A 71,362-nucleotide genomic window follows, 5' to 3' on the forward strand; every position below is an offset into this window, starting at 1 on the left:
ACCTCTGTGTGAACTATTATGCACTGCTGCTATACCCTACACTATAGCAACTAGATTAAGGGTAGAATAAACTTTCTCTTTTTGGAACCTCCTCTTCCCCTCAAAATAAGCCTAGCTATACCCAGTGAAAATTATACAGATTAGAGTAGGACTTTCAGATCCACAGTCAATATATAGCACCCAAAAATCTTCATCAGGCACGAAATAGCATAATAATGATTACTTTGGTTTACAAGCCCTACTATCAGGAGCTTTACACTGGTATTTGTTAAATGTTCACAGGCCTTCAAGGTAGATCTCATTACCACACTTTACAGAAGAGGAAACTAAGTTTCGGAGGTTTTCCAAATAATATACAGTGAGGACAAGGCATTGCCAGGTTGTTTGAAGCTGCCTCACTCCAAAGTCAGTCTTTTCACAAGGCTGTTAACCTTCAGGTGGACCTGGGGCAGCGTATGATGGTCAAAACAAAATAAACTCCAGACTTCTAGGCTCTCAGGGCAGAAATTACTCTTCCCTACCCACTGAGAAGGGCCTCCAAAATAGAAGGCTGCTGTATCATTTAGTTGGTACATACACGGCAACCTCAACCACTCATGGCCTGATATTACCTTTAGGGTTCTCACCTGGAAGAAGAGCACATCTCTCCCCGCTCAGCCCTACTCTCAGGGAAAGCAAATAAAGGTCTGGCAAGCACCCAGAAAGACTGAGAGTTATTTTTTGTTTTGTTGCCAGTATTTTCAAATTGTATTTAGCTATGGCTACGACATGTTTTGATATACATATACAGTAGCTGTTGATTCTAGTCTAGAAGGGCCATAGACACCACTACTCAGCTCCTTCTCAGACACGCCTTTATCAAAGTTTTATTAGCCTTAGCTCAAGGGATCTCTATTTGGGCATCTCATTACAGAGCAAGGACACTTCAGCTATCGTAACACCACCACTCAAGCAGGCTCTTCAAGGGCAGCAGTGGAAATGAGTTGCAAGGGAACTATAAATCCTCCTTGCCCCTTTCCCCGCTTCATGAAGTTGCTCTCTCAACTCACCTATTCCTTCAAGTTTGACACTGGATTACTCCCATTCCCTGAACACATTTCTCATATTCTCATCTCTGCTCATTTATTGCACTTCCCTTTGCCTGGAACTTATTCTCCCTCGGACAAAAATCTATCTTCTGCATTGAACTCCAATAGCACTTAATTTTTTTCGTTTCTTTTCTCTTTTTGATACGAAGTCTCACTCTGTTGCCCAGGCTGGAGTGCAGTGTGGCACAACTCGGCTCACTGTAACCTCCACCTCCCAGGTTCAAAAGATTTTCCTGCCTCAGCCTCCCAAGCAGCCGGCATTACAGGCACACACCACATGTTCACCTAACTTTTTGCGTGTTTTTAGTAGAGATGGGGTTTCACTGTATTGGCCAGGCTGGTCGCAAACTCCTGACCTCAGGTGATCTGCCCACCGTGGCCTCCCAAAGTGCTGGGATTACAGGAGTGAGCCACTGCTCTGGCCTTCATTTTATTTTATTTGAGACAAGGTCTCACTCTCATTCAGGCTGAGTGTAGTGGGGCAATCGTGGCTCACTGCAGCCTCAATCTCACAGCCTCAAGCAGCAATCTTCCCACCTCAGTCTCTCAAGTGGCTGGGACAACAAGTGCACGCCACCATACCCAGCTAATTTTGTTATTATTTATAGAGATGAGGACTATGTTGCCCGGGCTGGCCTCAAACTCCAGGATGCAAGTGATCCTCCTTCCTTGGGATTACAGGCATGAGGCACTGTGCCTGGCCTGCACTTAATTTTCAAGTATCTTTTTGTCTTTTTGACATTTATCGCATTTCATTCATTAAAATTATTCAAAAATATTTTTATTCCTATTTGAGGACGAGTCAATTCTTGGGACCTCAAAGTACTCCACCAGATATTGGAGATATATATATATATATATATATGCACACATAGATATAGATATGTGTTTTCATTTCTGTGGATAACTTAGTGAATCCTCTCCCTTAACCCCAAGAAAGCCTTTATGTTCTCTAGTTTAAGGGTTCTAAGTTTCACATCCAAAAATCAACAGTTTCCAGGTACTTAGAAAACAACTTCCAAATAAACTTTTTTTTTTTTTTTTTTGAGATGGAGTTGCCCCGGCTGCAGTGCAGTGGCACGACCTTGGCTCACTGCAACCTCCGCCTCCCGGGTTCAAGCGATTCTCCTGCTCAGCCTCCTGAGTAGGTGGGCTACAGGCGTGAGCCACTACGCCCGGCCTGAAACTTTTTAATTGTAGGTCAAAAAGAGATGAGGTCTCATTATATTGTCCAAGCTGGCCTAGAACTCCTATCCTCAAGTAATCCTCCCACCTAGGCCTCCCAAAGTGCTGGGATTACAGGCATGAGCCAATGCACCCGTCCCCAAAGACTTTTGAACAAAAGTGTGGGCTCATTAGGAGAAATGATCCAGAAGGAAAAGGGATGGGAGTCTCCAGTGCTTTAAATGGGAGAAGGAAAAAATCTGTGGAGGGAAGAAAAAAATAGGGCACTAGGCTTTTTTTTTTTTTTTTGAGACGGTGTTTCGCTCTTGTTACCCAGGCTGGAGTGCAATGGCGCGATCTCGGCTCACCGCAACCTCCGCCTCCTGGGTTCAGGCAATTCTCCTGCCTCAGCCTCCTGAGTAGCTGGGATTACAGGCACGCGCCACCATGCCCAGCTAATTTTTTGTAGTTTTAGTAGAGACGGGGTTTCACCATGTTGACCAGGATGGTCTCGATCTCTTGACCTTGTGATCCACCCGCCTCGGCCTCCCAAAGTGCTGGGATTACAGGCTTGAGCCACCGCGCCCGGCCTGGCACTAGGCTTTTGATGGTTTATGGGACAAGTAGGAACCTAAGGCTCCACTTGCATATAGCACTCCAGGATGTGGAGAACGCCGTCGAAGATTGTCCACTATGTATGTACCTTGGCCTTGAGAGTAATGGCAAGGGTCTCTCTGAGCCAGTCTGGAATGGTAAAAGGAGCCATCCTAATGATGCAACCGACGTCGATTAAGGATCTGGTCTCTATCCCACTTTTTGACAGAAGAAACATTTAATTGGCAAGAATGACGGAAAAACAAAACACAGTAAAACACGTAAAAAGAGCTAAAATGCTGCTTCTTTTAAGATTTCCCTGACCAGCAATGGCAACCGTTTTAGAACCGACTGCAATATACGTAATACTGGAAATATATATATATAATACTGGAAACTTCTCGTGTTCCCTGCTGTCTGGGGCCCTTTTCTTTGCTAGACTTCAGGTCTCTGATCCGAACCCTCCCTCTTAGTTCAAGTCCTCCAATAGCCTTTAGTGTTTCCACCGAGCCGTCCTTCCTCAATTTCTCCCTCCAGCTTTCCCTTCCCCATCTCCCCCGCTATTTCGGCATCAGACTCTCTCTTAGTCTTCCTTTCTCCCTATGCAGTCTCTGTCTCTCCCCCTCCTCTCTTCCTCCCTAGGCAGCCTCAATTCTCTCTCCCTTCCCTTTCCGGGTCCCCCACAGCAGTCTCCTTTTAGTTTCTCACTTCAGTGACCGCCCCCATACTACTCCCCTCCCCCCCCCCCCCCACCCCACTCCACTGCGCACTATCTCCCTGCTGTTCGGCCGTTGGAGAGGGCGTGGCCTCGCGAGTAACAGGTCTCCCGCCCCACACTCCGCGAGCCCGCGCGCAGACAAAGACATTCCACAGCCCCCGCCCCCTCCGCCCACTGGACCAGAAGGGGGAGGACCCACGTGTCCCGCTAGCGCCGAGTCACGTGGAAAAGGAAACGTAAGGAGCCGGCAGCCTCCCGCGCATGCGCGCCAAGTTCTGGCCTGGCGGGCGCGGAGGGAAAGCCGGAGTCGGGAGGCGACTTCTTCGGACGCCGCGGTGGTGCGCAGGCGCCGTGGCTGGACTGGGGACTTTGTTCTCCGCGGAGAAACCCAAGGGCGGTGCCGATGACTGGCTGCGCACGCGCGCCGCCTCATTTCCGGTGCTCTCTCTCGCTGGGTCGCTAGGGTCGGCTTCGGTCGCTGCCGCTCCCGCTCACCCACCCCCGCCAACCGCCGCCCGGGCCTCCGCCGCTACCGCGTCGCTTTCTCACTCCTTCGATCGCACATCCTCACCGATGCAGCGCCGGGACGACCCCGCCGCGCGCATGAGCCGGTCCTCGGGCCGCAGCGGCTCCATGGACCCCTCAGGTGCCCACCCCTCGGTGCGTCAGACGCCGTCTCGGCAGCCGCCGCTGCCTCACCGGTCCCGGGGAGGCGGAGGGGGATCCCGCGGGGGCGCCCGCGCCTCGCCCGCCACGCAGCCGCCACCGCTGCTGCCGCCTTCGGCCACGGGTCCCGACGCGACAGTGGGCGGGCCAGCTCCGACCCCGCTGCTGCCCCCTTCAGCCACAGCCTCGGTCAAGATGGAGCCGGAGAACAAGTACCTGCCCGAACTCATGGCCGAGAAGGACTCACTCGACCCGTCCTTCACTCACGCCATGCAGCTGCTGACGGCAGGTAAGGGGGCCTCCCGGGTCCCTCTGGGTCGCCCGGCCATCCCAGGGCATGAATGGCCCTGGCTTTGTTCCTCTCGCTTCCCGCCCCCTCGGGACCGAGGCAGTCGGGAGCTCCGGTCTCATCCTCATCATTGGGACCCTGGAGTCCACATTCCCACCTCAGTCCGGAGTGCGAGGGAGAATTTCTAGGCTGCGGTGCAGGCCCGAAGGCGACTTTGCGATCTCCTAGCGCTAACATCTTGATGGATAGTGCTGAGCTCCCCGCCCCTTTCCCGACTCTTCTCTCCTCCCTCCTCCTGCGGCTGCCCCGCGCTCCGAGCGCGCAGATTCTTCCAGAAATGAACCTGTATCTCCCCCTTTCCCCGAAGGGGAAGCCTTTGTGATCGCGGGTGGCAATGAGCGCCTCGACCGAGGTGTGGGAGGTGAAGACACCCAGAGCGGGGAGGGGCCGTGGGAGGAAAGGCCGAGGTGGGGTGGGGTGAGGCTGGAATGCCCTGTCCAGCGCGTCGCTGTCTCTGGGGCCGAGCCGGACTTAGCGGTAACCGCAGCTTAAGTTGCTGGGAGGAAGGAGCGATTTATGGGGATCGGAGCTTGAGGTTTTCGAATCAGATTTCCGACTAAGGCTGATAAAATAAGAATTGCTATACTGAGCTTGAAGGTTGTCTTTCGTTTTACACCGTGGGTTCACCATCATTGAAGAAGGAGTGAAATAACCCCAGAGACATTGAAATGGGACGATAGGGACTGCCGCGTAGTTCACATGACGTTCCCCAACGAGATGGACAGAAATTGAGAGAAGTTGCATGATGCTTGTACTGAAAGTCTTGGTCTTTTTGTTGCTTTGTTTTACATTTTTTATTCAGTACAGTAGTGAAAAAGAAATGAGTCTTTGTTCTGTGGATTAGCGCTCTTTTTCTGATCAGCCTTGGCCAATCACCTAGTCGCCCTGATTTTTCCCTAAAGCTGTCTGACCTCCACTTCTAGTTAAAACATTATTTTAATAAATATTTCTTATGATTCCTAAATTTTAGTAAGCAAGTAAAAATTCCCATCATTCGACACTGAATGAGTAGTTGGACTCTTTGGCAAGGTTAATATAATGAACAATTCGTTACGAAAATATTACCTCCTTCCCTTTGTTCTCTGTCTCCCAACACTGTAAGTTAAGGGCTCTTTATCAATGTGGTGTTCATCTTTTATGCTTTTTTAAGATAACTGTCAAAAACTGTTGATCCTTAAAAGTTCCCTGTAATTTTCAGTCTCCCCTCACTGCTGAACTAAGAGAGCGCTCTTTATTTTTAACTTCGGCTTTCTGGATGTATTTTTTTTTTCTTTAAACCAAACAAATTGGGAAGTGTGATTGAGGTAATGTTGGTTCATTGAAAGAATGAAATCGGGATGTATGGATTCTTTGTAGCATTGGTAAGTGTTAATATATATTGAGCCTGGCTTTTTATTTTTTCTGAGACAGAGTCTCACTTTCACCCAGGCTGGAATGTAGTGGCGCGAACTCACCTCACTGTAGCCTCCACCTCCCGGGTTCAAGCGATTCCCCTGCCTCAGACTCCTGAGTAGCTGGGATTACAGGCGAGTGCCACCAAGCCTGACTAGTTTTTATATTTTTAGTAGACACGGAGTTTGACCTCTTGCTCACCCTGGTCTCGAACGCCTAACCTCAGATGATTCGCCCGCTTTGGCCTCCCAAAGTGCTGGGATTACAGGCGTGAGCCACCGTGCCCTGCCAGAGCTTGGCTTTTAAGGTATTTCCGAATTATCTTGCAAAGGAATTGCAGCGAAGTCACAACCCACTGTGAAGAAGTGAGACTTTGATAAGATAGAATAGTAACATTTAAGCTCTGGTAAGAACATATGGAAGGGCCAAGCGCCGGTAGCTTACTTTGGGAGGCTGAGGAGAGTGGATCACTTGAGGTCAGAAGTTTCAGACCAACCTGACCAACATGGTGAAACCCCGTCTCTATTAAAAATTAAAAATACAAAATTAACCAGGCATGGTGACACACACCTGTAATCCCAGCTAGTTGGGAGGCTGAGGCAAGAGAATCACTTGAACCAGGGAAACGGAGGTTGCAGTGAGCCCAGATCTTGCCATTGCACAGCACCTGGGCAACGAAAGTGAAACCCTATCTCAAAAAAATAAAATAAAATAAAAACATGGAAGAAAAATATAGCTAAACTTTAATGTTTGGCATCTGAGCACTTTACATTAAATATTTAACCTTTAGAATGAAATGAAATGAGAATTTTTGCTTTTATTCTCATTTTTACAGATGAGGAAACCAAGGCACCCAGAGATTAATAATTTGCCTAAGATAACAAAATTAGTAAGCAGCATAACCAGGATTTTTTGGTCAGTCTACATACCTCCCCATTTCCCTCACCATAGTGCCTGCTGCAAATTGTACTTTAAAAATTAGCTATATTTGGACAAAATATTAAAGTCCATCTGGAATAATAGGTGACAAAAAAGAAAAGTCTGAAAGTATCACAGTGTTAACAGGGTGGTGAAGATGATGAGATACAGAAGAAGGAAACCAGAGAGCAGAGTCTACTGCTTAGAACTGTAACTTGCCCATTCCCCATAAAGTACCATAAGACCCTGAGCACTCTTCCTATACCACCCACACAGCTCCCCTCTTCCTTTCCTGGGTTCACTTTACTTTGCACTTAATCAGCGTCTGTTGCACTATATATTGTCATTATGTACAGTATTTGTTTGTTGATCACCCATTCTCCTTCATGGCTAGAATGTCAGCTCCACCAGAGCGCAGGAATCTTTTGTCTGCTTTGTTCACCGCTGTATCTTCGGTGCCTTGAAGAGTGCTGCGCAGAGTGGCCTCCTCCTAAATATTTCATGAAAGAATATATATTTGTCTTCATTGAAGATGGAAGTGATGAAAAAATGATGACAGGGGGCACGGTGGCTCACGCCTGTAATCCTGACGCTTTGGGAGGCTGAGGCAGGCAGATCACTTGAGGTTGGGAGTTTGAGACCAGCCTGGTCCACATGGTGAAACCCCGTCTCTATTAAAAATACAAAAATTAGGCAGGCGTGGTGACACATGCCTGTAATCCCACATACTGGGGAGGCTGAGGCAGGAGAATCACTTGAACCTGGGAGGCGGAGGTTCCAGTAAGCCAAGATCACGCCATTGTACTCCAGCCTGGGCAAAGAAGCAAGACTCCATCTCAAAAAAAAAAAAAAGAAAGAAAGAAAAGAAAAATGACAAAATTTTGAGGGATAAAGATTTTGAATATAGATTTCTATATTAGCCAGATTGATATTCAGGTGTGTTCACAATTGAATGTATTTGAATTGAATGTAATTGAATGTATTTGCAGACATAAGGATTCAATCATCCATGTTTGGAAGAGAAATAATTTACCTTATTGTGTTAATATATACTAAGTAAAATACTGTTATATATGTCAGTGTTCTTTTTCTGCTTTCTACAGTTAAGAAAATATAAGTTAGGGCCGGGCGCGGTGGCTCAAGCCTGTAATCCCAGCACTTTGGGAGGCCGAGGCGGGTGGATCACGAAGTCAAGAGCTCAAGACCATCCTGGTCAACATGGTGAAACCCCGTCTCTACTAAAAATACAAAACATTAGCTGGGCATGGTGGTGCATGCCTGTAATCCCAGCTACTCAGGAGGCTGAGGCAGGAGAATTGCCTGAACCCAGGAGGCGGAGGTTGCGGTGAGCCGAGATCGCACCATTGCACTCCGGCCTGGGTAACATGAGTGAAACTCCGTCTCAAAAAAAAAAAAGAAAAGAAAAAAGAAAATATAAGTTAGTATAAATTACTCAAGAATAAACATTTTCAATAGATTAGCAGTCTGCAAAAGATCTTGAAAGGACACTCAGAAATCCATCCTTCAGAAGCATACAGTGGAGAATGTTTTACAAATTCTGTTGAAACTTAAAAATAGTTAATTCCTTTATTTACAGTGTTCTATAGAAATATATCAAGACCTTCCCAGTTCATTCTACAGGGCTAGCAAAACCTGCTATTAAAACTGGAAAGTAAGGCCAGGCATGGTGGCTCATGCCTGTAATCCTAGCACTTTGGGAGTCCGAGATGGGCGGATCATTTGAGTTCAGGACTTCGAAACCAGCCAGGCCAACATGGCGAAACCCTGTCTCTACTAAAAATACAAAACTTAGCTGGGCATAATGGCACCTGCCTGTAATCCTAGCTACCTGGGAGGTTGAGGCAGGAGAAATTGCTGGAACCTGGGAGGTGGAAGCTGCAGTGAGCCGATATTATGTCACTGCACTCCAGCCTAGGCAACAGTGAGACTTTGCCCCCTCCCCCCCCCAAAAAAAAAAGACTGGAAACTATCTCCAGAGAGAAAGATCCAAAAAAGAAAAAAAAAAAACCTAGAAATTCCATGAAATATAAATATTAGGAAAAAAAGGCACAAAGTGTGTCACATTTGCAACATCATGATTGTTCACCTAGGAAAGTCTTCAGGGGTGTGTCTGATTGAGATAAAAATGTACAAATTGGCCGGGCACAGTGGCCCACACCTGTAATCCCAGCACTTTGGGAGGCCGAAGTGGATGGATCGCCTGAGGTTGGGAGTTCAAGACCAGCCTGACCAACATGGTGAAGCCCTGTCTCTACTAAAAATACAAAATAAGCTGCACATGGTGGTGCATGCCTGTAATCCCAGCTACTCTTGGAGGCTGAGGCAGGAGAATTGTTTGAACCAGGAAGGCGGAGGTTGCAGTGAGCCAAGATCGTGCCATCGCACTCTAGCTTGGGCAACCAGAGCAAAACTCCATCTCAAAAAAACTGGGCACAGTGGCTCATGCCTGTAATCCCAGCACTTTGGGAGGCTGAGGCAGGTGGATCACCTGAGGTCAGGAGTTCGAGACTAGCCTGACCAACATAGTGAAACCCTGTCTCTAAAAAAAAAAAGAAAAAGAAAAAAAAGGTATTCAAATTGCTAGGTTTCTGATAGGCAAGCAGTATAGCCAGTTAGAAAAGAATTGGCAAAATTACCTCATTCATTTTGTGGCTGCTCCTGGCCCCTCATTCTTAGAATAACATAAAATGCCTTGGGATAAGCAATAAAAATTAATTCAAAATGTATGTGAGTAATCATAAGCAACAATAACTATATTTAACCTTTGTAGAGCATGTAACATGTACCATGAGGTATGCTACTCATTTTATAGTCACTGTGTTTGTCCTCCTGGCTATCTTATGCCTGTCCTTGCAGGGGAGGGGAAACTAACATTATAAAGAGAACAGTACTCTTAACCTGCTGGACTTGTGCATTTTCCAAACTATTTCCAGCTGGATTTATTTTTGCAACTTGACAAGTTGAATATAAAGTAGCTAAAAGTTTAAGTCATGTAAAAAAACATTTTTTTTAGAGGGGGGAAAACAATGCAAACGTGGTACCTTGACAAAAATTGAGTCAAGAAGTAGGGCTTGAGAGAATATGAATTAGAAGGAATTGTTACACATTGCCGCTGGAAGTGTGAATTATACAATCACCTTTTGGATAACAGTTTGGTATTTCATCTGAAAGCTGAACATTCAGATTCCTTAAAACTCAGCAACACCTTTCCTAGGAATGTGCTCAAAGAAACTTGCATATGAGCATCTGACTCGTAAAATGGTGTGCCATGTTTACAAAATGTTGCAACTTGTTTCACCATCCATTGGATAATGTGATAGATTTACAACAGAAAATATTTGGCTGGGCGCGGTGGCTCACACCTGTAATACTAGCATTTTGGGAGGCTGAGGCAGGTGGATCACCTGAGGTCAGGAGTTCGAGACCAGCCTGACCAACATGACAAAACCCTGTCTCTACTAAAAATACAAAAATCAGCTGGACGTGGTGGTTGGTGCCTGTAATCTCGGCTACTTGGGAGGCTGGGGCAAGAGAATTGCTGGAACCCAGGAGGCAGAGGTTGCAGTGAGCCTAGATCGAACCATTGCACTCCAGCCTGGGCAACAAGTGAAGCTCTGTCTCAAAAAAAAAAAAGAAAAGATTTATATAACAGTGAAAATGGATAATCTACAGCTACAGGCAACAACATGGAGAAATCTCGAAAACTAATGTTATAAGAAGAAAGTACGTCCCATAAGACTACAGTATAATACTATTTCTATAAAACAAAGCCTAGCAAGATTAAGCAGAATATCATTAAGTATGCATTTTTCTGTGATAATGAAGGTTTTTGCTTTTGTTTTACAAAACTAAATGTGCTTATTGGCTGGGCTTGGTGCCTCATGACTGTAATCCCAGAACTTTGGGAGGCCAAGGTGGAAGGATTGCTTCAGCCCTAGTGAGATCTTGTCTCTACAGAAGTTTAAAAATTAGCTGAGAATGGCAGTGTACACCTATAGTCCCAGCTACTCCAGAGCCTAAGGCAGAAGGATCGCTAGAGCTCAGGAGATTGGTCTTGGGCTGAGGTGGAAGAATTACCTGAACCCAGGAGATAAAGGCTGCCCTGAGCTGATATCGTACAACTGCACTCTAGCCTGGGCAATAGTGACACCCTGTCTCAAAAAAATAAATAATTGTGCTTACCATTCAGTTCATCAGTTGCATTCTTGGGTGTTTCAGGGAAATTAAAACTCAGGTCAACACAAAACCTGTACATGAGTGTTCACAGCAGCTTTATTCATAATGGCCAAAAACTGGAAACAGACCAAATGCCTCCAATAGGCAAATAAACTGGCACACCCATACCATGGAACAGTACTCTGTAGTTTAAAAAAATGAACTGTTGATAAATGCAGCAACTTGATTGATCACAAGAGAATTAAGCTGAGTGAAAAAAGCTAATCTCAAAAGGTTATATACTATATGATTTCATTAATATGACATTCTTGAAGAAACAATAGTGGAGATGAAGAACAGGTTGATGGTTGCCAATGGTGAGGGATGAGGGAAGAAGGTGACTGGCTATCAGAGGGTAAGGTAAGGATCCTCATGATGGAATTGTTCTGTATCTTGACTGTGGTGGTCACATGAATCTGATTAAATTGCATAGAACTAAGCAAACAAATAAGGGCATCTAAAGCTGGTAAAATCTGAATAAAGTCAACGAATTGTCAATTCTGCATTTTTTGGACTGTACAACAAATTTTCTTATTTCTTTTAATGTTAATTTTCTGATTGTGATACAGATATGCAAGATGTTACGGGGAAAACTGGGTGAAGTATACAGGATCGCTGTTATTTCTTACGACTACATATAAATCTACAATTGCCTTAACATTAAAAAAATTTTTTTCAAAGATGAAAAGCTCTACGCTCTAAATTGTGTACTAAGAAAAAGATTTGGGAGACCATAGTCAATATGACAGAGTTTTCTACTGTCCTGGAATGTAAAAATTGAGCCCCTGAAGTCGTATACCAAGCATATAGGAGGGCTGGGAATCAGACCCATTTTTTCTAGCTTCAAAACCCATGTTTTTTCCTCTAAGACATATTAAGAAATATGGAAGCTTATAATCTGGTTGGGATACAATCTACAAAAGAAAAAAAAGTAGGGGGTGGGGAAGGTTAAGTTATAGTAAAAGATGAAGGAACTGTCAAAAGGTTAATTGAATTTACTCTCTTTGGTATAAGTAGTGACTTGGGTTTAAATATCTGCTACGTCACTAATTAGTTTTGAGATCTTGGACAAGTTATATAACTTTTCTGAGCCCAGGTTTCTTCATCTGTCGAATGAAGATAATAGTGGTTACAAAGACAAAGTGAAATGATTAATACAAAATTCCTGACACACAGAAGGCATTGGATATAAGATATGATTATTCTAAGTGTCTGGCCAGGAAACAAATGGGTCATCTCTTGTGTTGTTTATACCTCAGCTTTGTTTTCTTTGGCTCTTGGGACATCCAGGATCTCCAGAGACCCAAGCAAAGATTATTTAAAGGAGTCAGTTCCAAAAGGGTTGTCTAGAAAGTACTTCTGTCTGAGGTTAAGCCATTTTTAGGAAGCTCCTCGATTTTTTTTTCTTCCTGTTTCAGTCTACTCTAGCTCTCCAGGGAAAGCAAGGACAAGGAGAGAAATACAGGTTGAAAAAGAAAAAGAAGGAGCCGGGCATGGTGGCTCACGCCTGTAATCCAAGCACTTTGGAGGCCAAGGCGGGCGGATCACATGAGGTCGGGAGTTCAAGACCAGCCTGACCAACATGGTGAAACCTCGTCTATAATGAAGAAAAAAAAATTATTAAAAGAAAAAAAGAAGAAGGAAAGATCACGGAACTGAACATCTGAGACGCCCATAAAGGCCTTTCATTACCTTTAGGCCGTATGCCAGAGTCTGAGGGTATAAATTGTACTTTCCAAATTTCATAAAAATCAGCTCTTCCTTGTGTAAAGTGTGCTTCCCACAGACACACATCCATCAAGAGGCAATAGTAAAAGCATGAAATTAGAAGTTAAAGGCCTGGCACAGGGGCTCACACCTGTAATCCCAGCTAATCCCAGCACTTTGGGAGGCCAAGGTGGGCAGATCACCTGAGATGAGGAGTTCAAGACCAGCCTGGCCAACATTGTGAAACCCTGTCTCTACTAAAAATAAAAAATTAGCCAAGCCGGACATGGTGGCAGTAATCCCAGCTACTCCAGAGGCTAAGGCAGGGAGAATTGCTTGAACCCAGGAGGTAGAGGTTGCAGTGAGCTGAGATGGCACCACTGCTGTCCAGCCTGGGCGACAGAGTTGGAAAAGTTTCTTAAAGAAAAGGCCTGAAGGCTAGGTTTTGGGGATTACGGTTTTTTTTGTGGTTGGTTTTTTTTTTATTTTTTTTTTTTTTTGATTTAAATTTTTTTTAGAGCCAGGGCCTCTCTGTCACCGAGGCTGGAGTGCAGTGACGCCATTATAGCTCACCACAGCCTTCATCTCCTGGGCTCAAGTGATCTTTCTGCCTCAGCCTCTCTAATAACTGGGACAACAGGTATATACCACCGTACTGAGTTAATGTTATTTATTTGTTTGTTTATTTTATTTTTATTTATTTATTTTTTTTGAGACGGAGTTTTGCTCTTGTTACCCAGGCTGGAGTGCAATGGCCCGATCTCGGCTCACCGCAACCTCTGCCTCCTGGGTTCAGGCAATTCTCCTGCCTCAGCCTCCTGAGTAGCTGGGACTACAGGCACACGCCACCATGCACAGCTAATGTTTTGTATTTTTGGTAGAGACGGGGTTTCACCATGTTGACCAGGATGGTCTCGATCTCTTGACCTCGTGATCCACCCGCCTCGGCCTCCCAAAGTGCTGGGATTATAGGCATGAGCCCCTGTGCCCAGCCAGGCCTGGGATTTTAATTCTTACTCTGTTATTTTAACAATTTTGTGACCTAGAGATAGTTATTTAACATCTTTGAGTTTTCGTTTCCTCAGGTGTAAGTAACTCAGTTCACTGAGTTATTTTTGAAGATTAATGAAATAATAGTTCTATACTATCTGATATATAGTAGGCATCAAATAAATATTTAGCCCCAGCTGGGTAAGGTGGCACGCACCTGTGGTCCTAGCTACTGGAGAGGCTAAGGTGTGTGGTTCCCTTGAGCTCAGGAGTTCAAGGCCGCAGTGAACTATGATGGTGCCACTGTACTTTAGCAGGGCAGTAGAGAACCCATCTTAAAAAAAAAAAAAAAAAAAAAAAAAAGGGGGGGGGGCTGGGTACAGTAGGTCACGCCTATAATCCCAGCACTTTGGGAGGCGGAAGTGGAAGGATCGCTTGAGCCCAGGAGTTCGAGACCAGCCTGGTGAAAACAGGGAGACCTCATCTCTACAAAAAAAGGAACTAGCCAGGCATGGTGGCACACGCCTATGGTCCCAGCTACTTGGGGAGTGGGGCTGAAGTGGGAGGATTGCCTGAACCCAGGAGGTTGAGACTGCAGTGAGCCATGATTGTTCCAGTCACTCCAGATTGGGTGACAAGGTGAGACCCTGTCTCAATAAAAAATACATATATCTATAAATTCAGTCCCTCCACCTTTTTTTTTTTTTTTTTTTTTTGAGAGGAAGTCTCACTTTGTCACCCAGGCTATAGTGCAATGTTGTGATCTCAGCTCACTGTGATCTCCACCTCCTGGGTTCAAGCAGTTCTCCTGCCTCAGCCTTCTCAGTAGTTGGGACTTCAGGTGCATACCACCATGCCCAGCTCATTTTTGTACTTTTAGTAGATACGGGGTTTCACCATATTGATCAGGCTGGTCTCGAACTCCTGACCTCAGGTGATCCACCCACCTCAGCCTCCCAAAGGGCTGGGATTATAGTCATGAGCCGCAGCATCCGGCTCCCTCCGCCCTTCTTGAAAGCTCAAGTAGCTTCTCAGTCTGCTTGCTTGCTTTTCTTCCCTCTCTCTTCTCCATCTCCTTCCCTTCATTTCCCTCCTGCCTTCTCCCTCCTCCCTCTCCCTCCCTTCACCTCTCTCTCCCTCCCCCTCTCCCCTCCCTCATTTCTCCCTCCCCTTCCCTCCTGTTCCCCACAGCATTTTCTTTTTTTGGTAGAGACAGGGTCTCGCTATGTTGCTGAGGCTGGTCTCAAGCTTCTGGGTCCAAAAGGATCATCCTGCCTCAGCCTCCCAAAGCACTGGGATTGCAAGCACATGTGTCACTGTGCCCAACCAGTCTTTTGCTTTCTAGGTTAAAATTCTGATTCTCTTTATCTTTTCAACTCTGTTTTATTTAAATAATTCTTCTCTGAATTATCTAAAAATGCTTTGCTTTGCTTTTTTTGGACGGTCTTACTCTGTTACCCAGGCTGGAGTGCAGTGGCATGATCATCGCTCACTACAGCCTCCCAAGTCCTCCTGACTCAGTATCCCAAGTAGCTGGGACCACAGACACATACCACCATGCTGGACTAATTTGTTATTTTTTGTAGAGAAGGGGTCTCACTGTGTTGCTCAACCTGGCCCCAAACTCCTGGGCTCCAGTGATCCTCCTGCCTTAGCTTCCCCAAATGCTGAGATTACAGATGTGAGCCACCATGCCTGGCCACTGCTGTTCTTTAAAAAATTGTGAAATAGTTGGACAAAAGGATTCTAAGATCTGACTAGTTCAAAAAATAGAAGAATCAATGTTATAGAAAGACCTTATACTATCACACTGGTCTTTAAGAAATAAAAAGAGAAAATTAAAGACCTTAAATTCACAGAGTGCATTACGTTGCATATAAACACTCTTGTAGGAGTATAACAGATTAACAGACTTTGAGTCTTGCACTGACCAAGGTTTCTGCAAAGTGATATAAAATAAAGCTGAAAGGTCTGACCTAGATGGTAGCCCTAGGAAGCACAAAGCGACATAGATAAAACGAAGCATATAATTTGTTTCACATTCTTTTTGTGTGTGTGTGTGTGTGTGTGACAGAGTATTACTCTGTTGCCCAGGCTGGAGTGCAATGGCACAACCTCAGCTCACTGCAACCTCCGTTACCTGGGTTCAAGCGATTTATGTGCTTCAGCCTTACCCGTAGCTGGGATTACAGGTGCCCACCACCACGACTGGCTAATTTTTATATTTTTAGTAGAGATAGGGTTTCACCATGTTGCCCAGGCTGGTCTCAAACTCCTAACTGCAGGTGATCCACCTGCCTTGACCCCCCAAAGTGCTGGGATTACAGATGTGAGCCGCCGCTCCCAGCCTGTTCCAAATTCTTAAAAGTTCCTTGGTGATGTTCTCAGATTAGAATTGTGACATCTTTGTTCTTCTAGGACTTTGAGAATTGAGTGCTTAAGTTTACCAGTCTGAGAATTTAGAAAGTAGTGTAGTCAGGTACAGTAGGCTCAAAAAGAGTGATCAGAAGAAGTTAATAATAGCAATAGGGGGAAAGGGGTAGAAGTCAGGATCTGCTCCCAAACAGTAAAGGTTAGGGTTACCCTCACAAGTAGTGTTGAATGAAGCATTAGTCCGTTAATTGTGAGGTCATGTTTGTTTTCTATATGAGGCAGTGAAACATAGGATTGTGAAGAGCACTGTCATTTACAGCTTTTCTCATAGGAGTAAAGGTTTTAATTAAGGATATTTACAATTCGTCAGCAGTTTTAATCATCAGAAAGCCAGTGAGTATGTGCTGTTCATGGTATAGTATAGCATCTGAAGTTAGGCTTTTTAACAAACAAGCCTTCAATGTGAAATTCTAAATTCTATAAAGCATGTCAGAGTCAAAGTTACTTTCCTTCATCTATATATTTCACAGTTGTACCTCTCAATACTTTTTTTTTTTTCATTTTTTCAAAACATTTATTTTAAAAACTGTTAGGTTGGTGCAGTGGCTCACACCTGTAATCCCAGCACTTTGAGAGGCCAAGGCGGGTGGCTCACTTGAGGTCAGGAGTTCAAGACCAGCCTGGCCAACATGGTGAAACCCAATCTCTACTAAAAAAAAAAAAAAAAAAAAAAAAAAAAAAAAAAATTACCCAGCCGTGATGGTGCATACCTGTAGTCCCAGCTACTCGGAAAGTTGAGGCAGGAGAATCACTTGAGCCTGGGAGGCGGAGGTTCCAGTGAGCAGAGATACCTGAAGCCAATGGTTTTCAAAGTATAGTTTCTGGACCAGCAATATCAACATCACCTGGGAACTTGTTGGAAATGCAAATTCTTAACACAAATCCCACACTGGGTTTGGGGCCCGTAGTAAGCCCTCTTCTAGGTGATTCTGATGAATGAACAATTTTGAGAACCACTATCTTAAAATTATAGAAGATAGGAATATAGTATGGGAATACTATGTAATGTTCTGTTACAGTACATTCTCTGATGTTTAGAATATTCCAAAGATTTTAAAGAGTATAACTTTTTTTTTTTTTTTTTTAAGCTATTCTCAGTGGGCCACATAAGCTTTCAGTTGCTGCTCTTTCCTTGGGCACTCTGCCCTCATCTCTCTTAGAACTCCGGTGATAGCACTCAACTGTATACTTCATTGCAACCCCTATAGTCTGGGAACTCCAGTATATAAACAGTGAAGACAGAGACCAGTCTAACTTGCTCTGTTGTATCTCCTGTGCCTGTGCTTTGCAAGATAGATGCCACCGTCGTAGTTAGTCCTCCACAGTGGTTAATGATCGTACCTATTATAGTTCTCCCTTCATTTGCCTCTTCATGCCATAGGAAGCACTCAAACACTTGTAGTCACTCAGTGAATGAAGTTCCTTAATGATAAGAAATCTTTTTATATGCCAAGGTTTTATCTAATGAAACTGTCTTAACCTGTGAATTGAAAGTACTTTTGGGTGACAATGGATATGTCTGTGGCCATGATGGTGGTGATGGTTTCATTGGGTGTATACTTATTTCCAAACTCATCATTATATACATTAATTATGTACAGCTTTTTACATGTCAGTTATACTTCAATAAAATAGTTTTTAAAAAAGTATCTGGTGGCCAGGCACAGTGGCTCATGCCCGCAATCCCAGCACTTTGGGAGGCTGAGGTGGGTGGATCACCTGAGGCTGCAAGTTCAAGACCAGCCTGACCAACATGGAGAAACCCTGTTTCTATTAAAAATACAAAATTAGTCAGGCATGGTGGCACATGCCCCAGCTACTCAGGAAGCTGAGGCAGGAGAGTCACTTGAAGCCAGGAGGCAGAGGTTGCAGTGAGCCGAGATCGTGCCATTGCACTCCAGCCTGGGCAACAAGAGAGAAACCCTGTTGCAACAAATAAAGTACCTGGTGCAATTTTTGTATCATTTAGGCATTGGCTGAATTTGGGCTAGATAATGGTGACTGTATATTAGGTACTTCATGAAAAATTTGCTTTAATTAGGCATATCTACATGTTATTTTATTAGCTTGTCTTAGGCCACACGACTAGTAAGTCGCAGAGTAAGAACAAGGTCTTTCAGACCCTTATACTATCTAGAGCACAAATGTCACCGTGGAATTTAATGGAATTATACATTGTATGTTTAGATTATTGACTTGTTTTTTCCATCAAGGTAAGATTATACTTTTTCTTGATGTAGATTTTGATTTTTTGTTTCTTTTTTTTTTTTCCCCATCTTATCCAATTAATTTTGTTAAATTGATTTAAGAAACATTTAAATGTCTCTATTGTCAAGGCTTCAGGTGAGTGTGGAAGAGCCCACTGCTTTTATTAGATGCAGGCTTTGGGTTTTCTAGTCAACCTCATATAACTTTAGTGCTTTCAGCTAGTTTCTTTCTGAAATTGGCTCATTCATGTAAACTGTTTGGCCTCACTATATGGTACTCCATGTTAGTGCTTTAAACAGACTTCAAAATTTGCATTTATTTACCAGAGCAAAAATAAATTGTTTTTCCTATTCAGAAATTGAAAAGATTCAGAAAGGAGACTCAAAAAAGGATGAGGAGGAGAATTACTTGGATTTATTTTCTCATAAGAACATGAAACTGAAAGAACGAGTGCTGATACCTGTCAAGCAGTATCCCAAGGTAAGGCAGAGAGTACCTTGCATCTTTGAGTTATCTTTATAGTTATGATAGAGTCATGGGCTATAATAAAGACTCCTGGGGATTGTGATGCTTTAGAAACTTCAGCCTGTGAAGCTTCTCTTTCATGGTTGCAGTACCTGTTTGTGGCAATTGAAATATCTAAGTCCTTAACTAATAACATAGCTGTGGCCAGGAAGGAAATATTATCATCTTTTTATTATCAAAAAGTTTACTTCTCAAATGATTGTTCAGGTTCCAAGTTCAAAGAAAAAAATTAAAACCTGAAGAGTTGCTCTCTGTCAAAAGACTAATCTGAAGTCTAAATAAAAGGAAATATAACACAAATCCTCAATGGATGAAGTTAATTTTGTTTCTTACTAAAAGTTTACTTTGAAGTAAATGCTTTTTTTCTTCCCTTTTTAAGGAAAGCAATTAGTTACATTTAGTTTATCAAGCGTGCTATCAAAGGGGGGTGCTATAGTCCCTTCTGAGGTCACTGCCTTAAAAATGTTTATGTATGTTAAGTGCTAGGCCAGGCACAGTGGCTCATGCCTGTAATGCCAGCACTTTGGGAGACCAATACAGGCAGATCACTTGAGCCCAGAAGTTCAGTTACAGCTTGAGCAACATAGTGAAACCTCATCTCTACAAAAAATATAAAAATTAGCCTGGTGTGGTGGTATGTACCTGTAGTCCCAGCAACTTGGGAGGCTGAAGCAGGAGGATCCCTTGAGCCCAGGAAGTCAGGGCTGCAGTGAGCCATGATTGTGTCATTATACTTTGATCTGGGCAACAGAGTGAGAGCCTGTCTCAAAATAAAGTAAAAAATAAAATAGTAAAAGTATTAGTGTAGTATGGAAGAGTGCCAGAATACATCAGAAAATCCAAATTCAAATCTAGAAACTGCCACTTTCTAGTTTCATAACCTTAAGCTAATAGCTTTATTAATATGGCTCCAGTGTCCTTCAGTAAAATGGGAATGATAATACTCGACCTTTGCAGGGTTGTTTAAAATCAAATGAGGTAATTTATGTGGAAATGTTTTTATATAGTAGCAAGTATATTTAGAAATCCTTTATTTTTTGTCAGTTCAATTTTGTGGGGAAGATTCTTGGACCGCAAGGGAATACAATCAAAAGACTGCAGGAAGAGACTGGTGCAAAGATCTCTGTGTTGGGAAAGGGCTCAATGAGAGACAAAGCCAAGGTAAGCTCACATTAGTGAGGCAAGAGGACATCCTAATGCCTTCTACTTGCCCAGAATCCAGTATGGATGCCTATGGAAGCAAGAATTTTGTCATATGTACAGAACGTAGCTCCTTTAAGTTTGAGTTGGATGCAAGAGATTGTACTCCAAGTTAATTTACTTGCTTGGCAACCCGGGAAGAGCCTAGGTGTGCCCTAGCGATAGTTTTCTTTTGGACTTTTGACTGCATAGTAATGGAAACAGCAGTAGCATCTTGCACATTGGTAGGATTGTCTGTGAGAACTTCAAAACTTCAAAGGGGAGCTGGATATACTAAAACTTAGTCTAAGCAGACAAAAGACACTAAAATGCAAACAGCACACCCCCTTTCTTGTAACCTGGAAAAGTGAGAACAATAGTGTTGTGAGAGCAGATGAGTTTGAGGATTAGTTGGTTTTGTTTGTTTTATAGCCAGCTGGAATGTGAGGCTCACTAAAAGAATGTATTCCAAAAGAAACCATGAGTAATCCTGACTACAGAATCTAATGTGTCTTTTTTTTTTCCCATGCCATGGCCACATATGCTGTGTACTATGTAAATGCCAAGAAACTTCCCACCAAAACAGAATAGTCTTAGCCTTCTGGGGTCACCTTATTAGATGAAATACACCTGCTACAGTCCGAAAACCTGTTCTTTCAATCCTCCTTTTATATAGCCTAATGGACATGTGTTTTGTTTTCTCAAGCTGTTCCTAACTAGATGAATATAGTTAGGGCTGAAGTATGTTGTTCTAGCTAATGAGATTTACATGAGCTTTTATTCTCTCTATCCTGACTTCTTTCTTCCCTTAACACTCCCCAGACCATATAAGCAGATAAGCAGAGCTGGTGGTGATTAACAGCTCTACCCGAGATTTAAAAACAAACGCTTGGCAAACAGCTATTATCTTAATAGAGACTAGAGTTAAGTTTTTCTTCTTTATGCTTTTAATAAGAGCTCCAGTGGATATCTCAGTGATTTAAGACCACAATTAACTGTTAGCAGCAGACCACGTGCACGTTTAGCAGGTTGTGCAAATTACTGTTCTTCACAGCTTACTTTACTTTCAGAGCTTGTTTTACTCTTTTTTTGTTTGTTTGTTTTTCGAGACAGAGTCTTGCTCTGTTGCCCCAGCTGTAGTGAAGTGGTACAATCTCGGTTCACTGCAACCTCCGCCCCCTGGGTTCAAGCAATTGTTCTGCCTCAGCCTCCTGAGTATCTGGGATTATAAGCACACGCCACCACACCCACCACACCCGGCTAATTTTTGTATTTTTAGTAGAGATGGGGTTTTACCATGTTGGTCAGGCTGGTCTCAAACTCCTGACTTCATGATCCCAAAGTGCTGGGATTACAGATGTGAGCCACTGCACCTGGCCTCTTGTTTTACTTTAACTTTCCTGTTTTTCTTTTTTCTTTTTTTTTTTTTTTTTTTTAATTCTTCTCAACTCATCCCAGTTAAACTTTGCTGTTTCTCTTAGACCTTGGGGTTATTTCTTGCTGTTCCTTTGGGTTAGAGGTAAAGGTGTTTTCTGCGTAGTCCATGTGATATGACATTTCTCTGCATTTTTCCATAGGAGGAAGAGCTGCGCAAAGGTGGAGACCCCAAATATGCCCACTTGAATATGGATCTGCATGTCTTCATTGAAGTCTTTGGACCCCCATGTGAGGCATATGCTCTTATGGCCCATGCCATGGAGGAAGTCAAGAAATTTCTGGTACCGGTAAGGAAATCCATATTCTGTGTCTTCTGAGCAAAAGTGAACTGTAATCTTAGGCTGTTGTGAAGGCCGGGGTTCTTAACTAAGATCTCTGTATAACCTGTATGTATACCAAATTCTTCATTTATATTCATTTTCCTGAGGTAGTTCATTACTTGTACCTAGTTCTCAAAGCATTATGCTCCAAGACCACTCTATCCCTCCTTGTCTAATGTGGTTTTCATTGTGTACCAGTATCTGTTGTCAGTATCTTGGGTCCACTGTGTGCCTGCTTTCTGATATTTGGTTAACTAAGGTTTGACAGGGTCTTTACCTAGCTGAGTATTTTGGTAGTAGTGTGGAACAAGGAGATTGTGTTAAGAACATGACTAAGGTGGGTCCCTGTACTCAATAAATTTATGCTATAGAGAATATAGGCTACCAACGAGAAGCTTATAGCATTTAGTGTTATTGGATTGAATTCTGACCTGAGCACTCTCAGGGATTTCTCTACTGGAGGAGTTTGCTTTGGAAGAGGCATGATTGTTGTAGGCTTGACTGTCGATGTTTAACAGATTGGTGTGCAGCTTTTTTCAGACTAACTGAGGACTAGATAGAAATGGGACAGGCCAGTTTATCTATCTTGCTTATTACCACCTGGTCAGAATATTACTTTGAATAAATAGGAAATGGTACTATTTTTGCCTTTTAGCAAGGCTTGGTGGTTGCCAGAGTTAACATACTACTGTTGAATATTTAATAACAAGGATGAACCTGGAACCTTATGAAGGATTTGGAATACTATTCAACTAGAATTAAGTGTCATGTGTTCATCATTAAACTAAGAGGAGATAAGATACAGTCCTTGGTTTTCCTGAATGTTAAATGAGGGAGCTGCAACTAAATGTGGTGTCAGAGGTTGTGAAAGTTGACGGAGCAAAAATTTATGCCGAACTCCAAGGAGTCCAGTAGTTTCAAATGTCTTAGCAGCTGGTTTGTTTTCAAGTACCTCATCTTCATTAGAATGTTGAACATGAAACAGACTATTTGAAATATTCTAGAGAAAAACATAGCTGGTTAATCTTTCCTCAGGGGAATTCTTTTTACTCTTTTTGGGGTGTTCTATTGAACACCCAAGCCATTCAGTTTCCAAAGGACTGCAGACAGAATGCCCATCTCCTCTTTATTGTTAGTCTCCAGCATATTCAAAGTGTTAGGTTTATGAGGCTTCCGTGTAAGTCAGTCCTTTGAAAAAGATGCCTGTTGGAGGAGTCTGAGCAGTGGTCTGGCATTGGTTACTTGATTCTCCAAGGTATGCATCTGAAGCAGCAGTAATACTTGATTTGAGATGCACAGTGTAAGGTAGGAGGAGGTAAAGTGTAAAGTAGGAGGAGGCGGAGAGTTGAGGGAGCCATCAAAGACTAGAATCATCTATTGAAGCTGTATACGCCTAGGATATATGATAATGCATAAAGTGTTAAGACTGGCTCTCAAGAGGAATAGTGAAAAGATTTACAAATGGCATTTGGCTTTATTCTTCCTTCTCGTGGAGAAAAAAAGTGAGGCTATTTTTGCATCTGTAAACCAGAGGCCCTCCATTTTCTCCTTAGAACCATTAATTGTACCAGGAATGCTTCACGGTGCAGTAGGAAGAACACAAGACTACATGTGTCTCTCTTTCTGTGTCTTCCTGGACAGGTTATCATTTCACTTTTCTGAGCTTCAGGTTCCTTATTCATCCCAAACATTTGTTAAATATCTGGCAGATGTCTGATACTATGCCTGGGTATAAAGGTACAAAAATGGCTCCTGAAGAGCTTACAATGTGTGACAGACAATTCTAAAATGATATGGTAAGTGCTTGGATACAGGGAATTACATGGCAGTTTGGGAAAAGAGGAGTTGTAGGGGTGGCATCAAGAGAAAGTTTTTCAAGAGACACTTACTTAGACAAGTCTTGTAAGGATGAGTTAAGAGTCCCTCAGGTGGACAAAAAAGAAAATATAGCCTGTTAATCCAACACCTAGATTTTGAGACAGGTAATTCTGAATTCACATCTAGAGTCTGCCATTTATTAGCTGTATGTTCTTAGGCTGGTTGATTTATACTTCTTGAGTCTGTTTTCCTAACTGTAAAATGTAGAGATCTGCCTACTTCAAGGTCATTTTGAAGATTAAACTGAAAAACTTACATGAAGCTTATTATATACAGCCAAGTACATACAGCTCTGTTAATGGTAGTGGCTTTTATTATTCCAGGAAAAGGAACTATTTGCAAAGAATGGATGTGTAAGAGTATGCCAGGCTCTGAACTACAAGTCGTTCAGCCTAGCTCATGAGGAGGTTATATAGAGAGAGAGAATGGAAGTGATCCAGAAAGCTAGGCAGGGATCACATTATGAATAATGAGGGGTCTGCCATCAAGATTTTTCTCAAAGAGGTGACAGGTATGGTGCCATTTGACTTCAGAGAGTGAATGACCTGAGACCTCATCTGAGCTCTCAAAGCTGTTCTTAGAATTCAAGACTCCTGTGGGCCAGATGGTTTCTCAGTTGAAAGTGTAGATATCACACAGTACTCCTTGTATCTTTCATTCCCAGGATATGATGGATGATATCTGCCAGGAGCAATTTCTAGAGCTGTCCTACTTGAATGGAGTACCTGAACCCTCTCGTGGACGTGGGGTGCCAGTGAGAGGCCGGGGAGCTGCACCTCCTCCACCACCTGTTCCCAGGTAAAAATAATGGAGACACCCAGAAATAGGGTGTAAATTTGACTACTAGTATCATCTCTTTTGGTGGTGCTCTTATGTCTATCATAGGAAGGATCTCAGGATTTATATGTTGCATCAAGAATAGAATTCTCCAGCCAGGCGTGGTGGCTCATGCCTATGATCCCAGCACTTTGGGAGGCTGAGGTGAGTGAATCACCTGAGATCAGGAGTTCGAGACCAGCCTGGCCAATGTGGCAAAACCCTGTCTCTACTAAAAATACAAAACTTAGCCCTGTGTGATGGCACACACCTATAATCCCAGCTACTTGGGAGGCTGAGGCAGGAGAATTGCTTGAACCCAGGAGACAGAGGTTGCAGTGAGCTGAGATCATGCTACTGTACTCCACACTGGGCAACAGAGCAAGACTCCATTTCCACCGAAAAAAAAAAAGAATTCTTGGCCGGGTTCAGTGGTTCACGCCTGTAATTCCAGCACTTTGGGAAGCTGAGGCAGGCGGATCACAAGGTCAAGAGATGGAGACCATTCTGGCCAACATGGTGAAACCCTGTCTCCACTAAAAAAAAAACAAAAATTAGCTGGGCATGGTGGCGTGTGCCTCTAGTCCCAGCTACTCGGGAGGCTGAGGCAGGAGAATCACTTGAACCCAGGAGGCAGAGGTTGCAGTGAGCTGAGATTGCACCACTGCACCCCAGCCTGGCAACAGAGCGAGACTAAGTCTAAAAATATATATATAGGCCGGTCGCGGTGGCTCAAGCCTGTAATCCCAGCACTTTGGGAGGCCGAGGCGGGTGGATCACGAGGTCAAGAGATCGAGACCATCCTGGTCAACACTGTGAAACCCCGTCTCTACTAAAACTACAAAAAATTAGCTGGGCATGGTGGTGCGTGCCTGTAATCCCAGCTACTCAGGAGGCTGAGGCAGGAGAATTGCCTGAACCCAGGAGGCGGAGGTCGCGGTGAGCCGAGATCGCGCCATTGCACTCCAGCCTGGGTAATAAGAGCGAAACTCCGTCCCAAAAAGAAAAAGAGAAAAAAAAAAAATAAATATATATATATATATATATATATAATTCTTGATCTTGGGGACTTTGACCATAGCCAAGTGCTATAGTCTAACTGAGACTTTTGGTTTTCTAATTTTGGACAGGCCTAGCATTTTTTTGAGATGGAGTTTTGCTCTTGTTGCCCAGGCTGGAGTGCAATGGCGTGATCTTGGCTCACTACAATCTCTGCCTCCCAGGTTTAAGCAATTCTCCTGCCTCAGCCTTCCAAGTAGCTGGGATCACAGGCATGTGCCACCGTGCTCGGCTAATTTTGTATTTTTAGTAGAGATGGGGTTTCTCCTTGTTGATCAGGCTGGTCTTGAACTCCTGACCTCAGGTGATCCACCCACCTCAGCCTCCCAAAGTGCTGGGATTACAGGCATGAGCCACTGCGCCCAGCCAGTCCTAGCATTTTTTAAGTGGTCTAACTTTTTAAAGTTCTACCTTTTGTGACTGACCTTTATAGAGTGTTCAGACTCTCCAGACTTACCCAAGGCAAGTGCAGTGATGAATTGGTCCACTGTAGGACCCGGGGAGTCTTTGAGTGTGGGTTCTTCGCCCTGTGCATTCCTCTGTGCTTTAATAATAGCCTAGTTAAGGCTTCATAAAACCTGCCTAACTCCAGAATTTGAAAACAAATCAGAACATAAAAGTAGCCTGTTTATAAAAAGCTCCATTTAAAGTAAACTTTCATTTTGTAGGGGCCGTGGTGTTGGACCACCTCGGGGGGCTTTGGTACGTGGTACACCAGTAAGGGGAGCCATTACCAGAGGTGCCACTGTGACTCGAGGCGTGCCACCCCCACCTACTGTGAGGGGTGCTCCAGCACCAAGAGCACGGACAGCGGGCATCCAGAGGATACCTTTGCCTCCACCTCCTGCACCAGAAACATATGAAGAATATGTAAGAAATTTGAACAGTATGCCATTTTCCAATACCTAGAAGGTTGCCAAAGGAAGTCAAATGACAGGGCCTCAGTCCTTTATGTAGGTGTCATGGGCTACCTGTAAGATTTGGAAGCTGACCTCTTCTCGCAGTGAATGTTGAACTATTAGAAGATTTTTCCATTTTAGGCTTGATTTTCTATATGTCTGTAGATTAAACAGGAAATAAAATATACCTTAATGTAGTGTTTTATAACGAATTTCTTAACCACTAGTACTGATAATACTAAAGCTTGATTTTTGTAATTTTTCCTGACCACACTTGTTCTATGGCATATATTTGTTTGGGTTTTGTTTAGTAACCCTTTCTCTTTTGATTATTCTATAGTAGGCATTAACATTTTGGAGGGAAATGTCATGTCCTTTTTTAATCCAGAAGCCTACCTACTCCCATGGGATATAATTACCTTTCCTACTCTCTATGATTTTGATCTTTTATTTATTTATTTTTCTGTTCTAGGGATATGATGATACATATGCAGAACAAAGTTACGAAGGCTATGAAGGCTATTATAGCCAGAGTCAAGGGTGAGTCAGGCAATATAAGCACTGTTTTATGTCCTAAGGATGGAGGGAGGGAGTTGGAGGAACAGAGAGATTTAGACAGCACAACCCTAAGGAGCAGAATTATTCACATTTTGAGGATATCTCCTCAGTATTCTCCACACAAACCTAACTGTCTTGATCTTGAGCTCAAGCAATCCTGCCGCTTTAGTCCTAATAGTTGGTATTATAGGCACATGCCACCATGCAAGGCTTTCCTCTGCTTCTGACATCTGTGAAGCGCACACTTGGATTTGTAAATTTGTATAACTCTAAACCTTAAATTATAATTTAGAACCTGAGAGTAGCAGATGAAAAATTTCCGAGCTGTGACTACATGGAAACAAGGAGAAATACCTTTACATTATTTTGATTTATCGTTTTAAAATATCAAAACCACATTGAAGTTGCATAAAATTTTACAAGAAACTTGAATTCCATTACCATAACTTAGGTTCTTTTCTGTATTTCTCTTCCCTGCCCTTCCCCACTTCTGTGTTTCTCTTTAAGACCATTTTCTTGTGTGTTCATATATATATAGCTTACCTGTGAATTGATTGAAAAGAGTCTCAGTTCTATGGTAGTAATAAAACAGTTCTTTTTTCCTTCTGGTGAGCCATATGAATACATGTATATGTATGCTATATTAAGAGGGTTAATTTAGGATTGTGCTTTTTCACTTAATATTCTGTGATACCCATTTTTCTTTGCTATAGTTGTCATAATTATTTTATAAGTAAATATGTATGTATTTTGGAAATATTTTGGCATCTAGGGATGGGTTAGAATGAGTATTTTCCTGTATTAATACACATAGTAAAATAACTGAAATATGAAAGTATTTGAAAAAAAGGTGAAACTAAAACATAGTTACTCTGTAGCTTCCTAACATTCTTGTCTTTGGCTTTCAGGGACTCAGAATATTATGACTATGGACATGGGGAGGTTCAAGATTCTTATGAAGCTTATGGTATGTCTTTATCTCTGTGGTGGGGCAGAATGTACAAGTAAGTGCCTTGGAGAATACTGGTGCCTGAAGTGTTGAGAGTCAGACAAACACACCTAAGGATAAACCTTTAGAAGGCCAAGATGTTGCTAGATGTGACAGCGGGAGTTCTGCTCTTAAATTTTGTGGTACATGGTAGAAAGAGGGACTGCTAAAGTGAAATGGGGTATTGTTACTCTTGGAAGGGTAGTGCATGTCTTATCCTAGGGCTCAAGACCAGGTTGGCCTTTTTGGAGCAGACTTATAAGCTAATGTTGATTTTTTTTCTACTTCAGACAGGGAAATAGCTAGACCTAGTTGTATTTCTGGGCCTTTGCTGCTGATATCTAGGGCACTTTGGCAGATAACAAGGACTTAATCATACACAACTGTACTCATCTGCCCCACTTCATTAAAAAATTAAATCTCATTGAAAATAATGTCATTGTAAAGGAAATGTCAGCTGAAAGGGTCCTAGATGGCTGGTAGCTAGCCAGAGCAGGCTGGGGGGCGAGAATAGTGCCTATTAGGGCCAGTCATGGTGGCTTACACCTATAATCCCAGCACTTTGGGAGGCCAAGGTGGGCAGATCACCTGAGGTCAGGAGTTCGAGACAGCTTGGCCAACATGGTGAAATGCCGTCTCTACTGAAAATACCAAAAAGGCAGACGCTGTGGCTCACTCCTGTAATCCCAGCACTTTGGGAGGCTGAGGTGGATAGATCACCTGAGGTCAGGAGTTCGAGATGATCCTGACAGACATGGAGAAACCCCATCTCTACTAAAAATATTTTATAAAGTAGCCAGGCATGGTGGTACATGCCTGTAATCCCAGCTACTTGGGAGGCTGAGGCAGGAGAATTGTATGAACCCGGGAGGCAGAGGTTGCTGTGAGCCAAGATTGAGCCATTGCACTCCAGCCTGGGCAACAAGAGCAAAACTCCATCTTAATAATAATACATAAAAATAAAAATACAAAAAAAAAAAAAATTAGCCAGATGTGGTGACAGGCTCCTGTAATCCCAGCTACTTGGGAGGCTGAAGCACGAGAATCGTTCGAACCCAGGAAGTGGAGGTTGCAGTGAGCCAAGGCCTCACCATTGCACTCCTGCCTGGGCAACAAGAACAAAACTCCATCTCAAAAAAAAAAAAAAAAAAAAAAAAAAGAATAATGCCTATTAGAATCAGATTAGAGGCTGTAGGGGCTAGAGCCAATTCAGGACAGTTCTGGCACCAAGCTCCTTGTTGGCTTGAAGACATCTCAACACAGTCCTTGATCCCAAGAGAGCTATGGAGGCTGCAATAGCAGCAGGACCAGGCTGCCTTCCCTGAGGTTTGGTTAAAAACACATTGCTCAAGTGTGTCCTCAACAGCCAGTTATGGCCCTGTGTTAATAGGCCTCAGTGGGAATACTGTATGGCAGTGGATGCAGCAAGAGCTACCTTTTCAGTGTGAGGTGTTTTCAGCATACCTGAGGGACTTCCAGAGAGTCCTTGGCAGGGGCTCAGCAATTGACAATTCATGCTGAGATACTTGGTTGACAATCTCCTCTTATCCCTAGTTGAAAAGGAGGAGCCCCTTTGGGCCTCCCAGAGACAGACAAGCTGAGCCCAACTCAGCACAGTACGAAGTAGCCAATCAGCTTCTTGCCCAAGGAAACTTATTACCAGTTTTAGCGAAATGGCACTGGACAGTTGCCAATCACTAACACTGCTTTGCTCTGCTCATATACCACTATTTAGAAGGGCAGTGTGATTGCACCCAAGTATTTCCCTCCATCATTGAGGCAGTACAGTGGGGCCTCTGTATGTGTTTGACTAAATTGCATTTCTGTTTTGCTGGAGAAAAGACCAAACTGAAAGAGGCAGGCTTCTCTTTGTGCCCCTGATATGATGTTGCCACAGTTAATCTGTTCCAATCTCTGCTTTAACAGAATTAGAAAAATAAACTGTCCAGGATGATCTGTATACTTCAGGAAAAAAAGAAAAACTGTCTTATTGATACCCAGTAGCCACTTGGAAAGTGATGGACATGTGTGTTATACTAGGGGTTTAATTAGAGTTCTGTGTGACTTTAGATCTATATAGTAGGAGTTTGAGGCCAATAGTGATAGAGGCAGATATTTGTCAATACAGGCAGCTGGAAAAATACTTCAGGAATGAACTGGTGTGTGTAAGGTGTGGGAAGAATAAGTTTAAACGCAGTTTGTTTTCATGAGGTCACTTCTAGAAATACGTGATCATATCCCTCAGGCTTTTCTCTGTCACAAAGAGAACCATTTGAAGATGGTTGTTGTCTGGATTCTCTCAACTGTTGACTTAAGAAAAGAGATAAGGTTAGGAGATACTAAGAAACCACTAAGAAAAAATTTAAAAAATAAAAAGAAAACAGATCAGGAATTTTGTTTTGTTTTGTCTTGAGATGGAGTCTGGATCTGTTGCTCAGGCTATAGTGCAGTGGCGCAGTCTCAGGTCACTGCAACCTCCGCCTCCCAGGTTCAAGCGATGCCTCCTAAGTATCTGGGATTACAATACAAGCATGCCACCATGTCCGGCTAATTTTTGTATTTTTAGTAGATATGGCCTACACGTTTCACCATGTAGGCCAAGCTGGTCTTGAACTCCTAACCTCGTGATCGACCCGCCTCTGCCTCCCAAAGTGCTGGGATTACAGGCATGAGCCACTTTGCCCGGCCTTAGAATTATTTTAAACAGTGCTGTCAGTGCAACATTTGATTGCACACCCCTCTGCCAGAGAGCTGTATCAGCTCTGCTGGTGGAGGGCCTCATGAAAAGTGGCCCTTGCTTACTTTTCCCAGAGAGCCAGAGGATACTTCTCCTTGAGGAAACATGACTTGCTGTTGCGTGGAAGTGGGGCTGGCTGCCTGCTTCCAATCTGAAAGACTTAGAGAAGTTTTCCTACCTTACCTCAGGCTGCCTGCCATATTGTTCTGGGAACTGGAAAGGCCATTGCAGACTCACTAAGATTAATGACTTCCTCACTGTCTCAAGCAAGGTGTTGGGTATCTCCAGATTTGGGGACTAGAGTATAGATCATGTTTGTCTATGAAGAACTTCATTGTGGGAGATTACTCCAGAGTCAACGGCAGCCCTTTTGGATTTGTTCCCTTCTCTCCTTCCACTCAAAACTGAAAATTTGCCTAGGCTGTCCAACAGGGTCAAACCCAGTAGAGAGCAAGGAACACCAGGGGAAATGTCAAGACGTTAGAAGAAAAGCAGTGTTTTTGGTGATCTTTACTTTGTGACCTATCCCTGCTCATCCCTAAGTGCTGTTAGAACATGGTTTATAAACTGTCTTTGTTTTCCCCACAGGCCAGGACGACTGGAATGGGACCAGGCCATCACTGAAGGCCCCTCCAGCTAGGCCAGTGAAGGGAGCATACAGAGAGCACCCATATGGACGTTATTAAAAACAAACATGAGGGGAAAATATCAATTATGAGCAAAGTTGTTACTGATTTCTTGTATCTCCCAGGATTCCTGTTGCTTTACCCACAACAGACAAGTAATTGTCTAAGTGTTTTTCTTCGTGATCCCCTTCTTCTCCCCACCTTATTCCATTCTTAACTCTGCATTCTGGCTTCTGTATGTAGTATTTTAAAATGAGTTAAAATAGATTTAGGAATATTGAATTAATTTTTTAAGTGTGTAGATGCTTTTTTCTTTGTTGTTTAAATATAAACAGAAGTGTACCTTTTATAATAAAAAAAAGAAGTTGAGTAAAAAAAACACACAAACCTGTTAGTTTCAAAAGTGACATTGCTTGCTTAAAGGTTCTGAAGTAAAGGCTTGTTAACTTTCTCTTAGTTTTGATTTGAGGCATCCCGTAAAGTTGTAGTTGCAGAATCCCAAACTAGGCTACATTTCAAAATTCAGGGCTGTTTAAGATTTAAAATCACAAACGTTAACGGCAGTAGGCACCACCATGTAAAAGTGAGCTCAGACGTCTCTAAAAAAATGTTTCCTTTATAAAAGCACATGGCGGTTGAATCTTAAGGTTAAATTTTAATATGAAAGATCCTCATGAATTAAATAGTTGATGCAATTTTTAACGTTAATTGATATAAAACAACAACAAAATTAGGCTTGTAAAACTGACTTTTTCATTACGTGGGTTTTGAAATCTAGCCCCAGACATACTGTGTTGAGAGATACTTAGGGGTGGGACTAGGTTTTGAAGAGGTTGATGGTGGTGGGAAGGTAGGCCTCCTGAATTGAGTTTGATGCAGAGCTTTTTAGCCATGAAGAATCTTTCAGTCACAGTACTAATAATTAAAATTTCAGTATTTAAAAAGACAAAGTATTTTGTCCATTTGAGATTCTGCACTCCATGAAAAGCTCACTTGGACGCTGGAGCCAAAAGCTGATGATTTTCTTAAGTTGACAGTTGTCAATATTGAACTGTTCCCAAGATAGTCAAGTATGTCTCAACACTAGCATGATATAAAAAGGGACACTGCAGCTGAATGAAAAAGGAATCAAAATCCACTTTGTACATAAGTTAAAGTCCTAATTGGATTTGTACCGTCCTCCCATTTTGTTCTCGGAAGATTAAATGCTACATGTGTAAGTCTGCCTAAATAGGTAGCTTAAACTTATGTCAAAATGTCTGCAGCAGTTTGTCAATAAAGTTTAGTCCTTTTTTAATCAAAGTAAATGTGATGAATTGTCATTTTTTTGGGTGGACCATAAAATAGTTTTCTCTTTCAAATAAACTTAAATTAACTCTAAAGTTAATGGGCTTGTTAAAAGTTGGAAACATTCTTAAAAGTGGTGGGGGGGATTTTATTTTAAGTTTACCAAAAAAAAAGTTGATGGAGTTGTTAAGTTTTAGTTTAAAAATAATCAAAGCTTTTTCACCCCCTGGAAGTTGTTGGAAGCAGTTGTATCCAATCCTATCAAAAATTCTAATTTATGGAGAGTTTTCAACTCAACTGAGCTGAAACTTGGATTGGTTTCTATACATAGGTCTCAGTATTCAAAAGTGTAAGCCAGCCTGGTTTGCACCTTCTATAGAGCCCCTAGGTGGCTCTAAAGTGTGACACCAAGTAATTTCTGTGAGCTCAGAAGGGGACAGCACCTGCTTTAGGCATGACAGTTCAGGCAACTCTGGATGCCCTTGACGGTTTCTCTTTCAAACCCAGAAATACTGAAAAATCAGCTGGGCTGGAGCAGGATTTGGCATGATAGGCTGGCTCTGAACCCCCTCCTAAGAGACCAAGAGAGGAAGTGATGGAATTGGTTGGTCCCATTTCTACTCTATGCTGATTCTCAGGGTTGTTCTCATGGCTTCCCTCTTAGAGCCACCTAAACTGCTCGGGGGTGAAAAATCCTCTTGTATTGAAGTGCCAAGCTGCCTGCAGCAGTGCATGATGGACATTTTTTTTTCTTTTTAAAACACACCAACAAAAAAATGTATTTGTAGATTGTGATAAAGTGTAAATAACTGAATTTTCAACCATGGTTTGAAGTCAGCTTTCAGGGCATTATGTCTTGTTTTGATGAAAAGAGATCACTCTATACCCCCCTTTTTAAAGGAAAATTATCGCAAGAGAATCAGGATGTGTAAAGCTAACATGCATCGCAAAAAACCAAAGGTAACCTAAATGTCTGATTTTAATAGCACATATTTCTCTTTTACATAAACTGTGACAGCAACTTGCATAAACAATTCTTTAGCTGTTAATTTTAATGTTAAAACTTTGCAAAACTTGTTTAATAAAAATAGCTGTAAAAAGAAAAACCATTTGTTGCCGCATAAATTAGCCATAACTCTTAATAATCCTGCCCATCACAAGTGAACTGTAATGTAACCTGGGCACAAAGTCTGACATCTTAAATGACACATTGTAAAATTTCAGTGACTGTAGATTAGACCTCCTGCTGCACCCCAAAGTAAAGCTTTCTGCTCAGCTATTTAAAAATGTGTAAGGATGAGTCCCTGTAGGTCCCCATATTGATATTCACAATGAAACTTTACTTAAAAATTTCTTAAAAGTTGCATGTTTCTCCTGTATTGTGTAAACTGCATGCAGGATCTCTATCTTTTATTTTTTATGTTTAAAAATTCCTCTTCAAAAGACTGATCTGTTATTTCTCCACTTTCAGGTGATTGAAACCTCCTGAGGCATTTCCTGGACTAGAATGGGTAGTGAAGACCCATGTCAGGTATGTTAAGGTGGCTTTCTATTAAGGACCATGGGCCTTTTATCATAACTGTAAAACAGTTATGCCAGGAGGTGGCCTATAAGATGGTCAATGGATTAATCTTTTTTGTAGTCATTTGTACTTTATTTACAACATGCCAAACTTACATGTCCATACTGAATTTAATTCTAATGGTTGATGAGGTCAGACAGTATCAACTTAGATCTGTTGAATCTCACTCTATTTATCCTGTTAATAACCTATTGAGGCGGTGTTCCACTTGGAGGTCATTGGTTGCAAGCAACAAAATGGCTAATGTAAGTAAAAGAAACTTTGTTAGAAAAATGTTAGGGACTCACATTTAGGGTTAAGGCTAGAAAATCTGGTGTGAGAACCATAGTAGCTACAGTGAACTGGGACAACAGTGGTAGGCTACAGGAATTATCTTGGCTCCTTGGGCACAACTCAAAATCTCTGCCTCTACTCAAAATTCAGGTTTTAGAGAGGGAATGTCAGACTGGATTAGCTGAGTCACATGCGTAAGAAGCAACCGATTCCTCACAAGGCAGCTGGGGAGTTATTAGGAAAGTGTCCAGTAATATCCGTATTTTACAGAAGTAACTTAGACCTAATAAGTATGACTGGTACTCAAGCCCAAGTTTTGTGTTGCCAAAACCTGTCATCTTAACCCTGTACTATACTGTCCTTAATCTAGGGAAAGGGTATTTCTTATGCTTAGGAGATCCTTCATAGGGATAACTGTGGTATAGAATCAAGGACATGGAGCCTAAAGAAGACTTTTTCCTAAAGTTTAACTCCCTGGTTTGTGTATTTGGGGCTGTGACAACAGTGAGCTTTCCTGTTAATTGAAGCCATTAAGTAACTAACTGGCTAGTATTTCTCTCTGTCCTGAGTGAGGTGTTAGGATTAGGATGACACTAAGGAGAAAGGCCTAACTAGGTAAGCTAAAGGCACATAGAACCTTTCACAGTGAAATTTGGTTTCTTGGAATTTTTTTTCTTCCAAACCTGCCTCTCAGTCTCTGAGAGATCTGGAAGCCTTAAGGAGGGGCATGTGTACTGAGCAAGATTCTGGGCACCTGGCAAGTCCTAAGTTTAATATTGGTCACATGAACGGCTAGGAAATTAGGAGCGGGGAATCCCTGAATGCAGAGAATTTAGTCTCAACTCTTCCTAGGGTAGTCAACAAAAATGGATTAGAAGTTTGGGGAAACTTTTCATTTGAATTGTGATCTGTGCTTGGAAAGGCAGGTTCTGTTGTTTGTGGATCCAGGCATGCTGATGGTGTGCCTCTTCTGGACGTGTAGCGTCTGCCATTGATCCAAGTGTTTTCTGTAACATTTTATTACTACCTGAGAACTTTTTTTTCCTTTAAGACAGAGTCTCATTCTGTTACCCAGGCTGGAGTGTAATAGTGCAATTTTGGCTTACTGCAACCTCCTTCTCCCGGGTTCAAGCAATTCTCATGTGTCAGCCTCCCGAGTAGCTGGGATTATAGGCACACAACACTATGCCCGGCTAATTTTTATATTTTTAGTAGAGAGTGAGTTTCACCATGTTCAGGTTAGTCTTGAACTCCAGGCTTCAAGTGATCTGCCCACATCAGCCTCCTAAAGTGCTAGGATCACAGGCGTGAACCACTGCACCCAGCTGACCTGTGAACTTTTATTACAATTCTGTAAGCTCTAGAGACAGGCAAGATTGGGTATCTGTCCTGGCTCTGCTTCATGTGAGCCTTTGTTACCTTAGTCAGAAACAAAACCTTTAACCCCTTTCAGTGCCTCATTTATCATCAAATGAAGTTGATGATAATAGCTGACATTTATCCCTATGTGCATCATAATATCCTAACAGAGTTAATAAGTATTTCATTTGGTCCCTTTCTACCTTTGTTTCTATTTTGAGGGAAAATTCACATAGCATAAAATTTACAATTGTAAAGTGTACAATGTAGTAGTTTTTAGTATATTTGTACTGTGCAACCATTCCCATTATTTAATTCCAGAATGTTTCCATCACTCTAAAAAGAAATCTTATATCTGCTAGTAGTCACTCCCAACTCTACTCTCTCCCCAGCTGTTGGCAGCCACTAATCTTTCTGTTTCTGTGGGTTTGCCTATTCTGAGCATTCCATATAAATGGAATCGTACATGCTTTTTGGAATTGGCTTCTTTGACTTTGCATAGTATTTCCAAGGTTCATCCAGGTTATAGCATGTAACGTAGTACTTCATACTAGTCATAGGAAACATTACTTCCAAAACCAGACCATTTCATTGGAGACAGCTCTAAGTATTCTATCTCTCATTTTGAATGAGACCTGTACCTCAGTAATTTAAATTGACTCTGCTTTGGACCCCGGAAGCAATATCCTTTCAGATATTTGAAGATTGTTTTCATTCCTGTGTCTTTCCCATCTCTAAAAATTTTCTTGACTGTGCATGGAAGCTCACGCCTGTAATCCCAACACCTGGGGAGGCCGAGGTGGGAGGATCACTTGAGACCAGGAGTTCAAGACCATACTGGGCAACATAGCAGACTATCTCTACAAAAAGTAAAAAAATTAGCTGGGCATGATGGCTTGTGCCTCTAATCCTAGCTACTCAGGAGGCAGAGGCAGGAGGATCACTTGAGTCTAGGAGTTTGAGGTTACAGTAAGCTATGATCATAACACTGCACTCCAGCCTGGGTAGAAAATTTTTTCGTTGGCCTTGCAAGATCTGATTTTCATGAGAAACTAGAAATGTGGATTTTATATACAGTCATTTAATATTTCCTCAGATTTTTTCTTCTTCTTCAAATCGTGAAATTGTTCAGATTTGAAAAAATACTATTGGTCCCAGTAACATATATTTGCTGCATCCCAAATGTGGCTTTTAGCCTACCAGTTTGCAGCCTCTGGTTAGCTTCTGTTAGTATAAATTAAAGGGCATGTTAGCATTTTTAAGTGATTCTTTTTGGACAGACTTAACTGTCCTAGTTGCAAAGAAGTCTAGAGTTTTGGGGAAGATTTACCATAACAACTTTATTGAGATATAATTCGTATACCATACTGTTCTCTCACTTTATTAAAGTGTACAGGTCAGTGGTTTTTAGTATATACACAGAGTCATTCAGTCATCACTACAGTCTATTTGAAATCACCATCCAAAAAAGAAACAAACCCCATGCCTTTTGTCTGTCTCCTGCCAGTCTACTTACCCCTCCAGCCCTAGGCTGCTACTCTGCTTTCTGTCTCTGTAGACTTGCCTGTTGTGGACATGCGCTAAAGATGACAAGGATTTAGCCTCCAGAAGGCTAAGTCCAAGGGTTTAGCCAGTCACAAAAGACCACTTACTGTATGATTTGCATGAAATCATACAGTAAGTGGTCTTTTGTGACTGGCTTCTTTTCACTTAGCATAATGTTCTCAAGGTGCATCCATGTTGTAGCATGTATTAGTACTTTGTTCTTTTTTTTAACTGTCAAATGTGATTTCATTGTATGCATATACCACATTTCATTTTTTCATCTATTGACAGACATTTGGATTGTTTCTTCTTTTTGGCTATTATGAATAATCCTAAAGTGCTGGGATTACAGGCGTGAGCCTCTGTCCCCGGCCCAAATTCATTCTTTTACATGTGGATATCTAGTTGTTGCAGCACAATTTGTCGAAAAGACTGTTCCTCCTTCATTGAATGGTCTTGTCACCCTTGTCAAAAATCAGTTGACCACAGATGTATGTATATAGGTCTACTGCCTTTTGAAGTAGTTATTACTTAAAGTGGTTAATATAATTTCTGGCAGTAGCTGTTCAATAATAAATAATGGCTGCTCAGATTATTTTTACATCACTGAGAATTGTAAGCAATTGAGCTAGAATTTGATCTCACTACAAAGCATGTTTTTATCTTCTGTATTATACTCCAGGCTGCTAAAGTGGGAATGATGCCGTTCTAGCTGCCATCTTGGGTCATAGGTGGTTTTCCAGAAGCTCAGAGGCTGTGCTCCAGCATGCCCATCTCCCACCATCAACGTCCTGTCTTCCTAGCTCTTTCTTCTTCCACCACAGTTTCCATAGTGTCACCAGGGTGGACGCTTGTCCTGACAGTTACTACTGAGGGAATACTCTGACCTTTCCTTACCTGCAGATACAGGCTTAGGGTTTGTCCCATGTTTGCACTCCTCCACCAAATCCCACCTCCTGTCCCAGACTAAGAATGACGTTAGAGAGGCATTAACACTGTCTAGGACTTTGTGGCCACCAAATATCTTTTCTAGATTAGAGTGTGTTAGGCAACACATGCGCTCACTGTCTTCTGATATGTTCGTATACTTTGTATGACCCTACAGAGACTGCTGTTTGCTGGCAGTGCTACTAGTAAGCAGTCATTTTCATTTTTTTCCCTCATTTTATTCTCAATCTATCCCATCCACTGATCTTGACCACATTTAAAAGAAGAGGAAAGTGAGATGGGGAAAATAGGCAGCTTTGCTTGGCTAAGTGAGAAGAGCTCAATTTGAATGCCTACTGTGTGTCCCTATTTTTATGGATTAGGCAGCTGATACTAGAAGAGGTGAGTTAATTTACCATGGTTGCATAGCAAGTTATGACAGGGTGCATATCAACATTTTTTGTACAGCAAAGTCCATTCTCTGTGCTGAAAGCTTGCTGCTTCTATAATTCCAAATTTCACTGACCCTAAGAGACTGCTTATTGTAAGTTGTATCTTGAAGTGCCATAAAGAAAGAAAAAAAAAAAGCTGCCAATTAAGCTGACATAGCGGTTTCTTTACACATCAAATACAAGATTCATCCTGAAAAAAAAGTCATAGTTATTACTGTGTTTGGTGAATTCAGACATGTATTGAGTATTTATTCTGTGGCATGTAGTTTTCTCCACCAGTGAGGTAGATGTTGTTATCGTATTTTTACACATGATGAAACAGAGACCAGAAAATTTTAAATAGGCCAGGCATGGTGGCTCACCCCTGAAACTCCAAGGGTGGAGGACCGCTTGAGGCCAGGGGTTTAGGACCAGCCTGGGCAACATAGCGAGACTCCCATCTCTACAAAAAAAGAAAAAAAGCCAGTTGTGGTGCACACCTGTAGTCCCAGCTATGCAGGGGGCTGAGTCAGTAAGATCACTTGACCCCAGGAGGTCACGGCTGCAGTGAGCTGTGATCACATCACTGTACTCCAGCCTGGGTGACAGCGAGACTCTGTCTCAAAAAATAATATATCTATAAAATAATAAATTAAAAAATAGTTACAATAGTGTATCATCATATTCTCTTGCTGAACTGAATACCAGGGAGCCTGGAGAAGCTGCCTGAGAAAGGCTTAGGGAATGCCAGACAGATAGCATTTAAGTTACATCTTAAATGATAACCAGGAATTTGCCAGGCAGACAAATGGATAGCTTAGCATAATAATACTTTATTATAGCTTTAAGCAGACTAATTTAATTAATTAATTAGAGGAGAGTGAGGTCTTGCTTTGCCACCCAGGCTGGAGTGCAGTGGTGTGATCATAGCTCACTGCAGCCTCCTGGGCTCAAGCTGTCTTCCTGCCTCAACCTTCCAAGTAGCTAGGACTATAGGCATGGGCTACCATGCCTACTTGACTTCATTTTTTTATAGAAACAGAGTCTCTATGTTGCCCAAGCTGGATTCAAACTCCTGGCTCCAAGCATCCTCCCAGAGTGGTGGGGATTACAGGTATAAGCCACCATACCCTCCCTAAGCAGACTACTTTCAAATTCTGCCTCAGTTTCAAGTCTCAATTTCATTATTTATAAAATGGGGATAATATTTACTTCATGACATTGTTGGGAAGATCGAGTGAGCTAATGCATATAAAACATTCAACAGGCCAGGTGCCATGGCTCATGCCTGTAATCCCAGCACTTTGGAAAGCCAAGGTAGGTGGATCACTTGAGGTTGGGAGTTCGAGACCAGCCTGACCAAAATGGAAAAACCCAGTTTCTACTAAAAATACAAAAAATTTGGTGGGCGTAGTGGCACATGGCTATACTCCCAGCTACTTGGGAGGCAGAGGCAGGAAAGCCGCTTGAACCCCGGAGGGGGAGGTTGCAGTGAGCCAAGATCATGCCATTGCATGCAACAAGAGCAAAGCAAAACTCTGTCTCAAAAAAAAAAAAATCAACATGACATTTAGTAAGCACTCAAATATTAGCTATAAATAGAGATTGGAAGAATAAGTGCTGATTTTGGAAGCTAGGCATTAGTCCAGGAATTTGGACTTTATTCTAAAATTTGAGCTATTTAATGCCTTCAGCTTGAGAGTGACATATTTGTTTACCATTGTGCTGGCAAGGTAGGGAAAATGAGGGAAGGAAAGCCTTCTATAAAGTGGCACTACTACTTTGTGAGAGAATGAAAGGGATATTCTCTCCCCTGCCTTGTCTCCTGCCTGAAGCCCTTTTAATTCCTACCTTGATTTCAGAAGGAGACTCATCTCTCCTGTCTGGTACTTGGGTTGAGGATGAGATATCTGGACTGCCCTGTGTTAAGGGAATGTCCTCATGTCATACTCCTTTCACCCACCCTGTGAAATGGAAAACAAAATTCTTGAGTGTCCACTAATAGAAATTTTGCTCTTGGCTGGGCTCGGTGGCTCACACCTGTAATCCCAGCACTTTGGGAGGTCGAGGCAGATAGGTCATGAGGTCAGGAGTTCGAGACCAGCCTGACCAACATGGTGAGACCATGTCTCTACTAAAAATGCAAAAATTAGCCAGGTGTGGTGGCGCATACCTGTAATCACACCTACTCAGGAGGCTGATGCAGGAGAATCACTTGAACCCAAGAGGCAGAGGTTGCAATGAGTTGAGGTTGTGCCATTGCACTCTAGCCTGGACAACAGAGCAAGACACTTGTCTCCAAAAAAAAAAAAACAAAGACACTTTGCTCTTAAGGGATTGTTAAGCAAGGCTTTGCTTCACCACTAGAAGTCCTCAGTGGATGAGGTCCCTGCCTCCATTTTAAGCTCTTAAATTACGTGCTAACTCTGTGCTGGGAGTATCATACACAGCAAGCTTGTCCATCCTATGGCCCAGGACAGCTTTGAATATTGCCTAACACAAATTCATAAACTTTCTTAAAACATTATGAGATTTTTCTGCAATTTTTTTTTAAGCTCATCAGCTGTCATTAGTATATTTTATGTGTGGCCCAAGATAGTTCTTCCAATGTGGCCCAGGGAAGCCATAAGATTGGACACACCTGAATTATACAGCATCTCATTTAATTCTCACAACCCTGTGAAGCAATGATTATCCAGAGTGAGAAATTGATATCTAGAAGTTAGGGTAACCATAGAGTCCAAGAGATAGAGTTTAGACTGAAGTCTTTCTGCTTCTCCTTAGCTGCCTGCTGGTCTCCTCTGATCCTAGGGTGGCCACAGGATCAGCTTATACTTTAGTTTCTGGATTTGGTGTATAGGACTGGTACCCCTGGCTTGGTTTCTAGATTCCTGAAGTTAAAAAGAGTTAGATCCTAGGCTGAGCACACTGGCTCACATCTGTAATCCATTTGGGAGGCTGAGATGGGTGGATCACAAGGTCAGGAGCTCGAGACCATTCTAGCCAACATGGTTAAACCCTGTCTCTGCTAAAAATATAAAAATTAGCCAGTCATGGTGGCAGCCATCTGTAATCCCAGCTACTCAGGAGGCTGAGGCACAAAAATTGCTTGAACCTGGTGGGCGGAGGTTGCAGTGAGCCGAGATCCCGCCATTGCACTCTAGCCTGGGTGACAAGTACAAGACTCAGTCTCAAAAAAAAAAAAAGACTTGGATCTTTATGAGCCCTCCCCTCTTCTCTTCAGACCCACATGTACCTCCAGCTCCCTAGATTAATAGTCGTTGCATGTTTAAAGCTAGCAAGCATCTGATGAATATTTAATAGCATTGAGCAGACAGGCTGGAAACAGCTGTCTGAGACAGCAGCTGCTGGAGGGGAGGGGAGGAAGTGTACTGCACTGCCTTAACTACCCGTTCTTTTGTTTCCTGGCCTAGAAAATAGGCCTGGCTCTTCAAGGCCCCTTAGGAGCACAAGCCTGTGGTGGGCACTGCACCCTAATTCTCTTGTAGCCTGATTGCTGCCCTGGGCTCTCAAGGAGACTACATTCAAGCAGGAGACTCAACCCTTTTGGGGCGGTAATGGGGAATAATGCTCACTGACCTGTAGAATCCATTTTCCAGTCCCAGGGCTGGAGGTCTTCTACTCTATTGTCTATTCTGGCTCTGAAGCTGAGGATGCAGTCATCTAGTGTTCTGCAAACTGTAGCTCTCTCTGCTTTTTGTTTGTTTTGAATGTACTTTCTGCTCTTGTATACAGCTCTCTTTTCTAAAAGGAGGGAGACATGTATCTGAAAGGAATGTGAATTTCATAGCTGTGCTGCTGAGGTTTAGCTTCTTGGCATTCCTTGATCACAGATTCAAACTAGCCTCTCAGCATTAAGTGTACTTCTCATTGCTAGCCTGTACCATGATGATTGTCTTTGCATCTCAGCCAGGGAATGGGCAGATGGGAGTACTCATGTATACAAGCTAACCCCATGCTTCCTTAGACCTTGGGGAGCATCTCGCTTTAAGGAGGCCTTGTCACTTCCAGGGCAAATTTGGTGGGGGGGTTGTCAAGAGACTCCTGAAAAGACAGATTATTTGAGATGTTTCTAGATGGAGTATGAGGCCCAGCCAATCTGTCAGCCCAGATTAATCAGCTAAATAGGGCACAATGCCAGAAATTTGGATGCTATTTCTGATCTATATTGCATTAAGATGCCAGAATGGGCTGTTCCCTTGTCAACCTCTGGTGCCCACCTTAGGGCAGCCAGTCTCTTTCTTCTAGGCACTGTGATGTGTGTGAAAACTTGAGATAGAAAGAGTTTGGGTTCAGATACAGGGCTAATTATTTCCAGGGATCTTCTAACTCCAGCAGCCTTCATGGTTCCTATTCATGGCCTAGCTTTAGGTATAAGATAGTCGCTCCTCATCTCTCAGGCCCTCTGGGGTTGGAATGTAGCAAACAAACTCTGCATCTGCCTTTGAGAAACAGAAATACCTTATGTTCTGATGTGATTCTTTATAAGCTTCTCTCCAGAAATCAGTACAAATATCTCCTTTCTTTTTTAAAATACATTCACTATTTATTGTACATTAGAACACCTACTGTATCCTAGACACTGGGGATCCAGTGTCTGGTGAACAATATAAAATGGTCCCTGGCTTCTTGGAGCTTATAGTCTATTTGTAGAAACAGACACTAAACAGATAATCTCAAATAGCATAAAAAATTTAAATTGTGTAAAGTTTTATAAAGAAAAGAACAGGGCGCTATGAGGGTATGCAACCTAATACTGTGGTTTTCCTTGAGGAAATGATGTTTAAGTTAACATCTAAAGGAAGACTTAGCTAGGCAGAGGGCTTGGGGAAAGGACATTGAGTAGCACATTATAGGCAGAGGATAGGACTGAAGCAGGTTGAAGGCCAGGTAAGAATCTGGACCTTATTTATTTTTATTTTTGAGACAGGTCTTGTTTTGTCATCGAGACTGGAGCACAATATCAAGAAGATAGCTTGGCCAGGCGCAGTGGCTCATGCCTGTAATTCCAGCACCTCAGGAGATCCCAAGGTCAAGAGATCGAGACCATCCTGGCCAACATGGTGAAACCCTGTCTCTACTAAAAATACAAAAATTAGCTGAGCATGGTGGTATGTACCTGTAGATCCAGCTACTCAGGACACTGAGGCAGGAGAGTTACTTGAACCTGGGAGGCAGAGGTTGTGGTGAACCAAGATAGCACCATTGCACTCCAGCCTGGTGACAGAGCGAGACTCCATCTCAAAAAAAAAAAAAAAAAAAAAAAAAAAAAAAAAAAGATGGTTCATTATACTCGTGACTTCCCAGGCTCAAGCGATCCTCCACCTCAGCCTCCCAAGTAACTGGGACTATAGGCAGGTGGCTGATTTTTTCTGTTTTTTGTAGAGACAAGATCTCACTCTGTTGCCTAGGCTGGTTTCAAACTCCTGGGCAAAACTGATCCTCCTGGGTTAACCTCCCAAAGTGTTGGGATTATAGGTGTGAGCCACCATGCCTAGCTGGGCCTTATTCTTTTTTTTTCTTTTTAAGAGATGGGGTCTCACTCTGACACCCAGGGTGGAGTGCAATGGTGTGATCATAGCTCACTGCAGCCTCTACCTCCTGGCCTCAAGCCATCCTCTCACCTCAGTCTCCAGGGTAGCTGGGACTGTAGGCATGTGCCACCATGCCCAACTAATTTTTTAATTTTTTGTAGAGGCAGGGTATCACTGTGTTGCCCAGGCTGGTCTTGAACTTCTGGCCTCAAGCAGTCCTCCTACCTTGGCATCCAAAAGTGCTAGGATTATAGGTATGACAGCCACTGCACCTGGCTTTTTTTTTTTTAAGATGGAGTTTTGCTTTTGTTGTCTAGGCTGGAGTGCAATGGCTCAATCTCAGTTTACCACATCCTCCACCTCTCAGGTTCAAGCAATTCTCCTGCCTCAGCCTCCTGAGTAGCTGGAACTACAGGCATGCACCACCATGCCCAGCTAATTTTGTATTTTTAGTAGAGAAGGGTTTCTCCATGTTGGTCAGGCTAGTGTCAAACTTCTGACCTCAGATGACCTGCCCATCTTGGTCTCCCAAAGTGCTGTGATTACAGGCATGAACCATCACACCAGGCCTCTGGCTTACCTTAAAAAGCAAAGTTTCTTCATGCTAAGAACTATCAGGATAGATTTAATTAAAAAAAAAAAAAAAAGCAAAGTTTCACAGAGTTTTGGTTTCTGATTAAGAGGGCAGGTGAAAGGAATAGGATATAGGGAAATTCTCTTAACAAATGGCAGTCTTAAAAAAAAAAATGGCAGTCTTGACCTCCTACTCACTGAAGACAACTGAATGGGAGGAGGGGGGTGTGCAAAATGAAATTATTCAATGTCTGATTTGGAGAATGGTTATGGAGATCTGTTAGGAAACTTGCTAGTCTAGACAAGAAATAAGAAAGGTCTAGCTGGGCATGGTAGCATGCACCTGTAGTCCCAGCTACTCGGGAGGCGAAAGCAGGAGGATTGCTTGAGCCCAGGAGGCAGAGGTTGCAGTGAGCCGAGATTGTGCCACTGCCCTGCAGCTTGAGTGGCACAGTAAGACTGTCTCAACAATAACAAAAAAGGTCTATAGTACAGTAATACTGAAAATGTAGAGAAGTAAATGAATTCAACAACTTTTGTCGGGAGCGGTGGTTCATGCCTGTAATCCTAGCACTTTGGGAGACTGAGGCGGGCAGATCACCTGAGATCAGGAGTTTATGACCAGCCCGGCCAACGTGGTGAAGCCCCATCTCTACTAAAAATACAAACATAGCCAGGCATGGTGGCACATGCCTGTAATCCCAGCTACTTGGGAGGCTGAGGCAGGAGAATCACTGGAACTCAGGAGGCAGAGGGTGTAGTGAACCGAGATTGCGCCACTGCACTCCAGCCTGAACAACAGAGTGATACTCCATCTGAGAAAAAAGAACTTTTGGCCAGGCTTGGTGGCTCATGCCTATAATCCCAGAACTTTGGGAGGCTGAGGCAGGTGGATTACCTGTCCTGAGACCAGCCTGGCCAACATGGTGAAACACCAGCTCTACTAAAAATACAAAAAGTAGTGGGCATGGTGGCAGGCTCCTGTAATCCCAGCTATTGGGGAGGCTGAAGCAGGAGAATCACTTGAACCTGGGAGTCAGATGTTGCAGTGAGCTGAGATCGAACCATTGCACTCCAGCCTTGGTGACAAGAGTGAGACTTCGTCTCCGGAAGAAAAAAAAAAAAAAAAACTTTTAGGAGATAGGATGAACATATTAAGGTTCCATGTTACTGACAGGAACAACTAGGGGGATGGTAGTGCCATTTAAAGGAAAGGAAGCACTGGCCAGGCGTAGTGGCTCACACCTGTAATCCCAGCACTTTGGGAGCCCATTAAGAGGATCATAGGAGTTTGAGAACAGTCTGGGCAACATACAGAGACAAAAATTTAAAACTTAGCCAGGGATGTTGCTGTGTACCTGTGATCCTAACTTGAAGGCTGAGGTTGGAGGATCGCTTCAGCCCAGGAGATCAAGGCTGAAGTGAGCCATGATGGTGCCACTGTACTCTAGCATGAGTGACAAAGCAAGACCCCCTGTCTTCAAAAAAAAAAAAGCATTGCCATAGGTTTTAGCATGAGATCAAGCTCCTTCCCTGTACCGCAGATTTAAAATATGTCTCCTCTAGTCCACCCTGAGTATTCGGTGCTGGGATGAACCATTCCTACATCCATGGCCCTTTGAGCCTAACTTTGAGTTACTAATAATAGTGATAAGAAGATGCCTATTTTCTGACTTCCGTTCTTCCAAAAGACTTTAAAGATTTTTGTTCATCTTTTTCACATCTCTAGGAGAGCAGAAAGCATTTTCCCCTTTGTTTAGCTGGAGGCTTCAAAGCTTGGATAGGGCCCCCCCAAAGGTTTTATTGATTCTTCCCTGGATCACTTAGCTGAGGTATGACCAAGGACAGGAGGTACTGGATGTGAGACTGCATTTTCATTACCTGACTGACAGCAAAAAGAGAATTCATAGGCTGTAGACTTCTATTTTCTACCTATCTGTGTACCCAAGAAACCTGTGTACTGAATGAAGCAACTAGAGTTGTGCTGTGGGATGGGGAGATTGTAAGAGCAGCAGCCTGGCCAGGTAGGAGGCTGGGAAGCCCCGTTAGGGGAGCTTTCTTAATTTTCCACCTTGTGTCTTTGCAGCTGTCAGAGGACTCCGGAAACCTGGAGAGCTACCTGCTGTATAAAGGCTGGCCTGAGGGCATTTGCTGAACACAGAGAAACCCAGGAGAGGAGATCAGCAGTTTTCTTTCACTCCACTTCTTGATCTGTCTGATATACCCACAGAAAGCCAGTCAGGATCCCTTAAGAGTCTTTAGGCCCAGAATGGAGTCCTCAGGGCTGCAAGGGACTGTGATGCTAACAGTTAAACTGTTCAAGACTTTAAAGAGTTGAAGGGACTAATGGTATCCCTAGCATGGCCTCCTAGATCAGAATGAACTGGCAACCCCTACTGTGCCATTCCCAGTTGTTTGCTTCCCTTTAGCTTCCCATAGTATTGGCTGAAACACCCTACCACCATTTTCTGTTTTCTCCCACCACACCTGCCTTATGAGTGTCACCCTGGGAGTCCTTGAATACTTCCAGAGGGCTCTCAAGAGAGGGTGATCACTGTCTCCTGCAAAAAAGGCTGAGGAAAGCCAAGTGAAAAGATTCAGTTAATTTGGGCAACTTATTTAACATCGGAACCTGTTTTTCTCTTCATTATTACTTACCTTGTCCAAAAAGCTTATAAAGGGTAGAGCTTTTTCTGTTCCACCTCTGTACTATATTTCTCCCCGACAAGTATCTACCCCTGAGGAGCTCAATAAAGGTTTGGTCAAGTGATGAATGGTCCCATTCTGGTAGCTTCTATCAGCTTCGGGAAAGAGCCAAAGTGCCCCTGTCTGGCTCCCACTTTTCTTCCAGCAATACTAGGGCAGCTATTTGTTCAAACATTTTCTCTTGAAGGATTGGAAAGTCAGCCTTTGATAGGCTTCTGGTTTCCTCTGGCCTGTTTCTAGGTTGATACATATTCAGCTTCCTGAGAGACTAGGGACGTCTGATACTATACTATTCCCTAATGCCTTCTGCTTATTTATTCTAACAAAGGAACAAGGGGAAGACTGAGTTTAGAGAGAGGAAAGAGCCTATCTGCATTTTAACTGTGCCTGGGGCATTCTAGTGAGCTTAGATTCATCCTTAGCAGGAACAGAAGTGTAATGGAAAGGGGTTCCTTTAAGTCAGTTGATTTAAAGTGGGCAAACTATTTAATCTCTGAGCCTGTTTCTCTCTTCATTGTTGATTACTATAAATAAGAGCTAATAATTTACTGATTTCTTAGTATGTACCAGGAAAATGAGAAAAACTGAGACTCAAGGAAGGTAAAAAACTTGTTTATGGTTACAAAAAGATTCCACGGTCTATACGATCAGACTTCATGGTCTGTGCTTTTGAACTCTTTGTATTTCTCACAGCCACAAGTGCTTTGAAATATTAAAGTATTACGTTTGGATGAGGGGTTCATCTAGGATGACAGATCTTCTAGGTTTACCCAAGAGAGTTTCTGGGATATGGGACTTTAAGTGCTAAAACTAGTAAAGTGAATGGCCAGCCTCAATGAGTTTGTCACCCTGTGTTTACGTGGATGCTCTGAGTCCAGGACTGACAAGGGAGGAGTTTGGGGTAGGGAATTAGGGAATCAGATTGCATCCTCCTCATACACAAATGGAGGCACAGAACCTGAGTCACTGTTAGGTTCCTAGACAGCTACCCTCAGTCCACTAGGATTTCTACTTGGGAGCCACGGAATTTTATAGGAAAGCTTACAGGGCTGAAGCCAAATAGGTATGAATTCAAATCCCAGCTCATCAGTTGTATATTTCCAGAGCCTGTTTTAACTTTTTTTTCTTTTTGCTTTAAGAAGAGCTGTAGGGCCTGTTTACTCCATCTAAGTAAGATAAGAATTGCTACCCACTGAATGGGATCCGAGTAGCAAATGATGTGTTTGAAATGCCTGGCACGGGGTCTAGACAGCAATACTGCTCAACCATTAAGTTTCCCTCCTTTTTTCCCAGGCTGGTGGGTCTTATCCAGTCTTGTCACCTGTCACAGCCTTCATCCTCCTCCTAACACTTAGGGCCCTTGGGCTCTTCCTTTGAGAGACCTGATCTAGTGGGCTTGGCCCACCCACCCAGCTGCCCTGTATGTCCATCACCTCCCCTGAAAGCTGAGAAGGGATGACATCAGCCTTTCCCTCTTCCCCCCTCCCAAGCCTCCAGGCTGTTTTGAGCCATAAATATTTTAGCTGGGCCTTTCTCTGGCTGTTGCCAAGGTGATGGGCTCTCAGGGGACTGGGGTGGGAGTGTGGAGGTGGGGCTGGCAGCCTGGGGCCTGGCAGCAGAGCTGGCCCTGGAGGAGCGGGTATGAGGCCTGGCCAAGAGCCAGTGCTTGCAGCTCTGACAAGCAGGCTGTTGCTCTGCCTACCTGCCTTCCCTTTCTCGGCCCCTTAGAGCCACTCCTGTTGCTTACAGGCCCACTTTTGCCCTTGGCTGCTGCTGTTCAACCTTAGGTAAATTGTTCAGTGTCCCTAGGCTTTCATTTTAACACCCATAACAGAAATCCAAGAAAGCAAAGGAGGTTTTGTAAAAATACTGAGATGCAAGGCTGCTGAATCATGATTGGAGAAGCTAGGTCCCACTGCCCTTTCTGATAGGCTTAGGCTTAGGAGGCTTTGATGCCATGTGGATGTCACCCTAAAGATAATTCTCAGATATGCCATTCTCTCCCCTTCCTCCTTCCCCACAATGCAGCCCCTGTTCTTTTTTCCAAAGTTCCCAGGTCTAGCTAGATGACCTGGCCTGGCATGGGGTAGCCCAGAAGGAGTTGGGCCTGGTGGCTATAAGCAGAGTTAAGTCTTTTTCGCATGAGATATAGAAATTCAGGCCCCCAAACTAGATCTGGCTCTCATCCTTACCCACCTCACCTCCTTCCTGGAGACCTTAACATCTGGCTATCTGCTAAATTCGGTCATGGCAGCATGCCCCACCCCTTCTCCTTGGGGTGGGTCTAAGGCGGCCCATAGAGGGCGCACTGGGATCCATTCCCTACCCTACCATTGAGAATCGCTGCAATTGTATCCAGGATTCCACATCTGTCCAGCCATGCCCAGCTTAATTTCCCTGTTGTACTTGGAGTTCAGATTCCTTTGTATCAGGCTCTCTCTCGTGGTTAAGATGTGCATTGCAGAAAAATAGGATAAATGAGAGACTGAATTTCAGGTCACCCTGAGAGGTGGGGATAGTTTACACCAAGGAAAAGAATCTGTGTCTCCAACTCCTAATAACATCCACTCCATTTGTCACATAGGATCTCTCTCCCATGTGTTTGCTTCTCTCCATTAATCCTCACAACATAGTAATTTTCCTAATTTTACAGATGAAACAAGCTTAGAGAGTTGTCAAGTCCAAATTCTTTACTGTGTGTAACATTCAGGATCATCAAGTGATCTGAATTGAACCTATTTTTCCAAACTCCTCTTCAGTTGCTCTCAAGCCAAACTGGACTCACCCTTCTGGAACATAGCCTACTTCTTGACAGTCCCTCTATCTTAATTACCTTAAATACATTACCTGTCAAAATCCTTTTAAACTAAAGATATACAGTACTTTCTGAGTTTTCTATAGTTTGCATGCATTTGTAATAAAGATATACGGTACTTTCTGAGTTTTCTATAGTTTGCATGCATTTGTAATAAAGATAAGATGTGGGAAGACAAATGTCTGGATGAGGATGGGGGTGAGGCCATTACCATGAGAGGTGGGAGGGTGTGTGTGGGGAGACTAATGTATACATGGAGTGAGAATGGCCCAGAAAACTTGAAGAACATGAAGACACCTGGATTCTCTGGTACTGAAAATCAGACGTAAGTAATTCTTGCTGACAAGAGGTGAAAGCAAATCCCTGGTGGGCTGGGACAGGGCTGTAGGTGACTTCAAAATTCACATTAGTTTGTTGTTGAGACGGAGTTTTGCCCTCATTGCCCAGGCTGGAGTGCAATGGCACCATCTCAGTTCACCACAACCTCCGCCGCCCGGGTTCAAGTGGTTCTCCTGCCCCAGCCTCCTGAGTAGCTGCGATTAGACATGCGCCACCACGCCTGGCTAATTTTGTATTTTTAGTAGAGATGGGGGTTTCTCCATGTTGGTCAGGCGGGTCTCGAACCTCCAACCTCAAGTGATCCACCCGCCTCAGCCTCCCAAAGTGCTGGGACTATAGGCATGAGCCGCTGTACCTGGCTTGTTTTTTTGTTTTTGTCACAGGGTCTCGCTCTGTTGCCCAGGCTGGAGTGCAGTGGTGCAACCTCAGCTCACTGCAACCTCCACTTCCTAGATTCACGTGATTCTCCTGCCTCAGCCTCCTGAGTAGCTAGGATTACAGGTGTACGACACCATACCTGGCTAATTTTTGTATTTTTAGTAGAGGTGGGGTTTCACCATGTTGGTCAGGCTGGTCTGGAACTCCTGGCCTCAAGCGATTTGTCTGCCTTGGCCTCCCAAAGTGCTGGGATTACAGACGTGAGCCACCATGCCCAGCCCACATTAGTTTACTTTGTACTTCACAATATAGCCATGTTTTATCTTTCTTTTTTTCTATATATATATATTTTTTCATGTTTTAATGATAATAGCTAATGCTTCAACAGCACTGAATATATTCCAGGTACAAGTCTAAATACTTTACATAGACTTTCAAACCCATAAGGCTTTACACAGAGGAAAGTGAAACCCAAAGAGATTAAGTAACTTGCTAATATCATGCAGCCAGTAGGTGATGGAGCTAGGAAGTCTGGCTCCAGAGAAGGTGTTCTTAATGACTGCGTTTTAATATTTAAAATTCTGCCTTATATTTCCGTTGAATAAAACTGATATTCCAGAAAGCTGCATTGTGTTTTATCCTGCAGTTTCATCACTTCTGTGTACCACCAGAGGTCTGCACAGTGTGGGTTGAAAACTGCTGATTTAAGGCTGGGCACAGTGGCTGACACGTGTAATCCCAGCATTTGTAATCCTCAACTTTGGGAGTTCGAGGCAGGTGGATCACTTAAGGTTCAGGAGTTTGAGACCAGCCTGGCCAACATGGCAAAATCCCAGCTCTAGTAAAAATACGGAAATTAGCCAGGTGTGGTGGCAGGCGCCTACAATTCCAGCTACTTAAGAAGCTAAGGCAGGAGAATCGCTTGAACCCGGGAGGCAGAGATTGCAGTGAGCCGACATCGTGCCATTGCACTCCAGCCTGGGCGACCAGCAAAAGTCCGTCTCAAAAAAAAAAAAAAAAGAAATTGCTGATTCATAGGACAGATTTGGGCCAGGTGTGATGGCTCAATTTTATAAATCCAGTGATTTGGGAAGCCCAGGCAAGAGGATCATTTGAGCCCAGGAGTTAAAGACTAGCCTGGGTAATGTAGTGAGACCCTGTCTCTACAAAAGTAAACAAAAAACACTTTTTTTCTTTTTTCTGAGATGGAGTCTTGCACTGTCACCCAGGCCGGAGTGCAATGGTGCAGTCTCAGCTCACTGAAACCTCTGCCTCGCGGGTTCATGCAATTCTCCTGCCTCAGCCCCCTGAGTAGCTGGAATTACAGGTGCACACCGCCAGGCTTGGGTCTTTTTTTTTTTTTTTTTTTAAAGAAAGAAAGAAAAAAGAATAATAGAAAAAATGAAGGAGAGGAAGAAAGAGGAAGAGGAAGAGGGAGAGAGAACGGAAGCGTTGCTTTATTGTCCGGGGTAGAATGCAGTCTAAAAATGGGTATTAAAAACCTCTTTTATGCTTAATAATGGAAACAAGAAAAAAAATAAAAAATTTTTAAAAATGAGGGAAGAAAATAACAAGCAGCCAGCCAATATTTCATTTAAACCTGTGAGTAGGTGTGATGTGGTACTGATAAGAGTGTGTATTTTGTGTATTTAAAGTGCAGCATTCTATAAATGTTTATTAAGTTTACTTGTTCCGGATCTGAGTTCAAGTCCTGGATATCCTTGTTAATTTTCTGTCTCGTTAATCTGTCTAATATTAATGTTGAGGTCTCCCATTATTATTGTGTGGGAGTCTAAGTCTCTTTATAAGTCATTAAGAGCTTGTCTTATGTATCTGGGTGCTCCTATATTGGGTGCATATATATTTATGATCATTGAGTCCTGTTGTTACTTTGATCCTTTTACCATTATGTAATGTCATTCTTTGTTTCTTTTAGTCTTTGTTACTATTAAAAGTCTATTTTGTCAGAGACGAAAGTTACAACTCCTGTTTTTTTGTTTTGTTTTGTTTTTGCTCTCCATTTGATTGATGAGTCTTCCTCCAACCTGTCGTTTAGAATCTTTGTGTGTCCTTGCTTATGAGATGGATCTGGACAGACACAGCATGCCGATGGGTTTTGACTTTTTATTCAACTTGCGTGTCTGTGTCTTTGATTGGGGCATTTAATCCATTTAAATTTAGGATTAATATTGACATTTGTGAGTTTAATATTGTCATTTAATGCTAGCTGGCTATTTTGCCCACTAGTTGATATAGATTCTTCATTATAAAGATACTCTTTATCTTTTGGTAAGTTTTTGGGATGACTGATACTGGTTGTTCCTTTCTGTGTGTAGTGCTTCTTTCAGAAGCTCTTGTAAAGCAGGCCTGGTGGTAATGAAATCTGAGTGCTTGCTCGTTCAAGAAAAATTTTATTTTTCCTTTATTTATGAAACTTAGTTTGGCTGGATATGAGATTCTGGGTTGAAAATTCTTTTCTTTGAGGATATTGAATATTAACCCCCACTCTCTTCTAGCTTGTAGGGTCTCTGCTGAGAGATCTGAGTCTGACAGGTTTCTCTTTATGGGTAACCTGACCTTTCTCTCTAGCTGCCCTTAGAATTTTCTCCTTTATTTCAACCCTGGTGAATCTAACGATTATGTGTCTTGGGGTTGCTCTACTTGAGGAATATCTTTGTGGTGTTCTCTGTATTGCCTGGAGTTGAGTATTGTCCTGCCTTACTAGATTAGGAAAGTTTTCCTGAATAATATCTTGAAAAATATTTTCCAGCTTGGATTCATTCTCTTCATGACATTCAGGTACACCTATCAAACGTAAATTAGGTCTTTTCACATAGTCCCATATTTCCTGTACACTTTGCTCATTCCTTTTTACTTTTTCTTCTCTAATCTTTCCTTCTCGTTTCATTTCTTTAAGTTGGCCTTCAACCTCTGATATCCTTTCTTCTGCTTGATCAATTTGAGTGTTAAAACCTGTGCATACTTCTCGAAGTTCTCTTATTGTATTCTTCAGTTCCATTAATTCACTTATATTCCTCTCTAAATTGTCCATTCTCTTTAGGATTTCGTCAAACCTTTTTTCAGCGTTCTTAGTTTCCTTACATTGAGCTAGAACATGTTCCTTTAATTCACAGAAGTTTCTTATTATCCAATTTCTGAAGCCTAATTCTGTTATTGGAACGCACTCATTCTCCATCAGGCCTTGTTCCCTTGTTGAGGAGGAACTGTGATGCCCTGTGGAGGGAGAAGCATTCTGATTTTGAGTATTCTCAGCCTTTTTACGCTGTTTTCTTCCCGTCATTGTAAATTTATCCACCTGTCGTCGTAATTACCGACTTTCAAATTAGGTCTCTGAGTGGACGTCCAACTTGTTGATTCCCAGCACCGAAATCTGAGCAACCCACTGCACTGGCCAAAACAGCAGTGCCAAGACTCCTGGTGCTTTTCTGCCTGGGAATCTCCGGTCTGGCTTCCCTCCTGGGTCCCCCCCTCAATCAGCTGAATGGGCGACTCTGCCTTCCCGGAGCTCCAAACATCGACCAAAAGGGGAACCAGTCCCGTTCACTCCGCACCAAGAACCGCCGCGCTGGCCACAAGAGTCGCACTGGCGACCCGTGGGGCTCCTCTGCTGGGAATCTCTTGGTCCGTCAGCAAAAAAAATTCGTCTGAAAGTGTGGCGTCCTCTTGTTCTCTGTGCTTTCACTGGGAGCTACAATCCCGAGCTGCCAGTAATTGGCCATCTTGGATCTCTCTCCCCTTTTTTTTTTTTTTAGTAGAGATGGGGTTTCACTATGTTGGCCAGGCTGGTCTCGAACTCATGATCCGCCCACCTAGGCCTCTCAAAGTGCTAGGATTACAGGTGTGAGCCACTGCACTGGTAATTTTTTTTTTTTTTTTTTAGCCAGGCATGGTAGTGTGTACCTGTCTATAGTCCTAGCTACTCAGGAGGCTTAGGTAGGAGGATAACTTGAGCCCAAGAGTTGGAGGCTGAAGTGTGCAATGATTGCACCACTGCACTCCAGCCTGGGTGACAGAGTGGGGCTGTCTCTCTAAAAAACAGGACGGATTTGCCAACTTTTGGCCATGGTCCCAGAATAACATGACCAAAGAGGAGATCTCAGGTCCCAGCACCCAGTGTCAGGATTGGCTTAGAGCCAGTGGCATTTCCTCAAAAACCTAAGACTCCTAGAAGGGCCAATAGATAGCAAGTTTATCAGGAAATGAAGGCTCAGAGAGGAGAAGTCAGGGTTTCAAAGTTACAAAATAGCTGAGACGTGTGGCCACAGGTCTGGAAGACAGCCTAGCCAAAATCCTGCCATCTTATTATTTTCTCCAGGCATTGGGAATGATTGTATGTGGAATATAAAAATATTTTTTACAAAATAAAAGATAAGTATTTTCTCCAGGGAACCTGTAGGAGGCAGATTTGAAAAGGACAAAAACCCTAGGTGTTTCAGGTAGAGTCTAGAATAGAATTGTAGATTCTAGATTATGTAAGTTGCAGTTGTCAAACACCAGCCACAAATTGGCTTTCTGCAACAGAAAAATTCATAAAACCTTCAGGTACGTTTGGATCCAGTATTCAACTGATGCCATCGACAAAGCCTTGGCTGGGCATGGTCGCTCACACCTGTAATTCAGCATTTTGGGAGGCCAAAAGGCAGAAGGATGACTTGAGCCTGAGTTCCAAAATCAGCCTGGGCAACGTAGACCCTGTCTCTACAAATAAAAAAAATTTTTTTTTAATTAGCTGGGTGTGGGCTGGGCACGGTGGCTCACGCCTGTGATCCCAGCAGTTTGGGAGGCTGAGGTGGGCAGATCACCAGAGGTCGGGAGTTTGAGACCAGCCTGACCAACATGGAGAAACACTGTCTCTACTAAAAATACAAAATTAGCCGGGCACGGTGGGGCATGCCTGTAATCGCAGCTACTCAGGAGGCTGAGGCAAAAGAATCACTTGAAGGCCGGGCGCGGTGGTTCACGCCTGTAATCCCAGCACTTTGGGAGGCCGAGGCGGGTGGATCATGAGGTCAAGAGATCGAGGCCATCCTGGTCAACATGGTGAAACCCCGTTTCTACTAAAAATACAAAAAATTAGCTGGGCATGGTGGCGCGTGCCTGTAATCCCAGCTACTCAGGAGGCTGAGGCAGGAGAATTGCCTGAACCCAGGAGGTGGAGGTTGCAGTGAGCCAAGATCGCGCCATTGCACTCCAGCCTGGGTAACAGGAGTGAAACTCTGTCTCAAAAAAATAAATAAATAAATAAATAAAATAAATAAATAAAGAATCACTTGAGCCCTGGAGACAGAGGTTGCGGTGAGCCGAGATCACGCCATTGCACTTCAGCCTGGGCAACAAGAGCGAAATACCATCTCAAAAAAAAAAAAAACACTAGCTGGGTTTCGTGGTGTGCACCTGTAGTCCCAGAAACTCTGGGGGCTGAGGTGGGAGGATCACTTGAGCCCAAAAGGTAGAGGCTGCAGTGAACCATGAACACACAACTGCACCCTAGCCTGGGTGACAAAGCAAAACTCTGTCTCGAAAAAGAAAGAAATGTCTACTGATCTCTTGACTTTTTTTTTCCCTTTTGAGACAGTCTCTGTTGCCCAGGCCAGAGTGCAGCCTCAAACGCCTGGGCTCAAGGAATCTTCCAGCCTCAGCCTCCTGAACAGTTGGGTCTACAGGCATGTACCACCATGCCCAGCTAATTTTTAAAATTTTTGTAGAGATGGATCTTGAATTCCTGGGCTCAAGTGATCCTCCTGCCTCTACCTCCCAAAGCACTGGGATTACTGGCATAAGCCACTGCAGCCAGGCGTTTCTTGATTATTCTGCGTTTCCTTCATTGTCAGCTAAATTATTCCCAAAAGATGGCAAAATAGCCACCAACACCTCCAAGTGTATAACTTACTTGCTTAGCCAACCCAGAGGGGAATAAAAATTTCCTTCCCGGTAAGTTTTATCAAAGATCCTAGGATTGCATCTCAGTTGGGCTGACAGGTCACTACTCCCCTTCTATCCCGCAACAACCCCAACCAGTCACTAGCCTGAGGAGGCAGGCATATTGGAATGCTTTGATTTGCTAAGCCTGTGTCTTCTGCCCACAAAGGAAATGCAAAATAAGGCAACCCCACCAAACCACAGGGACTGAGAGACTCAGAGGAAGAGTAGTTCCCCAAGGGAAAAAAATCAGTGTTCTTTTTTTTTTAACTTTTTTTTTTTTTCTTTTAACTTGTCTGTAAAATCAGTGTTCTTACCAGAAGGAGGAATAATAGCTGTGGAGCAGACAAAATCAGGAGTCCACCATTACAAGGTGGACTGCAGCCACAGGTAACGGGTGGGTCACATTCATGGTAATCCATACAGGTGGACTTACTCCCTACCTTTTTTTTTTTTTTTTTTTTTGAAACAGGGTCATATTCTGTCACCCAAGATGAATGCAGTGGTGCAACTGTCTCACTGTCATCTCAAACTCCTGGGCTCAAGTGATTTATTTCCCCTTAGCCTCCCTAATAACTAGGACTACAGGCAGGCACCCACCATGCCTGGCTAATTTTTTGTAGAGACAGGGGCTCCCTATGTTGCCCAGGCTGGTCTCAAATTCCTGGGCTCAAGTGAACCTCCCACCTCAGTCTCCCACAGTGTTGAGATTACAGGCATGGGCCACTTTACTCAGCCTCTATCAGAATTTCTATGGATGATAAAAAGAAATCCCAGTCCTGGTTTTTTCTTTACTTGTTGAGCCAGGGATAGTCATTTTCCACCCCTGGGCCACTTTTCCCCTTGAAGGGAAGGATTGACTTGGTGTAAAATCTGTCATAATTTAAAAATATACATCTATTGAATCGGACTCTATATTTCCATTTGTGCAGGCTAAAAACCTTGGAGTCATCCTTTTCTCTTACACACTCCTATCCATTTTGTCAACAGGTCCTGTTTTTTCTTTTTGAGATGGGGTCTTGCTACATTGCCCAGGCTGAAGTTCAGGGGCACTATCATGGCTCACGGAAGCCTCAACTTCCCAGGACTGAAGTGATCCTCACACCTCAGCCTTCCAAGTAGCTGGGACTAGAGGCACACGCCACCACACCTGGCTCATTTAAAAATTTTTTTTTGTAGAGACAGGGTCTCACTTTGTTGCCCAGGCTGGTCTTGAACTCCTGGGCTCAAGCAATCTCCTCACCTCAGCCTCCCAAAGTGCCGACATTACAGCATGAGCCACCACAGTCATCCCAACAGATCCTGCAGACTTTACCTTCAAATCCAGAATTCAACCATGTCTCACCATCTCCCCCAACCTTGTGCAAACCATCAACATCTCTTGCTAAGATCATTGCCACAGCCTCCTGCCTGGTCTCCCTGCTTCCACCCTCGTGCCCCTGGCAGTTTATTCTCACCACACAGTAGCTCTGCATCTCATTCAAAGTAAAGGCCACACAGCCCTAAATGATCTATCCCTTCTCATGTCCTACTCTTATATCTATACCTATGCCACACTGGGCTCCTTGTTATTTCTTAAACCCACCCTCTTGGCTGGGCACAGTGGCTCATGCCTGTAATCCCAGCACTTTGGGAGGCCAAGGCGGGTGGGTCACTTGAGGTCAGGCGTTCAAGATCAGCCTGGCCAACAAGATGAAACCCAGTCTCTACTAAAAAATACAAAAATTAGGCCAGGCACGGTGGCACACCGCCAGCATTTTGGGAGGCTGAAGTGAGTGGATCATTTGAAGTCAGGAGTTCGAGACCAGCCAGGCCAACATGGTGAAATCCCGCCTCGTAAAAAATACAAATACCTGCCTCTTGGCCGGGCATGGTGGCAGGCACCTGTATTCCCAACTACTTGGGAGGCTGAGGCAGAAGAAATCCTTGAACCCGGGAGGTGGAGATTGCAGTTAGCCAAGATTGCACCACTGCACTCCAGCCTGGGCAACAGAGAGGAGACTTCAGTCTCCAAACAAAAAACAAACAAACAAAAATTAGCTGGCCATGGTGGCACATGCCTGTAATCTCACCTATGTGGGAGACTGAGGCAGAATTGCTTGAACCCAGGAAGTGGAGGCTGCAGTAAGCCAAGATTGCTCCACCGTACTCAAGCCTGGGCAACAGAGTGAGCCTCCACCTCAAAAAAATAAAATAAAATAAATAAACAAATACACCCTCTTGTCTGAGGGCCCTTGCACTATTCCCTCTGCCTGGAATGCCCCCTTTCTCCAGAAATCTCACAACTGACTCACTCATTTCCTTCATGTGTTTACTCAAGTCAACTCTGAAGCCTACTCTGCCTGCCCTATTTAAAACCCCATCCCCCTTTCCTGTTTTTCCTCCACACCAATCATTCCTTTATAACATACTACAGAATTTACCAATTTTGTTCCTACCTCCTTCCACTTGACTTAAGCTCTGTAGTGGCTATTAATGAAATATCTACTAATTCATTCAATTAATTGAATACTAATAGATGCCAAGCACTGTGTTAAGCAATGGAGCTCCAAGTTGACTAAAACTGCTTATAGGTCTTGTGAGGAAAGAAATCCTAATGACAATAAATGTAGCTCATTTAGCGAATGCTTCTCGAAACATCATGACGACTAACACCGACTAAAACAGACTCGGGGCCGGGCGCGGTGGCTCACGCCTTGTAATCCCAGCACTTTGGGAGGCCGAGGCGGGCGGATCACAAGGTCAGGAGATCGAGACCATCCTGGCTAACACGGTGAAACCCCGTCTCTACTAAAAATACAAAAATTAGCCGGGTGTGGTGGCGTGCGCCTGTAGTCTCAGCTACTTGGGAGGCTGAGGCAGGAGAATTCCCTGAACCAGGGAGGCGGAGGTTGCAGTGAGCCGAGCACTCCTCTGCACTCCAGCATGGGCGACAGAGCAAGACTGTCTCAAAAAAAAAAAAAAAAAAAAAGACTCAGTTCTGCCTGCACTATCTCATTTAACCCGGACCGAAACCTACACCGTGAGTATCAAGAGCCTCATCGTAAACCGTAAAAAACAAGATTTCAAGGCTGGGAAACGGCAGTCAGGATTTGAACCACGGTGTTGACAATGAGAATGGAGAGTAGCGTCAAATGTGAGAAACATTTAGGACGTAGGCTCACAAAGACTAAGGCAATTATCGGATGTTAGGGCCGAGGGAGAGGGGGAAATGACTCCTGGGTTTTGACTGGGGTGGACCAAAGCGCAGGGAGGCCTAAGAGAAGGATGAAGTGCGACGTGGGGCTGGGCTGGAGGTGCCCGCCGGCCGCTCAGGGATCTGGTCCATCTCCAGGGAATCAGAGAGGCGGCTCCGAACCCTCCCCCACCCGCCGCCGCCCCGGACCTTGAGATGCTGGGAGAAGACACGCACGGGAAGAGCAGGAGGTGGGTTCCGTTCCCCTCCCTCTTGAGTCTCTTCAGCAGCAGCTGCAGGAAGGGCGTAGGGGACCGCGAGACAAAGAGCACCCCAGCACCGCCTTTGTCCGGGCGGGCCCTTTAAGAGGCGCGCGCCAGCTTCCAGCCCGCCTTGTATGCAAATGTAGCGGCGCGGCGGGAGCGCGCGGCTGATACCCGGGACTGGGCTGCGGCGGTTAGTCCTCTCTCGGCCGCCGTCGCCTCCGACATATTGCCCGTAGGAGCTGCGGCGGCGAAGCGGCGAGCGCCGGGGGGAGGAGATGGGTGAGCAGAGAGGCTCAGGCTCGGCCCGGCAACGAGCGGGTGCGCGGGTTAGGATGGCCAGGCTGCTAATTGCTGCCCCACGCGGACAGAAGCCCGGCGACGGGAGGGGGAGGGGATGCGGGCGCAAACGGGATCCCGCCCCCTCCTGTCGTTTTGCGGGGTTGGGCCTCTTGTGGGGGCGGGACATTGGGGTGGTGGGCGGGGCTTTTAAGACGAGGGCCTGTGAGGGCTTGGGCTTTGGTGAGAACTCGCTGGTCGGGGTTGGGGGGGGCGGGACTTACCAGTGGGCGTGGCTTCAGCGCTAAGGGCGGAGCTTCTGGGCTTGGGACTCTAGTGCAGGCGGAGTTTCTGGGCTGGAGGGGCTTACACTGGGGGTGGTGGGGCGAGAAGACTTCCGACTCAGGGAGCCTATTCTAGAGTGGGGCTTCTGGGCTGAGAGGACTTTTATTGGCTTGTTCTGGGGCGGGGTTTCTCGGCTGACAGTTGTGTGTAGGCGGAGCTTCTGGGCTGAGGGGCTTTATGTGGGTGCAGAGCTTCTAAAGACAGGAGAGTGGGTGTGGGCACAGCTTCTGGACTAAAGGTGTTTGTGTGGGATTTTCTAAGCCAAGTATAATAGCGTATGAACAGAGCTTCTGGTTTGGGGGTTTGTGGAGGGCAGAGCTCCCCGCCAGCTACTTTTTAGAGACTCGTGGAGGTTTTTAATTTTGGGCATACATCCAGGCCCAAAATTGGCTCCAAAGTGTGGGAAACGCTTCCTAACTGAGATGCTATGGGCAGGGATGTATGTGAATGGAGGCTGCTGTGTTACTGTGAAGAGGTTTGAACAGGTTGTAACTTTTAAAATATATATATAAAACTTTAAAAAAAATGTGTGTATGTATATATTTTTAATAGAGACGGGGTTTTGCCATGTTGCCCAGGCTGGTCTCCAACTCCTGGCCTGAAGCGATCCTCCCACCTCGGCTTCCCAAAGTGCTGAGAACAGGCGTAAGCCACCACGCCCAGCCAGGCTGTGACTTTTTTAGGTGCCACTTTGTGCAGAACTTTGTGCATAGTGGTACATGGGAGCTTGGTCTAGACTGCTCAGCCTAGTAGGTCCAAGTTTTTGGTCCACAACCACAGCATTCTCCCAGCCATATCCTGACCCTGTGTCCTGCTCATGAAATACCAGGATGTCTATTGAGCTGAATTATGGGGCCCTGGAGGAAAAAGCTGTTCCAAAGTTACTCAGAGTTATAGGCCTCCAGAAACTTATGTCTGAATGGGCCCCAGGGTGTACCAGAGCTGAGACCACAAGACCCAGCCACGATACTGTAACACAGTGTAAGCTGAGTTTTCTAATGTGTGAAAAACCTACCTTGCTGGGTTAATTCACTCATCAACATATACTTGCTGGGCACTGTGGTAGGGGATATAGCAGTGAAAAAGAATAGGTAACTGACCTAATTGACCTTCCATTGTAGTGGGACAGACAAGCAATAAGCATGTTAACAAATGAGTAAGGTAATTTCAGAGAGTGAATTGTAGTGGAAAAAAAAGAATAGAAATTGCAGAGAGAGTGATGGGGAGAGCTTCTTCAAAATGTCAGAAATGGCACTTATGCAACAGTCCTGCATGTTCTGCACATGGACCCCAGAACCTAAAGTGCAATAAAATACATATATTTTTTAAAAAGTCTGAAATGGCAGTCAGGGAAGGACTTTCCAGTTAGGATATAGCAAGCGCAAGAGGTAACAATGAGCTTGCTTGCTGAGGAAAGAAAGATCAAGATGTTTAGAGCATGGGGCTGGGGGTAGAGTGTGGGTGTGAGGTAGAGAATGATAGGGGATGAAGTTGAAGATATAAGAAGGGGCCAGATCATAGGTCTCAGTGAGGATTAAATGAAAAAATGGGATACTAGGTGACTGGTAACCAGTATCATTGTTGTTATCCTTGATATATGCCCCCTGGCTTGAGGCTGTATTTTATGTTGAGCCCCACAGGAGGACGAAGAGGTCCCAACAGGACGTCTTACTGTCGAAATCCGCTCTGTGAGCCAGGATCCTCAGGGGGCTCTAGTGGAAGCCATACTTCCAGCGCATCAGTGACCAGTGTTCGTTCCCGTACCAGGTAAACCACCTCTCTGACTAGCCCCTCACTGTGGCCTCACAGCAACAGTGTGGACAGGGCTCTCTAGATTCTAAGATGTGATATCCTAGTTGCCAGTGGGGGCTTAGAGCGGAGTAAGCAGCAGAAAAAACCCAGAGGGAGCTCAGTTGAGGGTGATCACATGGACAGATGCAGTGGGACATGGTAGAATAAATCCGAAAGCCCGGATTCTAACTACAGTTCTGCTCCAGATTTGCTGATGGTTTGGACAAGTTGCCTCCCCTCTCTGGGCCTCCTCTTCCTCTTCTGTAAGATGGACCTAATAATTCTTTCTCTCCTAGGGGGTTTTGGAAGACCTGAATAAGATTAGGGATAGGAAAAGGCTTTGTCAGGTCCCTGTCTGAAAAGCAGCATTAGGAAGACTCTGTCTTTGTCATGAGCTGCTTTTCTGATCTTACCCCACAATCCTTTGCCTCAGAAGCTCTCCTTGTTAGGGTTCTCAGGTCAGCTCCTGATGTTTTTCCCTCTCCACTGCCAGGAGCAGTTCTGGAACAGGCCTCTCCAGCCCCCCTCTGGCCACCCAAACGGTTGTGCCTCTACAGCACTGCAAGATCCCTGAGCTGCCAGTCCAGGCCAGCATTCTGTTTGAGTTGCAGCTCTTCTTCTGCCAGCTCATAGCGCTCTTTGTCCACTACATCAACATCTACAAGACAGTGTGGTGGTATCCACCTTCCCACCCGCCCTCCCACACCTCCCTGGTAGGTACCCAACAAGGGGCGGGGTGTGTGTGTGTGTGTGTGTGTGTTCTTTTGGTTTCAATTTAGCATAGCCTACTAAGCACCACTGTGCACTTGTCTCCGTGCTGAACATGGAAGGTGCTGAAGGAACTGGAAACCGATGATTCACTGAATACTCCTAGTGTGTTCAGTACCACATAGGGCACTGTAATTGTATTGGAGAGGAATCTGACACAGATTTTGCCTGAAGGAGCTTAGAGTCTTTTTTTTTTTTTTTTGGAGATGGAGTTTCGCTGTTACTGCCCAGGCTGGAGTGCAATGGCACAGTCTTGGCTCACTGCAACCTCTGCCTCTTGAGTTCAAGCGATTCTCCTGCCTCAGCCTCCTGAGTAGCTGGGATTGCAGGTATATGCCACCACGAGTCCAGCTATTTTTGTATTTTTAGTAGAGGCGGGATTTCACTATGTTGGTCAGAGTAGTCTCCAACTCCTAACCTCAAGTGATCCACCTGCCTCAGCCTCCCAAAGTGCTGGGATTACAGGCATGAGCCATCACACCTGGCCAGGAGCTCAGAGTCTTAATCCAGTAGTGTAGGTGAACCACGGGCATGCATGAGTGTTTCAAGGGGAGTAAAGACTCAGTGCAGAAACAGTATAGGGACAGGGCCATGGGTGAGTAGAGCAAGAGGGCTCACATACCACTCTCTTATCCCCAGGGACTGTCCCACTTCCTTTCTCGGGGTCCTCTTCTACTCCTCTAGGTAATTTCCTGGCCTGGCTCAGGTGGAGGCCGATGAAGGTCAGAGAATGGGGACAGTCTCTGTGGAAACAAATGGGCAGGGGGAGGTGGGTATGAAAAAAGCCTATGTATGGGCCAGGGGCCCACATGACCCCCAGGCCTCTGCCCCCTGACAGAACTTCCACCTGATCGACTTCAACTTGCTAATGGTGACCACCATCGTTCTGGGCCGCCGCTTCATTGGGTCCATCGTGAAGGAGGTGATTGGGTCCTAGAGGCCAGCCAGGGACTTTGGGATTCCCCTTTTCCCCTGGGGATGCTAAGGAGACATGCCCAACCCTTCAGCCTTGGGGTATTTCCTTGGGAATCCCGTTGTACTTGGTCGAAGAACATTAGTTATATCCCATCAACTCTTGGAGTTTACTGGGCATCAAAGAGCAGGATTTACCTTGCCAGGTTCTGCCCAGCCTGCTGTGCCACCTCTCCCTGGGTGGGATCACAGGTCATGCTGGGTGGGATTTGGGCACAGTCCCTTCGACCTCCATCCAAGGCCCCATCCCGTCCTATCTTGCCCTGACCCAGGCTTCTCAGAGGGGGAAGGTCTCCCTCTTTCGCTCCATCCTGCTGTTCCTCACCCGCTTCACCGTTCTCACGGCAACAGGCTGGAGTCTGTGCCGATCCCTCATCCACCTCTTCAGGACCTACTCCTTCCTGAACCTCCTGTTCCTCTGCTATCCGTGAGTACCCCTCACTTCACCCCTCATTGCCCAGCACCTGGCCCCTCACCTCTGCCCTGACCATGGCTGGCTCACCAGGCCTATGATCTGGAAGATCAGAGGCAGGCAGCAACATCCTCTCACATTGTCTGATGACATCCACTGAGGTCAGGATAATTAGCCTTTTTTTGCAGAAGAAACTGAGGTGGCATAATTTACCCAGCCCTCACTATGGGGGAGGTCAGAATGGGACTCATATCTACATATATGTCCCAAAGGAACATTCCCAAGAGAGAATGCATGGGGTTTGTCTCCCTCGCTCTTCCTTTCCTCTCTCTCTGGTTCTTTCCTTTCTCTGTGTCTCTCTTTGTGTATCTAAGTGTTTGTGTAATCTCTTGGTATCTCCCCGAGTCTGTGTGCCTGCAAACAGCTGCACGGTTGCATATCTCTGTAGGGGTGTCTATGCATGAAGCATGTGTGTGTGTCTGCATATGCATGTGTGTATGTCTTTGTGTCTGTTTTTGCTCTCTTTTTCCATCTCACCAGACCCCAGATGGTTGAGGATGGAGAGTGTGTGTCAGGGACGTGCCTAGGACTGCTCCTTTCTGGCCTTGCATCAGGGAAAGCTTTGGTGAGGTGTTGGATCTGGCTGCTTCTGTGGGAGGCTTCTGGCTGCGTGAGCATTTACACTCATTTCCCAACCCCCAGGTTTTCTGGTTCACAAAATTCCTCAAGCTGGGTCAATCTTGGTCTCTGGGAAGCTTCAAAGCTGGCACCTTTCCCTTTCTACTCTGCATGACCAAAAAAGCACTGGCATGGGAGCCCTGTCACACTTGCATCAATTATATCTACTTTTTAATTATAAGAGGGACACATGGCCAGGCAAGGTAGCACAAACCTGTAATCCCAACACTTTGGGAGGCTGAGGGCGGGCAGATTGCTTGAGTCCAGGGGTTTAAGACCAGCCTGGGCAATATGGCAAAACCCTGTCCACTAAAAACACAAAAAAACTAGCCCGGTGTGGTGATGCATGCCTGTAGTTCCAGCTACTTAGGAAGCTGAGGTGGGAGAATCACCTGAGCTTGGGTACAATCGGCTAAAATCGTGCCACTGCACTCTATCCTGGGCAACTGGAGTGAGGTCCTGTCTCAAAAAAAAAAGTGACATGTGTGTCTTATAAAAACATTAAACTTTACAGAACCTTTTAACCTGGAAAAAGAAAATCCATATAGTCTTATTCCCCCAGAAATCCATTACTGGCAGCATATTTTCTGAAATATATTCTGTGCAAGTACATACACATGCAGGGTTTGTTTGTTTGTTTGTTTTTGAGACAGAGTCTTGTGTCACCCAGGCTGGAGTGTAGTGGTGCTATCTCGGCTCACTACAACCTCTGCCTCCTGAGTTCAAGCAGTTCATCTGCCTCAGCCTCCAAAGTAACTGGGATTACAGGTGTCCACCACTGCGCCTAGCTACTTTTTGTATTTTTAGTAGAGATGGGGTTTCACCATGTTGGCCAGGCTAGTCTCAAACTCCTGACCTCAAGTGATCTCCCACCTCATCCTCCCAAAGTGTTGGGATCACAGGCATGAACTACCATGCCTGATCACATGCAATTTTCTAAAAAACAAAAATAGTATTATGCTATGCATGATGTACAATTTACCGTACTTTTCACTTAACCGTATAACTTGGATATTTTTCTATGGCAATACATACGGGTCTGTCTCATCATTTTATTTTATCTTAGAGATGAGGGTCTTGCTGTATTGTCCAGGCTGGCGTGCAGTGGCTATTAACAGGTCTGTTCCCACTACTGATCAACACAGGAGTTTTGACCTGTTCTAGTTCTAACCTGGGCCAGTTTATTCCCTCCTTAGGCAACCATGTGGTCCCCCACTCCCAGGAGGTCACCATGTGGATGCTGAACTTTGATGCAAGCACCTCACTGGCATAGCACATTATAGCCTAGAACTCCCTAGCTCAAGTGATCCTCCCACCTCAGCCTCCTAAGTAGATGGGACTATAGGCATTGGCCACCACACCCAGCTGCCTCATTTTTTCAATGGCCTCATAGTATTACATGTTACAGAATTTTCACAATTTATCTGTCTTCTATTGGCAGACTTTTAAGTTGTTCCTAGCTTTTCCTTACTCATAAGAATGAGTCAGGAAACACTTTTTTGTGTATATCTTTGCATATGTATCCAATATTTCTGCTCAGTAGATTCCCAAGAATTACTAAACCAAAAAATGTATTCCTTTACATTCTCCGTAGATATTAACAAATTACCCTTCAAAAGGGTTGTACTGGTTGGTACTTAAGAGCTGTCTTAGGAGGCCGGGCGCGGTGGCTCAAGCCTGTAATCCCAGCACTTTGGGAGGCCGAGGCGGGTGGATCACGAGGTCAAGAGATCGAGACCATCCTGGTCAACATGGTGAAACCCCGTCTCTACTAAACCACAAAAAATCAGCTGGGCATGGTGGTGCGTGCCTGTAATCCCAGCTACTCAGGAGGTTGAGGCAGGAGAATCACTTGAACCTGGGAGGCGGAGGTTGCAGTGAGCCAAGATGGTGCCATTGCACTCCAGCCTGGGCAACAAAAGTGAAACTCCATCTCAAAAAAAAAAAAAAAAAAGAGTTGCCTTAATTTGACAGTTTATGGTTACTGCCTGGTGAATCTCTTCTCCCTGGGTACAGATAACACCCAATGTCCACATATGCTTTATTTTTTATTTAATTTATTAATTGGCCAAATATAATCATATTGTAAAAAATTAAATCCAGTAGTGCTAAAAAGCTTATAATGAAAACCGTTGCTGGGCACGTAGCTCATGCCTGTGATCTCAGTGACTTGGGAAGCTGAAGTGAAAAGATCGCTTTAGCTGGGGAGTTTGAGGCCAAAGTGAGCCATAATCACACCAGTGGACTTCAGCCTGGACAACAGAGTGAGACCCTGGCTCTAAAAATAAATAAATAGAAAAACATTAACCTCCAACCCCGCCCTCCAGATTTTTAGTCCCACTCTTCAATAGCTATCTCTTTTTCTTTTTTTTTTAACTTTCTGGGTTGGTTTTTTTGTTTTGTTTTGTTTTTTGTTGTTTTTTTTTTTTTTGTAAATGATTCTCCTGCCTCAGTCTCCCAAGTAGCTGGGACTAAAGGTGTGCACCACCATGTCTGGCTAATTTTTATATTTTTAGTAGAGATGGGTCTTCACCATGTTGGCCTGGCTGGTCTCAAACTCCTGACCTCAGGTGATTCGCCCACTTCAGCCTCCCAAAGTACTGGGATTACAGGCATGAGCCACTGCGCCTGGCCTGTTTTTTCTTTTTTAAAATTTATTTATTGGCCATTTTTTTAAATTGATTTTAAAATTGGGTAATAGGTTTACATAATTAAAATTGAGAAGGCTTAAAAGAGTGTACTGTGAAAAAGTCTCCCCTTGACTGCTGCCTCCCAGCCACCCAGTTTCCTTTCTAAGAGGTAATCATCAATGTTTTTGATTTCTTGAATATCCTGGAAACAATTGTTCTATGCATATACAGACATATCACATACACATATATGCAAGTATATTTGATTCCCTGCGGTGACAGATGATTTGGCTCACCATCCCATTGTTGCTGTTCGCAGTAACTGATAGCTTTTAATATTTTTAATTTTCTATTGGTTATTTTTGTCAATAGTATAAGTATGCCTCTACTTTTTTTTTCCATCAGCAATAGTCGATATCTTGAATCTTTTTTATGTAAGACAAGAATATTAGGCACCCTACCCAACCACTTTTCCTTCCCTCTTCCTCTTTTCACTTCCTGGCAGCTGTATTTTCACTTTCATATTGTCAAGCTTACATTCACATTCTCCTGCTTAAATGTAACCACATTTAAGCCTTCCATTCTTTGTCTAAGCTTAATTCTGAAAATAAAAAACTAAGTGGGGCTTTGATATGATGATGTGTATGAAAATATAGTTCACTGCAGGGCCCAGTAATATGTGTGGATGATATTTCTTTTTTCTTTTTTTTTTTTTTTTTTTTTTTTTTTGAGAAGGAGTCTCACTCTGTTGCCAGGCTGGAGTGCAGTGTCATGATCTCGGCTCACCGCAACCTCTGCCTCTCAGGTTCAAGCAATTCTGCTTCAGCCTCCTGAGTAGCTGGGACTACAGGCGCACGCCACCACGCTCTGCTAATTTTTGTATTTTTAGTAAAGACGGTGTTACGCCATGTTGGCCAGGATGGTCTCGATCTCTTGACCTTGTGAACCACCCGCCTCGGACTCCCAAAGTGCTGGGATTACAGGTGTAAGCCACCGCACCCAGCCTGTAGTTGATATTTCTTCTCTATAGTTACAGAGTTACAGTCTTAGACCTCTTTATTTATTCATTTTTATTTATTTATTTTTGAGATGGAGTCTTGGGTCTTGGTCTATCACCCAGGCTGGAGTGCAGTGGTGCAATCTCGGCTCACTGCAACCTCTGCCTCTCAGGTTCAAGCAATTCTCCTGCCTCAGCCTCCCAAGTAGCTGGTATTACAGGTGCGCACTACCATGCCTAGCTAATTTTTTGCATTTTTAGTAGAGACGCCTTTTACCGCATTGGCTAGGCTGGTCTCGAACTCCTGACTTCAAGTGCTCCACCAGCTTTGGCCTCCCAAAGTGCTGGATTACGGGAGTGAGCCACCATGCCCACCCAGGAACATTTTTTTAAATGACCTCTTTTTTTTTTTTTCTTACTGATCCTTATAAAATGACCTCTTTAAAAGACCTGTATGCCCAGCTGCTCAAGAGGTACAAGAATCTCTTGAACCCAGGAAGCAGAGGTTGCAGTGAGCTGAGATCGTGCCACTGCACTCCAACCTGGGCAATAGAGCAAGACCCTGTTTGAGACACACACACACACACACAAAATGTTCCTAGTGTCCAGGTGAAGTGGTTTCTCTTTTCTTACATTCTATCAACGACTTAAAATCATAGCACATTTTAGTTTGCTTCATACTTAGATCATATCTTTCTTATATGGCTTTTTATTTTTCTTGGACTTTCTAATTGCCTTTCTTTATCCTTACAAAAGAATGATGAGCCTTCATATCTTCAGGTTTATCTAGCCTCTCAGTCTTACTGCCTGTTGCCTGGAGTCCATTTCCTTCTCCCCACTTCCCCAACAAAGACATCCCTCCTAGAGCCCTTCCTCCTGCTGCTGCAGTCTGGAGTGGTTGCTTTTTAGGTCTACTGTACAGCTCTCAGCCTGGGACTTCCCTTCGCTGCCCTCCTGGGTTGGATCCCCTATTTCCTAGATCCCATGTCTTCTTCTTTCTTGGTTTTCTTATTTTGCTGGAGTAAATTATCAGGTAATTTCCTAAACAGTGGGTAAGTTGGAGGTGTATACAATCTGAGTCCTTGCATGTCTTAAAAGTGCCTTTATTCTGCCCTCATACTTGATTGATGGTTTAGCTGAAGGTAGATTTCTAAGTTCAAATTCACATTCTCAGAACTTTTGCAGTTATTATTACATTGTCTCTAGTATGTTGCTAGTGAGAAGTCTGATGCCAGTTTGAGTTTGATTCCAATTCTTTTGTAGATGACTTGTTTTTTCCTTTCTGAAAGCATTGAGAAATATTCTGTTAATCTTTTGATTACTTGAAATTTCACAAGATATGTCTGTTGTGGGACTTTTGTCATTAATTCTATTAGTACTCTAGGACTTTTTTAACCTGGAGATTCGAGTACTTCTTTAGTTGAGGAAATTTTCCTCTGTTATTTCTCTGATAATATCTTCCTCTCAATTTTTTCTGTTCTCTCTGGATTTCTGTTCATTAGATGGTAGACCTCCTAGATTGGTCATCTTTTTCTCCTGTATTTCTCTCAGATTTAACCTCTCTTTCTTCTCTCTCTTTCTCTCTGTATGTGCATTACCTTTGAAGAGATTTCCTCAGCTTTATCTTCTAGCTTTTTTACTGAGATTTTTTTCAGCAATCATATTTTTCATGTCTAAGACCTCTACGTTTTCTGATTGTTCTTTTCTCGTAGCATACTATTCTTGTTTTAAAAAATCTCTTATTTTCCTCAATTTTGTCTTTTCAATGGGGTCGTTTTTTCTGTTTCATGCTGCTTGTTTTCCAAATATAGGTAGCTTCTTTGCTTGTCTATTTACATGTAAGAATGAAGGACTGAG

At 43.8% G+C, this 71,362-nt stretch overlaps 2 protein-coding genes across 2 annotated transcripts in view; both read left to right on the forward strand.

Moving 5' to 3' along the window:
- The first annotated feature begins 3,839 nt into the window (after positions 1-3,839).
- KHDRBS1 (KH RNA binding domain containing, signal transduction associated 1) lies at positions 3,840-32,792 on the forward strand. The gene is made up of 9 exons (XM_032246731.1): positions 3,840-4,519; positions 18,819-18,943; positions 20,033-20,149; positions 21,745-21,891; positions 24,467-24,600; positions 26,346-26,547; positions 27,049-27,116; positions 28,043-28,101; positions 31,448-32,792. The coding sequence occupies exons 1-9, from the start codon at positions 4,138-4,140 to the stop codon at positions 31,543-31,545; spliced, it is 1,332 nt and encodes a 443-aa protein (XP_032102622.1). The 5' UTR covers positions 3,840-4,137; the 3' UTR covers positions 31,546-32,792.
- Positions 32,793-60,771: 27,979 nt separating this feature from the next.
- TMEM39B (transmembrane protein 39B) overlaps positions 60,772-71,362 on the forward strand; it is a 19,735-nt gene continuing 9,144 nt past the window's right edge. The window contains exons 1-5 of the mRNA XM_032246734.1: positions 60,772-60,915; positions 62,898-63,024; positions 63,542-63,761; positions 64,655-64,738; positions 65,061-65,215. Coding sequence (XP_032102625.1) covers positions 60,912-60,915; positions 62,898-63,024; positions 63,542-63,761; positions 64,655-64,738; positions 65,061-65,215 — 590 coding nt within the window. The 5' untranslated portion in view covers positions 60,772-60,911. The remainder of the gene's footprint in view (positions 60,916-62,897; positions 63,025-63,541; positions 63,762-64,654; positions 64,739-65,060; positions 65,216-71,362) is intronic.

Source organism: Sapajus apella, unplaced genomic scaffold (assembly GCF_009761245.1).
Source record: "Sapajus apella isolate SASKATOON/1434 unplaced genomic scaffold, GSC_monkey_1.0 scaffold62, whole genome shotgun sequence".
Taxonomy (NCBI): Eukaryota; Metazoa; Chordata; class Mammalia; order Primates; family Cebidae; genus Sapajus; species Sapajus apella.

Excerpts from the sequence above, each read along its gene's own strand:
- KHDRBS1 (XM_032246731.1), top strand. The coding sequence starts at position 4,138 with ATGCAGCGCCGGGACGACCCCGCCGCGCGCATGAGCCGGTCCTCGGGC. Across the intron at positions 26,548-27,048 it reads CAGAAACATATGAAGAATAT|GGATATGATGATACATATGC; the intron begins GTAAGAAATTTG and ends TTTCTGTTCTAG. Across the intron at positions 27,117-28,042 it reads TATTATAGCCAGAGTCAAGG|GGACTCAGAATATTATGACT; the intron begins GTGAGTCAGGCA and ends TTTGGCTTTCAG.